Source organism: Melitaea cinxia, chromosome 10 (assembly GCF_905220565.1).
Source record: "Melitaea cinxia chromosome 10, ilMelCinx1.1, whole genome shotgun sequence".
Lineage (NCBI taxonomy): Eukaryota > Metazoa > Arthropoda > Insecta > Lepidoptera > Nymphalidae > Melitaea > Melitaea cinxia.
This window is the reverse complement of record NC_059403.1, coordinates 7,637,083-7,709,171: the sequence shown is the minus strand read 5'-3', so window position 1 is coordinate 7,709,171 and position 72,089 is coordinate 7,637,083. Positions and strand designations below refer to the sequence as shown.

At 32.1% G+C, this 72,089-nt stretch overlaps 1 protein-coding gene and 1 long non-coding RNA gene across 3 annotated transcripts; both read right to left on the bottom strand.

The window, feature by feature from the left end:
• Window positions 1–36,282: 36,282 nt before the first annotated feature.
• On the bottom strand, window positions 36,283–40,097 carry LOC123656899. 2 transcript variants are annotated; one of them, XR_006743617.1, is made up of 2 exons: window positions 39,950–40,097; window positions 36,283–36,525 (listed from the first exon to the last, which is right to left on the bottom strand). It is a non-coding gene; the product is annotated as an uncharacterized LOC123656899 (long non-coding RNA). The 2 variants fall into 2 exon arrangements; XR_006743616.1 differs by lacking the exon at window positions 39,950–40,097 and adding an exon at window positions 39,640–39,940.
• Window positions 40,098–49,468: 9,371 nt separating this feature from the next.
• On the bottom strand, window positions 49,469–55,280 carry LOC123657318. Its single transcript, XM_045592886.1, has 4 exons — window positions 55,241–55,280; window positions 54,554–54,723; window positions 53,336–53,502; window positions 49,469–49,676 (listed from the first exon to the last, which is right to left on the bottom strand). Exons 1-4 carry the CDS (start codon window positions 55,278–55,280, stop codon window positions 49,469–49,471), a joined length of 585 nt encoding a protein of 194 aa, XP_045448842.1.
• Between the last annotated feature and the right edge of the window lie 16,809 nt (window positions 55,281–72,089).

Genomic DNA, 72,089 nt, shown 5'->3' with positions numbered 1-72,089 from the left:
TAATAGTAGAGTAATTTACATAGCTATATGTGATAATATTTAGCCATTTCACGAATCGAGTCGGATAAATGAATTACTCTAAATATGATATACCTAACCTACGATATATGCGAATTTAAGTTTGAAAGAAATACCACTTGATTGATGTGATTCGACTTCTTGAATACTTCGTATTGCTTTAACTGTACCTATAATTTTAATTGACGTTTTAAAAATGAGAATCACAAAATGTTGAAAAATATTATAAATGTACAATTAATAAACTTACTTGTATACAGTTGTTCGACTCCTAACTACGATCCTTCAAGTGGGTGGTTCTGTAGGTGTAAATAAATCATGTTCCACGTGAAAAAAAAAATCTGAGTCTATTTTTCAATTTTACTATATCTAAATAGACGAGCTACTTTGATGCACTCATTTTGTACAATATTCTACGAGAAAAACAACGCGTTTCTATATGCGGTCCTTGTTGTATGCGGCAGTTAGTACAAATATTTTACTTTATCGACGCTTTTTAGGGCTATGAAAAATAGTATTGGACGTTTATGCAGAAATACGTTTCCAGAGTAACTCTTATGTATACATACATACATCCCCCACATTCGAAGGAACGCAGTTAGGAGTCGAGTATGCTGTACATGTAAGAATAAGGTAAACATTACAGATACCTTTTTTATAGCAAACACATTAAAATAAAGAGCTTCAAAAATTGAGATAATGACCGATGGTCGTTCGAGCAGACGGGTCCTGCCGGCCTAGCATGCATACAACGAGATATCTCTTGACGAGAGAGAGAGTTAATGTCTACATCGAGTATTTTCTCGATTACCCTAACATGCGCACTACGAGAGACAAAATTCTCTTCCGAAGACTTCGCCTTGTCGAGTAGAGAAACATTATCAACCATAATCCCAACTGAATATCATTCTTATATCTTATGTCGTAAAGTTGAATTTACAAGGTTATTGACCAATTTCAAACGAGTGACACATGTTTTATTTAACAATGTTCTCGGCCTTTTGGCTAAGATAAAAAGTGTATATCTAATTTAAAAAATCTAATATGGAAAATAAAACGGCGTAAGTAAATGAATTTAATTATATATGTAAAACAAAATACTCGTGTTGTGCTTTATATCTTGTCGCACATTAGATAATTGTAATTCTATCACGCATTGTTTTTTTTTTTTAATTTTTAAAATTTTTTGAATTTTTAAATTTTTTTTTTTTTGATTATTGATTTTACTTTTATTCTATTTAATTTTATTTTTAGTTATTGATTTTTTTAATATAATTTTGTTTTGTTTTTTATTCTGAATGTTGTCTTGTCTTGTTGTACTAACCCAATATGGACTTATACTTTGGTCTGAAATAAAGTATTATTATTATTATTATTATTTAGAATAAGAAGCAACAGGGCGCAAATACGTTTTTTGTGTCATTATATGGCACACTTCACTCGACTTTTCGCATTTCCCGCTCTTCGTATACCGAAATTATATAATTATAATAGGGAAACGCCATGGTATACAAAAAATAGGCACCCGGTTTTATTTATTTTTTATTTATCGTCTTTCTCGTCGATAATATTGAAGACGAGAAGTTTCTCTTCCTAAAACGACAAAATTCGACAAAATTACGATGTCATGTTAGCTTCCGTAGAGATAAATATCACAGATCACTAAAATTTAATGATTATCTCTTCTTGACGTAACGAGAAGAGTATCGCGTGCACGCATGTTAGCTACTGTAGACATAGAGAGATAATACGAGAAAAGGGGTAGACAAAATTTTGTCGTGGCGCGCATGCTAGGCCGGCTGGAGTGGAGATCGCGTCTTGGTATACGCAGTGTGGGACATCCTCCGGCCCGTTAGACCGACTGAGATGTCTTGCATGAACTTAGGGGGGCCGTATGTCCAGCAATGGACGGCAATAGGCTGAACTGACTAACTGACTGACTGGCTGATGTAAGAATTTCAACAAACTACTTTTATTCTTGTACTTCTGTACTATTTACCCATTTTAGTTTTGCGTGTGTGCAATTTGGAATGTTCTTTTTAATATGTAAGTAGTTTAACTCCACGGCAATGTCAAACCCACGGCTTGCACATTTATCAAATTGGACTATATTTTTAAAAAGCGTTTTGAAGTACTTACGTAACAATTTATTGACATGTTATTTCTACGGTGTTTAAAATTCCATAAAAGTCGTAAACCTCAACCGCACCATCAATATATTTCGTTACTCCTCCATTCTGCGTGACACTGACTAAAACATCCGTAATATTTGACACTATTTAATCTCATAACATTTTTTTAATATAATTATATAAAATGCAGTTCAACTTAACAAACAGCTCCACATGATAGTTAGTGCCGCCCATCATCAATATCAGAGTAGTTTCGTAAAAAGTATATTTACACTGGTGGTGTGAACAATTAAAATAAACATATTACGTTATTTTCATATATTTTCATAACTTAAAGTAATAAACATATCCGACAGTGTCATTTTACTCATTTTTCACATTTCCGAATGAAGCAACTACGAACGAAAATATTTTTAATTTATACATATAAGACGTAACGTTAATATCGATCCATAATATTTTTATTTAGTCTTCAACATATTTCACTATATTTTGACCCGTTTTCGATAACAATAGCAATAGACATAAACACGGACGTATGTTATCTGTTTCACAGAAGCTACTTTATTCATTAGACATCGAGACATTCATTAAGATATACATAATTATTTATTTAACTAGACTACGGAAATATAAACATTCTACGATATATATTTTTATATTTTCTATATTGTAATTTCATTCCATTTTATACTATGAAACTATTCATTTAATATCATTATTAATATTTTACATGTAGGTATTATATTGTTATTTACCATTAACAATTTTTAAAAGAATAGGTATCTGTTGAGTCTCTCGCCGATTCAAAATTGGTAGTAAGATAGCCTCAATTTAACTATAATAATTTAATTAAAGAACATTATATTCTCTATAAAATGACAACTTAAAAGTGCTTATGAAGCCTGGAATAAAAAAAATTGATTTTAATTAAATAGGTATATACATCACAAGTTAAAGATTAACATCTTATTCCATATTAAATGTTATATAAAATAATATAAACTGTACTGTAGTTCGCTCCGAACTGTACGTAAAAGCCAACTAAATGTGAAATCGTCGTGAACAGAACCGAAGCTCGTTCGGAACTAAACAACCAATTGTTCTTCGGTTAGATATTTTTATATTTCTCAGAACACAAACTACACGCGCTTATCTACCACTGAAGTCGAGCTATTCAATTCCATACCAACATCAAAAACATTTTTTTTACGAACTTTATGAAAAGGAGGTATATATTTGTTTGTTTCTTATAGGTACACGATTCTGAAACTACGTAAGCAAGTTTAATAAATATTTATACGTAAATACATACAAGCAATAATATTGTTAGTTATTTGTTATCACTTAGTTATTAGTTTTCCAATTTCATGTGTTCTTTTTTCTTTTTTTGTTAACAGCGTTAATACCTTTCACCCTTATAATATACATTACATATTTAGGATAGTAAAAAAATACAGCTAACGTCCAGCTACTTATATATCAATACGTTATCTTAGGGATATACTAAAATAATCTTTTTAAATATTATACATCAAATTAGTTCATTTTGACCGAAAAATCATAATGGTATAGCAATAAAACCTCGAACATATTGCTTAAAACCGACCCGCGTAAATAATTCGAACTTAACGGCTCATTCGAAGTTACACGTAATTGTCAAAGTTCGGACGCGATAAGGGACACTGGAACGTATTCCTCGGGAGTACAAGGTACAATTGTGTGCGGTGGGATAGGTGGAAACACTAGTAAACCCTGTTTCCTGCGCGATAACACCTTGATGGATCGCTTCCTACGGATAAGGGATGGCGTTTAGATCCCGCGTATCCAGATTGTGAGATCTATGGATGCTCGTAATTTATATAGAAAGTCGGGTCTGCGGTGGAGATTAAGTAATTTATGACAAGTAGACTGTAAATTCGCTTACAAGTACTGATTTTCAAGTTACTGATATATTTTGAACTTTTCCACCGTCGACGTACTTAGGGCGACGTGTCACCCAGCGCCAAGCTTTCAACGTAAGTATATAGTTACAATATACCGAAGGAATGTTCGAGTTGTCATATAGCTAAATTTAAATTATACGCCTACGATATACCTTTATCGATACTTTCATTCAAGATTCGTTTTATATTATCGTTAGAAAGAAAAAATCAGTATAAACAATTATATTTAATGGAAAAATTTGTGTACACTTGCTTAAATACGTTGAAAACACAGTAGCAAGCGACCTTGATATCTATTCGCCTATGACGTCACAGGCCGCCTTCTGTAGAAGTCCGTGGCGCTCAGGACACTGACAACTAGTCGGTTTAATTAGTAAACCATGTAATATACATACTTAGTTATACTTTATAAGCAATAGTTTATTTTATTTTTTTCATATACTTTAGGTTACCTTATAAAATAATGTTTTAGAAATAATAACAAACCGAAACCAAACACCAAAAACAACCAAAAACAAAACGTAGAAAAACTCCGATATAAAATTGACACCAACAATTTATACTACGCCAATTCGACTTTTCGATAAGTTTGTTTTTTTAATGCGAACTTGATAAAATGTGTTTTTTATATGTAATAACAAAAATGTGAAATCGCAATGAATAAATTAACTATTAAAGATACCAAATTTCAAAAAGGTTTCTTAATTAATATAAAAGGTATCACGTTTTTCCCTTTTATAAGCCTCTATTGTAAAGTTCACTTTTAAGAGTTAGCTTAGTATAAATTGCTGGTGTCGAAATGTTAAGTTCCATTGGGGATTCCGATAGATCTATCTATATATTATATATCTTTCAACAGGAAGACCTGCGGTAGCAAACTTCATATTTTACCTAGCTGGTATTAATAAAATAGACATTTCATCACAATCACACACACACACACACACACACACACACACACACGCACACGCACACGCACACGCACGCGCACGCGCACGCGCACGCACGCGCACGCACACGCGCACGCACACGCGCACGCACATGCACACACACACGCACACGCACACGCACACGCACACGCACACGCACACGCACACGCACACGCACACGCCCTGGCCATGCACGCACGCACGCACGCACGCAAGCACGCACGCACGCACCCACGCACACACACACACAAACATCAGCCTATCGCAGTCCACTGATGGACATAGGGCTCCACAAGTTTGCGCCAAAAATGGAGTGAACTCACGTGTTTTGCCCATAGTCGCCGCGCTGCGCTGGGCAGGCGGGTTGGTAACCGCAGGGCTGACTTTGTCGCACCGAAGACGCTGCTGCCCGTCTTCGGTCTGTGTATTTCAAAACCAGCAGTTGGATAGTTATCCCGCCATCGGTCGGCTTTTTAAGTTCCAAGGTGGTAGTGGGACTGTGTTATACCTTAGTCGCCTCTTACGACAACCACAGGAAGAGATGGCTATATTCTTTGCTGTTGTAACCACACAGCCCACTTTTCATTAAGTTATAAAACTATCCAGGCAAATCTGGCCGAATTCATAAGTTCATATTTAGTAAGATTGTTTTTGACAATTTTAATATCAAAAATTGCTTATACAGTGTTAAAACTTGGGTGAACTATATTATACTCAAATTCAATATTTATGTACTTATACCTTCTTTGAAATAAACATAGATTTCAGAATCATAATTAATTAAAACAACTTCTTTTTTACACTTAAAAATACAAACAAGACTGCAAATATGTACATATACCATTAGGAAAACCTATTGAATAAATAAATTAAACAATCAATAAATTCATAATAACCTTTATTTTGGATTGCTTTACACAAAACGGTGATATGGTCACTGCATAGCACTTATTGCGACCGCTGTAATATCGGCCTTATTGCTATCGACATAAGGACTCATATGATATAATTTATAGGTTAATTAGTATAGTACCAACAACGGAATTAAAAGGCGAGGCGCGGTCACGTCGCGATGCATAATTCATTCGACGTCTGCTATCGCTAGATCTAGCGCGTCGTATTTTTTGTTATCGCTTCGGTGTGACCAGAGGAAACCTTTCGGGAGTACATCTATCTTCAAATATTTATACAGCTAACGAGTTTGTCACGTCTCGACGTCGAAGTAGCAGACGTCCGACCAAGAACTTTATCGTTAATTACTTGAGCAATTTATTTCCGATGAAGATATTATTGAAAGTTGACATTTAAATATTTAAATTTCATTAATTATTACATTATGCCGAAGTATATAATATTAATTATCATTTGAAAGTATGTCAGTACTTTAATAGAAGTATAACGCAATATATACAGCGGTCATGAGACAATGCTAAGTCGATACGATTCATATACTAAACTATACATGTAAAAACTGAATACTTATTGTTTACTAATCATACTCCTATGTATACTCGTATTTTTTCGTAACACTTTATCTTATTTCAAATTCATTTTATTTTATTTCAAAGATGTTTGCATGCATCAGATATGTCTGACAAATATTTGACAGGGCCCGAACCTATACCACGAAGGTGTGCAATTTTAGAAAATTTAATTGAACTCGTCGCCATGCCGGGGAGCTGACATCATACACTCCCGAGGGGCCACGCGTGCCCAAACAGCTGATTGCCGGCCGAACACCATAAAAAACCTTATAAAAACACGAAGCAGACGAAACCCGAACTAAATGTCTTACATCAGAGTATATTTCAACTTGTCGAGCTACATCCGACCCTTACTTCTACCAATCCAAACAATTTTGAGCCCTAAGTTACACGCTCTTACTCTCAAATACGCTCGCAACCAGACACTACTAAACACGTCATATACAATTTTTTTCCTGTCCAGAATTCTAAGCTGTAACACAATGGTATAAGGCGTAGATCGGCGTGTATCGTTTAGTTAACGAGATAAAACCGAATGGATTTTGTGCATTTCACTTGGCTGGAGGCCGTGGCGTGCCTGATCTTGGTTGCATTCGGAGTGCGGTAATAAATGAAAATATTTCACGTCGAAGATGGATAGCTGGGAATTGCCTCAGCATTCTCGTGTAGAAACTAGTTGCACGTTTAATATTCGAATTATACATTCTAATTTATTTAAATATCGAATAGTAATATTGCAACAATGATTCTATCTTATAATTATCTTAATACTCGAAATCATAGCAACAGACTATATCGTCATAGGTCAAAAGTTACAACCAAAATTGCAGCGAATTTTTAAAAGAACTCGAAACAAATAATTTGAAATATTTAACAAGCGTTGTGAGAACGAACAGGTGAGTTAGTAAGCGTTTGATGCAAGCATTTAAATAATTAAAAACAATGAGCAGCGGCAAACAGATCGTACGAAGCGAATGTTTTAGGTACAAAGCCATACAATCACCGGACCTTGCAGTTTATAATTGTGCAAAACCTAAAATTTACACTGCAATCGCTATAATCTGTTTAATTTAACAAAAAATATGCAAATATAACTACACCTACATACATATACATATTTGTTCATTATAACCTACTTCCTTGTAAATATTAACTTATTTATAAAAGAACTGCTATTTGCAAAAAAAAAATGGCCTACCATTAGGTATATCATTAAATATTAGGTACGTATAAAGTGTAACCAAGGTAAACTTGAACCGTCTAGTGTCATAGGGTTTAGATATTTATTTTTGACTCCTGGTGTGCACATTTATGTTTCATAGGTACATATTTTATAATTTAAAAAGGACATTCATATTCTTATACATACATATACCTACTTACATATATACATACATAGCGCAAAACTAAAAATTTATCTTGTGTTTAAACTACTGATAACTATTTGAATGATTTTTTGTACTTACATATATGATTTATAAATAGTATATATTATAATATATGCGGTTTAATATAATGCCCCTTGCATACACCTTATATTACATTTTTTTTCTCTGTTTCGAAGTATAAAAAATTATACGTATGGCCCAAGCGTGAAAAACACGAACAAATGCACATTTAAATTTACTTCTTCCCACGAGTAAATTCACATTAATATTTAAACAATAGATAGGTTGACAATTTGTAATTGTTAAATATTCCTGACAAAAATAAGTGCTGTCTACGTTAAACAAAACGAAGGGTGAGTATGATAAATATAAGTCAGGATATTCTGAAAAAATAATTATGGTTAGAAGGTAAAGTAACCTATTTGAGCGGACAATGTACCAAAAGTACGAAGTCAAGAATAAGTAGCAGGTAGCCATTATTTTAAATGTATTATTAGTGATAACAAAAAGGATATACGTAAACAAGCCAGAGATAATGTGGTCGGACAAAGAAAAAATATATCTGAGCCTGTGGTCAAGACGTGTCTATTGTTTAAACGACTTGGTGAAATGAAATAAAACAGGTTAATGTTGAATTACGTTCACATAATTTCCAATCATCGAAGTATCACTACGAAGATATATTGAAGACACGTAAACAAACGTGTGCGGCTATATCAAATTTATATTTGCTGAAAATGGTAGACACGGTGACAGAAAAGCGAGATAAAATCAAAGAACATTGGCATTGATGTTTTACATTTAAGGATTTAGTCCTGTTAGTATCATTAAAATATAGATATACATACATACACATACATACATATAATCACGACTCTTTCCCGTAGGGGTAGGCAGAGACCACTTCTTTCCACTTGCTAGGATCCTTATACATACAAATATAGATATATATTCATATATATAATGGAAAAATTATTTTAAAGAACGTATTATAAATGCAGTACAGAAGTTTGTTGCATCTTATCGTTGTCTCTAGAAGCTAGTTAAATCTTGAGTTAAACCTATGGAATATGATATGACAATAGAACCTACAGGATAATCAAATCCAAGTCTGAGAATGGACATTATAAATGGGAAACCTCGATGATACCTTTAACTAATAAAAAATATTACAAATAGATATTTGTGAGGATGTTCGATACTCTTTCATCCTTAAACCACTGAACCATTTGATTTACATTGAACTTAACACACAGACAGCTGGTAATAATAATAACATATAGTTTAGTTTTAGCCCTCTATTTCAAGGGGGCATAAGTAACACAGGTAAAAGCATAGCAAAAATATGGACAGAGGTCATTCGTTTCCGGATTTTCGTCTTTATCCGTTTGTTTTTTACTAAATTAATATTACTGTAATCATTATAATTATAACAGAAGTTCTTGCTACTTTATAAATTGAAATCTTCTAAACTATTCTAAATCTTATCTAAAACTATTCTAATTCTTTTGTCATGTCCTTTTCATGCTAGAGGTTGTCTGGAAGTGATCGCTCTTTTAGCGATGATAACACAGCCTTTCTCTATTGTCAAATATTTTCTTTCTTTCGGTGTAAATTTTTTTCTCTGATAGTGTACAATAAAGAGTATTTGTATTTGTATCTTGACTAAACAAAGTTATACAAAGTGTAACTATCTTGAAGCCAAAACAAAAATCCGGAAACAAATTACGATAATCGAAAATTATTTCCATACATTTTGCGGTGTCTATAGAGTAATTCGACAATAGTTTGATAGTATTCTTTAGACGCGTATTTATTGTTTAGTAAGTCTATGACGTGTCTAAACGCACATTAGTTCCAAAGCATATTGATTCGTTTCGCAAAGTTTCTGACGTTTATTGCTAAACATCGCATTTATGATTGCTTATAGACGCCGCGTTGGCGCAACGGTCACAGCCATGTATTGTGCCTGTTGCGCTGGCAGTTGCGGGTTCGATCCCCGCACATGACAAACATTTGTATTGGCCATACAGGTGTTTGCCGTGTTCTGGGTATTTGTGCAGTTCTTGTGGGTCTCCCCCCCGTGCCTCCGAGAGCACGTTAAGGCGTCGGACCGGGTTGTTATCATGTACACCTGATGGCGATCGTTACTCATAGTAGAGAATATATCCGCCAACCCGCATTGGAGCAGCGTGGTGGATTATGCTCTGATCCTTCTCCTACACGGGGGAAGAGGCCTATGCCCAGCAGTGGGATATTACAGGCTGAAGCGATATACACCCCACCTGAATTACGAAAACATAAAACTTTTAAATATTCGTAGATTACATTTATTCTTTTAGATTTTTTCTAACCTTCATCAAATTGGGTAGTTTCTGCACTAACGCTCATATAATATTCATGGTTATATATTTACGTTACTAAAAGATATTCACATCCATCAAGAAAGAAGGATGTGAGTAGAATAATCGTAAAAGCGAAAAGTTTTATGACGAATGAAAACTTACTCTCGTTTGATAAAGCACGCTTTTGTAAATCAACAAGGCAAACTTATAAGTAGCGACGACGAAGACGACTTCAAATTTCACCGCGTTCATTGTATGTTGACAATTTTTTAGTTCTTGTCAATTTATTAGAAGTCAATGAAAACTCTTAAATTTATAGAACTGTCGTGGTAGTGCCTAAGTATACTTGGTTACAGTAGCTCGTTCTGTTAATAGTGATGTTAGATCGATTGGAGCTTCAATGCTATCACAGAAAACTTCTTGAAGCATTGAGCCAAAATGAATTTGTGTTAATTTACTGGTAAATTAAACATTATCTCTAAGTGATTTTCTGATTAACGTTTAGGAGTTTCGTAATTTTTTAATGAAGATAGTCACTAGACGGATAATTTCATTTTAATGTTACACGTTATACTAATAAATCAAATTCCAGCCGATGCCTAAACTGGGTAAAAGGGTAATTGTTTTAAAGCTACTATTTCTTTACTAGTAACATTCTCCACGGAGTTCAGTTTGTTTATCATAAGAAACTTAACATAACCTTCTTTTAATATCATATCAAAAATCGACCGTTCCAGCGGAGATCGATTTAAGCGAACCGAATATAAAATCATCATATCAAAAATTTCGATCTAACGGGTACATCGTTCCATAGCTTAATTGGCTAGAGCATCGACACGGTCAGTCGGAGATGCAGGTTCGATCCCCGCTGGAAAGGTCGATTTTTGATACGATATTAAAGAATGTTTAGAATTTCCTAATGTGTGGGTAACCCAAAAATAAAATCGTACAAATTAACATAACCTTTTCAACTAGGTATATCTGAAAACTTTGTTGGTCTGTCCAGGGCGTAATATTTATATTATACTTTCTTGTTAATATTTCGCATAAACCGAAAGTAATTAATTCAAACTGCAATTACATAATTATTTAAATGACACTCTCAATTTAATGAATAAATGTTACGTTATCATTAAGTTATAATTATATTATCATTTAAATAATCTAAATAGTTAATTAATTGATTATAGACTAATGTTTAAAACAAAATGAATAAATAATTTACGTTCATACAAATATGACGTGCACACTATATAATTATAGAAAGTACGTAGTCAATGAATTATACAATTACAGTTTTATCATGTGACCATTTCCCACTTCAGTGGTTTTATCGTGGTCCGAATATCTATTTATTCTTAACAAAATGATGTTATATTAATGTAATATAAAGTCAAAAACAGAACGGCACGCGCCTGGAAAGTTCTTTATTAAATATTTTTATTGTTATGACTATTTAGTTAAACTAACACGTTTTCTTTTAAAATAGACTGCATATATGTCAACCTAGCAAACCTGTATTGTTAAAATTTTCAATATATTTAAGAATACATTTATGTATCACAATTTCGTTCGTTTAATTAGCCAATACTACAAGCAACAGCTTCTGTAAATTGCAGATTAAACAGAACAGATAAATTGATAATAAATTATTACATCAAATTTAAAAGCTAACAACAATCAACAAGCGTCAGTAATCAGAAATCTGATAGTACTTAATCTCAACTTTTAATATAGACCGCTATCTCTAAGTACTCGTATTTTATGTAGAGTTGATTTTAATTGAGATCTAAAAGAGAAATCCGAAAGAAAATCTACATGCACCTATGAAAGATGCAGATGGTAGGTTTGAAAAAAAATTAGATACATGTATTCCATCCCTAAACACCGTGGAACATGGTGACAGATTAAGCTCCGATCCATCTCCTTTAATGAAGATACCTAAGCCGATGTCGATGCCTTTTATGCATAATGTTTTTTTTTTAAACAATATAGTTATATTTTCAATCGAAGTATATATATGTGGTATGGTGTAATATATATTTTTTACAAGCGTGCGGCTCAGCTGATGGTAAGAGATTACCGTAGCTTATAAACGCCTGCAACACCAGAAGCATCGCAAGCACGTTGCCGACCAAATCCCCAATCCCACCCAGGAGCTCTGGTCACCTTACTCACCAACACGAACACAATACTGCTTGAAAACAGTATTATTTAGCTGTGATCTTCTGTAAGGTCGAGGTACTACCCAGTCGGGCTGCTCCATATTTTGAACAGGAAATTCCTGCTGTGCCCTACCTCAGTTAATATACTTCTAATAATCTAATAAAATATACTTCTGATGAGAACAAAAAAAAATTTCACTCAAAAACTACATTACGAATTTATATGTAGGAGGCGTCGATGTAGGTACATTAAGTTTGAGTCTTGCAAGTCCACTCGTATTTTGTAATGTGAGCTAGATGTAACCAACTAATTATAAATTGAATTTAATTAAAAAAAATTAAGGCGAAAAAATTAAGTCTTAACTAATAAAATTAACAAATGTATAGAATTGCAAGCTTAGTACGTTACATATAGGATGGATTCGTCGTAACAACGCAGGCAGAAGGTCGTCCAGTAACAAACAACCGAATGAATAATCGAGACAGTAAATAATACGATTACTTAAAAAGCTGTCAGTTCACATTTCTAGACGTTATGTACTTTTACGACGTTTCGAAATAGTATCTTTTAACGTAAATGTAACCTGATGTAAAATAAACGTAATGTAGAATGACTTACTTACCGAAACATATTACTTAATATACATACCTATTTACAGTTTTTGGAGTAGTTATATACTGCTAATGGCATTATTCTATAGTATTGCGCTGTACATAAATCAGTGCAAGGAGTTCGGTAAAAAATTTCATATTTTCTAGTAAAAGTTGCAAAGTGGTTTTGGTACTATGAAAAGTTGACATTTTAGTAATGAAATCAAAAAATAAAAAACAGTTTTACGCCGAAATCCAATGAACTGTGTACTTATTTGCGATTCTCTCTTAAGACGTATTGATATCGAACCAATTTTGAAGAGATTGAACACTGGTGACGAGAAGTGGATCACCTACGATAAAAATGTACGAAAGAGATCGTGTTCAAAGGCCAGTCAAGCTGCACAGGCTATCGCGAAAACTGGGTTGAGACGCAGTATAGTGATATTGAGTGTATGATGGGATTGGAAGATTCATTAGACTGATTGGATTGCATCATTAATTATGAGCTTTTACCGCCGGGCAATATCATCGATTCGGGTTTGTATTGCCAACAGCTGTCGACAGAGGCTTAAGCAAGAAATTGAGAATAAGCGACTGGTGTGGTCTTTCATCACGAGAACGCCCAACCACATACGTCTTTAACCACTCAACGGAAATTGAGTTTGACTGGGAAGTCTCAATGCATCAACTATATAGTATATTTTCCCGATCTTGCACCCTCAGATTTCAATCTGCTTCAGTCTCTTCAGAATTCTTTAGGTTTAGGTAGTGTAAAGTTATCTAAAGAGAGGACTATTTATACTTGTTGCGGGCTTTTTAATGAGAAGTCCCAAAATTTCTACAGCAACGAAATCCTGTGCATCATACGAGATGTGGGCAAGTTATCGAACAATATGGTATGGTAAATAAATTTTGTAAAATCTTACTTTGAATTTCTATATAAAATACGAATAAACTTTTTCCCTGACCTAATTCACCATAATATTTCACTTTTGTCTTTAATAATAAATCATGTTTCTGGGAACGTTTTACTTTAAAAACGTTACCTATCGTTTAGCTTTAATAACGTTTTACTTTAATACTGACAGTAATAACAATAAGGTTCTTATAAAAACAAAACAACACATATATTTTTCGTTACTCTATTATAGTAAGATAAAGCTTCATTTTAAAAATACTATAAGTCACTAATAAAATATATTCCTAGCTGGTACTGATAAAATAAGACTTGTTTGGACTATGTAGCATATTAGCATTAATTTAAATTAACTACACATAAAACATACGATATACGATTGTGCGACTATTCTTGAAGACAAAAAATAAAATAACAGTGTTTCGTTTATTTTTGAAGTAAGTAAAACTTCTTTACGCTTGACTTGGGGAGTAAGCTAATAGACTTCTACAAGGAAATGCATAATAGGACTAACGTAAGAAGACCACTTGTTATATAAATGATAACACAGGCCCAAAAAAAAGTGCTCTGCGTCTTTTACCAGACCCACCTAGGGTTAGGTATGTATTTCGATGCGCTGAGACCGGTTTTATGGAATTTACTGAAAATTTGGGGGGTGTAGTGACCAAGAGACCCCGAAATCCAAAAAAAAACACAGTTACTTAACATTCGATTTCGAATTTTCATAACAAAGTGCAAGTTCTTTGAAAGCAAATAGGAAACAGAATCATTATACCTAACAAGTTAAGATTAAGGAAAACATAAGTACACTGTACAGTCGACTCTCGTTAATTCAAACCTACAATAATTCGAATATCTCTATAATTCAAAGTCACCACGAGTTCCCTACAAAATCTCTTTATATTTCGAACTAAATCAATACATTTTTATACACTTAGTAATTCGAACGAAAAAAACCATTATGTACAACGTAACAAAACGACGCGTTAATTCGAACTCATCGGCGTCAAACACTCGACAATTCAAAGTTGCAGGGAGAAAGAAACGGAAAGCTTAGTTACATTTCGAGACAAAAAAAAAGTCAAACTTGTGCATACATGTATCATCGTACACGAGTTTTTGTTTTTATTATGATTAGTTTGACACACTCTTCCGCACAAATTGGTTTGTTTAGTTATGCTTCAGTTACTGTTACTCTTTCGTTGTACCTATAGATTAAAAGTTTGTGTTAGTTATGAGTCCTAAAAAGTATAAATCTTTGACGATTGCTGAAAAGAAGAAATTAATCTAAAAAGGAGAGGAGGAAAGGAGGAGGTGAGAAGAAATGTGACTTTTGTCATTGTTAACGAATATCAAGTTAATAAATTTGTATGTAATAATCGATCAACACTTAATAATTCGAAGTTTTGTTTATTTTCTCTCAAAATTTTACTAAATTCAACCAATGATTATTGTTTTGAGTAAAATTAGCGTTACACTAATTTTGACTTGTACTGTGTGGCTACGGTACTAAAGAATATAGCCACCCCCTCTCTTCCCGTGGGTGTCGTAAGAGTACTAAGGGATAACACAGTTCCGCTACCACCTTGGAACTTAAAAAGCCGACCGGTGGCGGGATAACCATCCAACTACTGGCTTTGAAATACACAGGCCGAAGACGGGCAGCAGCGTCTTCGGTGCGATAAAGCCAGTACTGCGGTCACCAACCCGCCTGCCCAGCGTGGTGACTATGGGCAAAACACGTGAGTTCACGTTATTTTTGGCGTAAACTTGTGGAGGCCTATGTCCAGCAGTGGACTGTATAGGCTGTAATGATTGATGATTGATAATTCTGACTTACAACATAATTGACTACAACATCTCATATCTGTACCACATAGGGTAACTATCGTAATTTTTTACGTATTTCTATCAGACTATGAATGAATACAATCAATAGTGGTCCATTATAAATTAAATTGTGCTGCAAATTCTTTGACTTAGAACATGAGCTAAATCGTATAATAATACCTATATAGTAATATAGTATACAATATAAATCGACACCTCGGTAGCTGAACTTACGCTGTTTTCTGTTTTTAAGGAAAAAAAATTATTCAATTCAAAAAAAATTGAGTCAATTTTACTGTGTATACTAAAGTTGGCGTAGTATTCCTCCGACAGTTAAAATATTAAAAGTTATTACAAATTCATAATTTCACATTTAAGTATTTGAGTATTTTTTTAAAGTATATAATATTAATATTTCAATCTAGATAAAAACAGTTATCAAAATAACGTTATGACTAAAATTTACTACTAATATTATATTTTACGCCGGAAACGATTACTCCGAAATCTTAACATATAATATGTTATGCTTAATTCATTCAAGAGAACATTAATATGTACTGGACTTTTAATGAATTATAATCAGGCACGGGGGCTTGAGCCGCTCTTTTAATAACGAAAATTATAATAAAATAATATATATCGTACAAAGTACCGCGAATCTTTCCTTAGAATTTATGTTAATTAAATATTATGTATTTGATAAATTAAAATTTTAAATATTAATGTGGATACCTCTTTCCCAATTTGTTTATGGTAACTATTTTTATATAAGAACATAAGTGTTAATAAGATTATTTAAGTATTGTTTATGTAGTTATTTTATATTTATTGAAGAGGTTGGTGAACTTAATAAATAATTATAAAAACTTAAGTTTAAATGAAAGGAAAAGGGATTCAGTATCATAGCAATGTTTAAAATGTGATAATAACAAAAAAAAATACTGCATGGATATTTGAATACATTCGTACTATTACAGTACCTATTACATGCAATACAACTTAATGGAACACAAAATATTATACTAGGGTTAATCTTTTTCAAAAACAATATTTTTTTGATGCTAACTGTTTACAAACAATAATTTGAAAAAAGGTTTTCATCCGCCAAAAAATTCATCCACCTGGTTCTTTCGGGAATTCTATTTTAATTGTGCAATTCATTTAGTATGAAACTAAAGATGCAACTTTGGTATTCACATCATAAGATTGATAACGTTTCTTGAAGAGAAGGCTGCTGTGTTAACAACATGACGGTGGACTATGTTAACGAACTCTTCAGTAATCTCCCAATTGTATAGATGGTAAAACCCACGTAGAATCAACGTCTCTATGGAAAGATGAAAGGATACCTAAACGTCGTAAACGATATTACAAAATGCCCGTCGTTTATGGAGTCTAGGAGTTTATGTTAGAAGAAACCCCAAATGTCCCAATGCGAAACATCGTCTAGCCCTGTTCAGTACCCTGAGCTTTTTAGCACTAGAATGGCATTACTGTCCAAATGACTTTGGAATAGGACCTAACGTATACCTCAAGAATCTTAATATTCAGGAAGATGTTCAAGAAATTCAGACCTATAATGAGGGGAAGTTTGTAAGCTATAAGCGCTCAAACTTGTGTCTTCTCTTACTTCCATCTCAAAGGGGTTATAGACCTGCCAGTATATAAAGGCATCATCTGTGCTATAGCATGGTATAACAAATAGTAAAACTCCAGCATTAATGGGGAATTCCAAGCATACTATTTTGACAACTTTATTACACACTTGTTAAGAAAACTGGTTACCAGAGTGTATGATACTTCGGAGAGATCTCACGGTGGTTTCTGTGTCCAAAGAGCTTTATGCTAAATCCAATCAAAGGTCGTTTTAAATAATAATTCGGAGTGCTATAGCTTCTCCGTTACCTTTAATAACGATTGCTCAATGACATCAATCACAATTAAACCCTACGTCAATGGTGTTCGAAGCTGAGAAAAAGTACATTATTATCAAAGTCAATTCAGAAGTTTACAGTATGCGGTTCGGTTATAAGATAGGTAAAAATTTGAGAAGAAATCTTCTTAGACTATTTAAACTGCAGATTCGATAGAAAAAGGTCATTTAATTATATAACAAATATTAGAAGACCTTACAGTACATTGTTGTAAAGACTAGCAGGAAGCTTATGATAATAGAGCTATGTCATTCCACAAAGATTTACTTGATTGTATGTCTCTGATCTCGGTATTTATTTTGCCCAATTATTTAAAGAATATTTCAAATGGGCAGTCCCAGATCTAGTGGAGGATGAATAGGGCCATCTGCCCCAAGCAGTTTTAGGAGGTATAACAATTATAAAAAATATGTTTCTGATTTTTAAAATACTTTATCAAATAATTTTATATAACCTGTCTCAGACCTAAAAAATTTTAGGTCCAGGGCTGATCTAAGACTACAAGCAGGAATTAAAATATCTGACTGACATGTTTGGAAACTCAAAGTACTTACAAATGTACAGATGGTTTGATAAGTTGTAATACGGCACATAGCATCTATGTACAACATCATTATGTTACAAATAGATTTGAACAACAGGAAGTTGAAAAGGCAATTTTAAGACCTGCATCTCCTCAATTAATAAACTGCAATTTCCAGATACACCTTTGTGAATAGAAATATCTCATAAATATATTGGAATTTGATAGTAAAAATGAAAAATAATATAGTCATCATAAACAATTATTTGTTGAATACAGCCATCAATACCATTGTCCACAACCAATAAAACTGATGATATTTAATAACCAATAGTTATTGAAAAAATACTGCATATAATACAAATGCATAGAAAGAAGTTCTATTGTGAAAGGTTTGAAAAAAATGCATAGCATGGTGACTGAAATACATAGTAAATATATGAACATGAGTTGCAGTTGTGTATGTACCAAGTAACAATTATTAACAAAAATAAAAATTGAAATAACAATATATATATATATATATATATATATATATATATATATATATATATATGAACATCAATACGCACAAACCCAGTCTGGTATAACTAATGTGAAAACAGCATTTTTAGAAATATCCCTAAGCAGTGTAATGTTATGTACATATAGTTTCAAAACATCCATTGTTGTTTCATGTCACTAATGTCAATTAAGCCACACAGGTATGAGTGAAACCAAAGAACAAAGCTTGTTACATCACAACACAAATGATAGCATGTAATTATGACTCAGTACAATCCTAGAGGTAATAAAATTTGAAATAGAATACATTGGATGTTGTTTATAGAGGATGTCAACATTTGTAAGCCCGGCCAAAAGACTGTGCTCCCATATTTTATTCAAGTCTAAATAGAGAGTAGGGCACAGCCGCATCATCAGTCCAAATTGGCAGAGTTTTACTATTTAGCGCACGGATATTGAAGCATTAATAGTAAAATTTTAATGACTGAACATCACTAACAATTTATAATGACAAAAAATAAATAAGAAAAAACAATACTCACATAATGAACTTTTACATTTACAACTATCATTTTAATACAACGTTTATGAATTATTTTAAATTAGAAAACATTAATAGTTAAGTATCCTAAATAACAAAAGTTACTTTGCACATGTTAAAGTAATTAACCAGTTAAGCAAATAAAACCTGTTGTTAAAGCAAAAATAAATTTATTAAAATATAAAATTATTTTAATATGTTCCACACTTGAGGTAATAAATAAGAAATGTTTATATCAAAAAAGTTGGCCTTTAAGATAAATGAAAGAGCTATACAAGAAATATAACAAGGTAAAACAACAATTTTAGGAATAAACAAATAAATCTTATGAGGGTATTTTCATACTTTATAATAGAGGTAGATAAAAGTGTAATAGTCACTATGTTTAAGCATCTACCCTTCTTATATTTCTTCTAATATTTGTTTTGTAATATTGCCACTTATTTTTCGCTTGTTTTTAGTTATTCTAGTAATAACCATTACACAATTCAGTGCTTTAGTTCTTAAACATTTTTTTTAGTTTTTGCTGTAAAATATAGATAATATAAATGTACCTAATACAATTATATAGTTTTTTCTAGATGTATGAGTACTATGAAATACTTAATGTTAGTTAAATTATCGAAGTTTCAATATATTAATATGCGGTTAGACATGATTTACTTTTAACTTACTTCCTTTAAGTGTAATATGGATAAAAGAATAATTTAGATAAATTATGAAATTTTGTATCAGTAGTCAGTGTATGTATATGAAGTAGTCAGTGTATGTATATGAATAGTAAGAACGCCGACTTCGGCGGTCAACGCGTTAGGCCTACACAAGCCATCGAAACAACAAAACTTAGGGCGCGCCGTACTAGATTTTTAGTAAGTCACAACTGTTTTATAACAAATGCGATATGATTAATGAGTCTTTATTATTTATAATACTCTTACCTTACTAACAGATTTAAATCCACATCTACGTTAAGAATCCAATATAAAAGGCACACAATTTTTAGCACTAACACTTGTACGTATACAGATATATCGCTTTCAGATATATTCGTTTCTCTTTAATTATTGTTAATCACTAGAGCAGTAGCTATCACTAGAGCGAGTTTGAAATCATAACACTTCACATATCATATATGCACTTTAGAGTTTTCCAAATTTAAATATCCTGAAACACTTAAGGTTTAAGAAGCTTCTTTGTTACACTTATTTGAGCATAGTTATCACACAAGTATCACTGGAATACAGAAAAAATTCACGAATGAACAAAGATCCGAATTCTAGTGTGTTCCATTCGCATCCTCATAACAGCTGTTCGGGACAAGTGACGTCGAAAATCGATAACTACCGATTCGGATATTAGAACACCGTCGTGACTCTGAAAGATTTTCACGCCCCACGCTATTTTATTAAAAGATTTAAATGCCTTCACTTGAGTTTATTAAGTTTTATAGTAAACACTAGATTTTTTTTTATTCACGCTCTAAAATACTATATTTGAGACACACAAATAACAGTTTAGTTTTGTGAAATTTTAACCGTACGATAGTCAGTTATTTGAGTGAGTTTGCAAAGTGTATTTTTGAGTGGGCACATTCAATCGTAAGCTAAACACACACACGCGATCGCGCTCGGTTGCAGCGGCGGACTGCGCGCTACGGGGGCGCGGGACGCGCGGGCGGGGTGGGGGGCGGGGCGCGGGCGGTCCCGCCGAATGCGGAATGCTATTGTAGGCGAACTTGCCCGCCACTTTTTTTCTCAATTCTGGTCAAACAAGTTTTGTATACAACCAGCATTGTAAGGATTCCGCCATTCTTCGAACGAGTCGGTCTTTCTAAACTTAGAGGCGTAAGGTTTCGTATAAAGCTCACGGTTTAACTTCAAAAATATGTGTGGATAATGAATAAAACTGTCCGATAAAATCGCTAATTAATTTCACACGTTATGAAACGATTCCGGTAATTGAAAACCGTTGATTTGCTGTTTTAGTGAAAATTGGTTTATTGTTAGTACGTATTAAGTATATCAAGTGACACTCTTGAGTAATACTCATGAAGGCTTTTTAAACAAAATTATTTAGAATTTGTACATTTTTATAAACAGCTTTTTTGGAACGAAGGTCCTTTTACAAAAATAATAATTAATTTCTAAAGTTTTAATTTGTAAAATGACGATTCGAAAGTGCTCTTGGAGCCTATTTGAATAAAGCTATTTTTGATTTAGATTTTTTGATTTTATGGCAGGCTTAGCAGTTGGCTGGGCGAGCGAACTGAAAAAAATGTGATACTAAAACCGTAAGAAAAATATATAACGGAAGTGACGTAATATCAGTCACACGACTGTATAATATGACGTTTGTAAAACTAAAATATTAGTAGTAAACTTTTTTAAAAAATATTTATGTAATTTTATACTGTCGACAAAAATAAATAGCCATATGTTTTTTTATATCACTTAATAGTGTGAATTATTATTATTATTTTGTTTGATTTATTTTATTTTACAGTATTTGTTATTTTCTAAAATACTAAATTTCCTAAATAATTTTATGTACTTAATTAAAAATCAATCAACAAAATTTAAAAAAAAATCAAGAACTAGAAATAATATATAAAATACAACATTTTTTTTTCTCAAATTTTGTTACTTCTATAATATCCTAAGGAACTTCGTTCCTACCTGGTGTCCCATGACACCACATAATTTATCTTTTGTTTTTAAAGAAAGCAAAATATCATTTGATTACTGATCCGTTTTTAAAAACAATATTTTTAAATTTAGAAATAACAATACACAACAACATGCTACATTTGCGACATGCGAAATAAAAGTCGTTATTAGCGCTTTTCTTAGAACGTCTTTCTATAACAAGATAATGTCAATCTGACTCGTGACGTCATAGCCTCTCGAATAAACAAACTCGTCTATCTCGTATTACTAGATATTTACATAGGCACATTTTAAAATTTACAAACGTATGTTGTTTTACTAGGAATTTTATGAGTTCATAACTTACGTATAACTTGAGATTCGCAAAAAACAAAATCATAGACACAAAATAACTTAACGCACTTAATTAAATACAGTACCTAATTTTTTACCATATAAAAGCTTTATCAATTCAAATTAAATTTCTTATTAAAATATCTAGCAAAGTTTTAACCTGTACCCTTTTGAAACTTGAATTGGAATTCCAACATTCAAGGTCAGAAGGGAACTTCCAAAACTATTTGAACAGCGATAATCCAACGAAACGAAGCTAACGTGAACTAGAAGATAGGGATGCATAATTGATAACACTATGCGTCAGAGAGGGACAGAGCGATATATTTTATTTATTACCATATCAAGTTACGCGGGTTCTGTGTTATGTCGTGTGAAGGAAATAAACATAATTTGAATTTCGAATAGTAAACCAAAATCGACCAATGATGTTCTTTGTAATTTTTGCTATGAACGATTGTTTTTCTTTTTAAAGTGGTTAGTTGCAATCAAGTCCGTTTCAAGGGAGTAATACATCAAATTTAGATTATATTCTATTGTTGCTGCTATAAAATGATAAGTAGTCTTATTTAAATCTTGTTAAATGTAGCTGTTGTGACTGAAAACATAAACTTAAAAAAACTTAAGGGCATCAAAAGCTTTGCATGATTGGGATCTTTGAATTCCTAAAATTAAATCTACAGAGTTATGAATTAAAACACTAAGTAGATAGGTACCTAAGTAGATGTAAAGTTAGTGTAATAACGTTCTATCTTTTTTTTGAAGCCATTATTTTGCAAGCGATTATATACTTATAGAAAATTGATTGAGAACCTTAAAACAAAATTTTAAAACAGTATGTAAAAATAGTATGTTATTATTCACCTGATTACTTTAGTAATTTCAGAATTACATACAAACAAATCTTTCTATTTTATACAACCGGTATTAGGTAGTGTAGGAATTGTCGTAAACTTAACTATTTCTAATTCCCATTACCAAAATCTTATAGAATAGTTTTATTATAAGTGCTAAATGATATAAAACAAAAGTAACTTACTTTTGTCTCCTGGAATCTTTTCCAGGATATCTCTTGATATTCTCAATGTAGGTAAACTAAAATACTAAATAGCCGCTATGGTATAGTGGTGCGAGTAGGCGACTAAATACCGGCGGTTAGAAGCTTCGATTCCCGCTCGGGATCGGGTTTGAATTTGTACATTTGTTTGTTTCCTGTTTGGATGTCTGTCTTTGTGAGTCTCCCCAGTCCCCGCTGTGCAACGGAGAGCACGTTAAGCTCTCGGTCTTAAATATCTGATAACGTTGGTGACTCTTAGGAAATATGCCTCAGGAAATATGTCCCCAGTGGAGCATCGTGCTGGATTGAGCTCTAATCCTTCTGGTAAATGGAGAAAGAGGCCAGCAGGCAAGCTGAATCGTCTATCAAACAAAAATAGTTCTTACGTCAAATCTGTCTGTTAATACGATCCCATTAATGATATGAAATTCTGCGCCAGAGGTCCATACAATGACAAACATCTGTATGGCCTACACAAACATTTGTTATGTGCGTGGATTGAACCCGCAACTGGTAGTGCGTAAACCAATTTTAGTGGCCACTGCTTTATATAACTTTACGTCAAAACGCTTACAGAAAACCAAAGATAAACAATAAGTAAGTAGTAGGTATAGCTATACATAATAGTACAAAAAAATCTGAAATACTCGTACAATAAAACTCTTACAATCGACCAGTAAATGCTTCGTAATATTACAGTTTAGAGTCTGAAACAAGCGTCTATTCACTCGAAGAATGGAGTCAACAGGTTGTGTGAGGACAAACGACAGAAATATATTCTAAATCTGAGGGACAACTCGCACTCTACCTGAATCATTGTCTAGTTTTAAAGAAGCTTATTTATAGACGAACTGTACTGGTGACTTGGTATAACAATATGGTACCTGCTAGGTATTTAAATATAGCCGAAGTCAATAGTTTATTAAATATTTTGGTTTCTATAAAAAATATGTCAAATTATGTTTACAAAAATTTAAAAATTCTAAATCATGTTGTTTACAAAATATTGGAAACCAGATATACAGTGAATTAGTGAAAATTTACTAATTCAGTATATATCTGGTTTCCAATTACCGGAATCGTTTCAAAACGCGTGAAATTAATTAACGATTTTATCGGACAGTGTTATTCATAATACACACATTTTTTTTTAATTAAACCATGAGCTTTATACGAATACTCCTCTAAGTTTAGAATACCGCCTAAAAATGTTATACAATTACAAATTCTTCCCTTAAGGATCTAATAATTGAAGCTTTATCCGCAGCGCGGCCCCTGCTACACTCAGTACAATTAGAAACAAAATCTCTATAAGTATTACCTACTATTTTATTGTATGTTCCGCGGTAGGAGCCTGTTCGAGACGCTTGAGTTAACATGAAAGTTTTAAATTAAGTGATAATTTTTTTTACATAGATATTATAACTATTAATAACGCAATTAGTGATAAACAACATATATGATAATATGTAAATAGTAGATATATGTTGTTTCCAAACGCGTAAGGATGCTTGGAGCGATCGCTACGTAAGACAAAAATAAGGGGGTTACTGCTGGGCATCTATTTCGTAATACATACCTAGGTACCTTAAAATTGTATCCTAAATATTTTGTCTATAATGTTCAATAAAAAGAATTACTTATATACATACAAATAATAAAAGAATAACTAGAGATCCCGGAAAGGAACCGATTCACAATTAGGCAGATTTTTTAAATCACTCTTTATAAATATTTTAAATGTCATAATGATTTAGCTAGTAGGCTAGTCGTCAATGAAATGACTACTTTAATGAGTTGGCAGCGACATCAAACGAGTATATAAGATTATATTCTGACGGAAATCCGGTTGAATTAATTAATTATTTATTAACCTATACATATAATGTCTTTAAGACCTTGGATTGGGGGGAACGAAGCACCAACGTCAACGGCGAATACGTCTCTCACCTCCGTTTCACCGATGATTTTGTCATCTTTGCGGAGACTTTGGATGAGCTAGGCCAAATGCTGGCCGGCCGAGTCCTCCCGGCGTGCCGGTCTCTGTATGAACTTGGACAAAACGAAAACTGTTTGACAACCAAGTCATACCGAGACCGGTATCGGTCGATGGTACCCTTCTCGAAGTTGTTCAGGATTATATTTACCTAGGCCATACTATCCAACTAGGCCGCAACAACTTCGAGAAGGAGGCCGATAGGGGGATTCTGGTGGGCTGGGCGGACCTCGTCGAGTCTTCACTTCGAAGATTCCGCAATACTTGAAGACAAAAGTAGGTAGTTGATCTTTAGAACACCTTTAGTTACTACACTTATAAACAAGTATTACTTTATTTTATTTTATTTACGTTGGGTAACAAAAAGATATACATAATAAAATACAATAACACAAACGAATAGTACAAAATCTAGGAAGTTTTCCACCAATTACTATTACATATAAATGTTTTGCCTCTTAACTTTACTTTTTATCGTTATACCCTCAACGTATATTATATATTCGACAGTAGTTTCAGTAATACAAGTAAAATAATAAGGGTTATAGAAATAAACGACCGCGTTTTGGCATAGCAGTATGGAACGTCCTCTGGACCGTTGGACCGACGATCTACGTAAGATTGCCAGTGTAGGCTAGATGAGGATTGCGGAAAACCGGGATGTTTGAAATATACTTGTGTTTGCTCGCAAACGAAAAAAAAACCGACTTCAATTACATCGAAGAGTAACACAACGTAGATCGACGAAAAAATAGTCAAGTAACTACGCGTTATCAGAGATTACTCAAAAAGTAGTTATTACATCTCGATAAAATTTATATGTGACCACATGATAAACATCAGCTTTCGATTAAATTAAAAATGATCAAAATCGATACACCCAGTAAAAAGTTACTGCAGATTTTCGAGAGTTTTCTTCGATTTCTCTGGGATCCCATCATCAGATCCTGGTTTCCTTATCATGGTACCAAACTAGAGATATCCCCTTTATCCCCAACAAAAAAAGAATTATTAAAATCGGTACATCCAGTAGAAAGTTATGCGGTATAATACAACGAAGGTCGACGAAAAAAGCGTCAAGTAAAAACGCATTATTAGATATAACTCGAAAAGTAGTTGTTAGATCTCAAATAAATTTAAATGGGACCAATTGACACACACCACCTTTCGATTAAAAAAAAATTGTCGAAATCGGTCCACCCGGTCAAAAGTTCTGATGTAACATACATTAAAAAAAAAAAAAAAAAATAGAGTCGAATTGAGAACCTCCTCCTTTTTTGGAAGTCGGTTAAAAAATACCTTCCATACAAGATCGCTCTTTTCTAGTTCTAGAGATCTCTGAGCTGACTATACTAGTCAGTTACTAATTAAGTAATGATGAGATGAATAAGGAGTTCTTATTCTGAAGTATAATTATTTTTTTGCCAGTACACCCGTACATAATTCTGTTAAATGACAACAGATATATCTTTGCAACATTGTACGCCTCCAAATAAGTAACCTCATTGGTATTTACGAAAGGAACGAATTAAGTCTTGTTAGACTATCAAATAAACGTTTTATTGCTGCCCACTTAAAATATCCTTATAAATATTTTTTCTTACACTAACTATCAGTTCGGAATTTTACGCCGCAGAGAACAGAGGAGCCGGCGGCCGCGCGACGTGAGTTAGCATTGGGAAATTAACTTCATATCCCCCGCTTCGGGTAGATGTAATAACTTAGCGCCAACCGACCCGTACCCAACACGGCCTGCTTTTAAAGCGACCTTTTATGTTTTGAGCGACGTGGTTATTTCATAGTTTCATGTGACTTGTGTTAAAATACTATCTAAAAACAAGTAGGTACTCGTATGCATCGTCACAATAATTTTTTGCAATTTTTGAAATGTCTTCGAAAACTATTCAAAACTATTATAATAACTCATCATCATCATCATCATCATTACAGCCTATACAGTCCACTGCTGGACATAGGCCTCCACAATTTTACGTCAAAAATAACGTGAACTCATGTGTTTTGCCCATAGTCACCACGCTGGGCAGGCGGGTTGGTGACCGCAGTACTGGCTTTGTCGCACCAAAGACGCTGCTGCCCGTCTTCGGCCTGTGTATTTCAAAGCCAGCAGTTGGATGGTTATCCCGCCATCGTTCGGCTTCTTAAGTTCCAAGATGGTTGTGGAACCTTGTTATCCCTTAGTCGCCTCTTACGACACCCACGGGAAGAGAGGGGGTGGCTAAATTCTTTAGTGCCGTAGCCACACAGCACATTATATATATTATAATAACTAAACTTAATTAAATAAGTTTTATGGAGTTGTTATATTATTAACCTATACCTATCTTACGACTTGTTCTCAGTTGACACTGATGAGATCTCACATTAATATTTGTTTATTAATCTGAGGATGACATTTATTAAAACTCAAAAAAGCTATCACGCCAATCACGCACTTTAACCATTCTTTTCAGTTGATTCAATACGTTTGTATCTGTAAATTTATTTTGCATAATTAACAACTCAACAAGTACGGGGATAATATACCTACTTCATTTACAATTATGATTTCTGTCAAGTTATTTCTTACAATAATAAACATTTCCATAATTTAATTTTATCAGATGTACATTTTATTTTTTTAATCTACATTTATAAAAAAACGAGTGTGCTTTAGACCACACGACTGCAGTAAAACTTCTTTTGCTCCATCTAACTTGTAACTCCCTCTAAACTTTCGTTCGCCTCGCCTGATCACAATTTTCGTAACGCTCTCGTCAAGCAAAAGTCAAGCGTGCGTAAAGAAGTTTTACTTCAAAATATCTTTTATAGGGACTTCTATCTATACCGAAGCCCATTTTTTTATTTTCTCTGTTCGTCTATCTACCTGTAGATTGACCGCCAATCACGCCAAAACTACTGAATAAATTTAAATGAAACTATGCATGATTAAGTTCAAACCACGAGCTAGGACACTGGACACTTCTAACCGTCAATTGATTATGAATTGTACTTTGGGACAAGGGATAAAAGTTTACATTTTTACTATTATCGTTTTCATGCTTGGTAAAATTTTATTCACCTTTTTTTATTACAAAGGTTTTGTTATTAAGTATGCTTGACAATTGTTTTATCAATATTTCGAGATTCTTTGATATTTATTTCAGAGATGTCTGTAACATTTTAAGCCTCAGCATTAACTCTAAATATATTAGAACCCGGAATAGGAAAAATCTTTGAACGTATGACTTATTTTCATCTAGCTTGCGTAAATTATATCTATAAACCCGGTTAAAAGAATATAATTTTATATAAAATAAAAAACAAGAAACTTGTTATTGCGGTATTTCGTCTGACAGTTTTTAATTAACTGTAATATAGCATTGCTCACTTAATACAGCCTAAAAATTATAGGTACAAAATTATGCAATGCTCACAGGATCAATTTACAATTGAAAATTATTTAAATGTATCTGACAATTAACCCGCAGATCAGGTTTCTAGTAAATTCAAAGGGATTACTATCTGACCTTTACGCGTAATGTAAGCAAACCAGAAACATGTAGCAATTGAATTATTACCCTGTCCGGTGCTAACAATAATATTTGTAATAATGACCGGTAGCGATGGTAAAAGTATCCGTATCCTACGGTATTCATATCCTATAAGAAGATGCGGGACTAGGGTTAGCATTTTCGTCTAACGAGAAGAAGACGTTCCGACATGGTGAATCGAGAGTTGAGCAAGTTTAGTTGTTGTAGTGTGGGTAGATACTAAAAAAAACCCAAAATACTAGCAGCCAACTCGGCTTCGTTTTCGATATACCTAGCTACATAATGTCAACTTATTGTTAAAGTTGCCTTAATTTCCCCTAAAAAATTACAAGGCGGCTAGTCTAGTGGCAAAGTCAAAATGAATAGTTTAGTATAATAGTTAAGTATAAAATTAATGTAATAAAATTAAAAATAAAGGGTTAAAAGCGCCCTTTAACGATCACAATTTGTTTAGGTTGTGTTTACATGTTCTAACGAGTGTTTTTTTATTTATTTTTTTAAATATCATTTGCAATTATTTTTGATTTTAAAAGTACCTACCTAATATTAAAGTTACGAATATTTTTTATATGACAATGTACTTATTAATGAAAAGATTGTCGTTTTCCTTTTGCCTAGAACATGTACCTGGAAATATCCTTTAAAAAAAACTTAATTTGACCCATTCACTTAGGTTTATCAATATTTGTGCGGGATTGGTAATGGTTGGTTTTATGTAATATTAGCTGAGACTGGTGAAAACTTATATAACTTTTACTTGTTTTATATTATATGATTATATCTTTATTGTCGGAAATTTATTGTGTAATAATCGTCAGCAAACCAATAAATAAATATAAACTTTTAGAACAAATATGGTGATTGTATTTTAATCAATCTTTTATTATAACTTATAAATACATATTTTAATAATATTTATATTTTCGGTATTTTTTTAATCCGGTAATTGTTGTCGGTTAGAGGAAAAGGATGTAGGTAGGTACTACATACGACCTGTACACCTACCACCTACACAGTGAATATCACTTGTTAAAAACTAACTATTCTTAATGCTCCTCCTGCTATGCTGCTAGCTATATTTGAGACGCCGCGCCGCTGGCTCGGCCACGTAGGCGCAAGCTGGTGATAGCTGATTGGTGCGAGATAGCTCTGGACTGGAATCGCTGGAGATTTGTGGTGTCGGAGTCCAAGATCCACTACGGTTCACTGAGCCAGAGGAGTAAGTAAGTAAAATTGTTTAGCTCAATTATTGTTATCAATACCTATACATAAAAAATAATTAAATAAACATAGCGGTCATCGGTTGTCGATAAAGTTTACCCCGTACATCTATATATTAATACGTGAAGTAAAATCTTTGTACCCCATTTTACGAAAATTGCGCGGACGGAGGAGTATGAAATTTCGTATACTTATTAGTTTATATAGAGAATGAGTGCGGAATGCTAATATCTTTTTTTTTTATTATGCATAAAAATATAATAAATCAATAAAAAAAAAACATTACACACATTACCGTGTATTTGACACATACACGTACCTATATTGCACGCTCTTTTGTTGATTGTCAAAGTCTGGAGTCAAATTGATTTTTTTTAAAAGGTTCTTTATTTTCATTTTTTTTTTGTAATTTAAATTTTTAATTATGGCCGAATTTCGACCGTTGGGCGACCACTAGTTAATTTGTTAATAGGTTTTATGAGCAAAGGTAAAATCATACCTTTATGAGTTTATGGTTTATTTTCACTTCAAACAATAACTACGAGTCTTGGATTCAAAGGATATCAATATAAATATCTTACAGATAAGGTTAAACAGAAATTACAAACTTTGGTCACTATTGGTAGGTATTGTTAGTTTGTTTTACATATAAGAGATAGCTCTGTGATCAACTGATGAAACAGATCTATAATAGAAGTATTAATTTCACATGAGTGAACTGAAAGGTAGCTGCATAATCATAGCAATCAAACCGACCGTAAATTTAATCATCAAACTATGAATATGATAAGGAAAAAAGTTTATGGCGTTGGATGGAAAACTATTCATTGGATATTAAAGAAAATTTAAGATAACATTGACTGTAAAGACATTTTCAAAGTAAGTAATTGTTGAGTTTCTAAATCGATTCGATTTCGATTCATCTCAGAAGAAGCTACATTTAGCGCCCAGTGTTTTTGACAAATTAATAGATCAAGTAAAAATCTTTTTTAACTTGATCTATGTTTGCACATTATACCTACTAACCTACCTAATATAATATATCATTGTATAATGATTCAATAGTGCTTTTAAAGTCTGAATACATACACTCGTAATTTGCTTTGATTACATGATTATAAAATGTGCCCTACGGTTTCACTCGCGTTAATTTAGGAAAGAAACGTATTAAAATCTTTTTAATCCAATGAGTACTGTGTACAACTCGGGCGACTTACGAGTACACAGGCGCGCAGCTCGCCGCGACATCGCGCGTCTTTTCATTTGGTTTTTAACCGATTTTACAAACAGGAGGAGGTTTTCAATTCGATTGCATTTTTTACGTGTGTTACCTCAAAACTTCTTACTGTCCCATTTAAATTTAATCGAGGTGTGTCAAGTACTTTTTGAGCTATCTCTAATAATGCGTATTTTCCCGACTATTTTATTTTTTTCGCGACCGTCGTTGTATTATACCTCAACAATTCTCTTTTCATGTTATTGAAATCTGTTTTCTTCCACTACCAACTCAAGAAGCAGTACTTCCTTCGATAGTAATCTCAACCAACAAAGGTTTAAACCAACAAAAAAAAACTCTTAAAAAGCTTATAATGCTATTTATATATTTATAAATTTTATTATATACATACATACATACGTGTGACGTCGAAGCTCATATGTAAGTTGCTGTTACCTAATACAAGAAATTAAAATTAATTACACTTCGTCGATCTTTTAAAATGCTTTTACATGTTACCAACATCTAGTTGGCTGAAAATCTTACATCGGATGTCAAAGACTGCACACAACAACCACCACAAACATATTTGCGACTTATCAGTACAAACATTTGTCGTCAAGTCATCGAAACCACTACCACTATGCATAGCAGCCAATCGCTGTGACCACTGTTACAATTATTATTATAAACAACACCTATATTTAAAATCCTAAACTGTCGACAAAATCATCTTCGTTGTCACAAATAAGTATTAAGTGTTAAATTAATAACTGACCTAGACACTATTCGGAATTCGAAGTGATAACCAAGGAGTGGTCCCGACCTACCGCATATTTGTTCATACAAATTCGTTTTCACTACAACAATTCTGTTTGCTTATATGGGTCGTTACTAGTTCACAAAAGGTTTTATATTGTTCAAAATGTATTAAAAATAATACTTTAGTCAAAACCAATATAATATAATGATTTGTAGTTAAAATAATTTCTGATTTTGTTTATTATTTTTGTAGTGTCTAAATTTTAAGCTTCAAAAACTGATTAGGTAACTCTGTGCTTTCTGTGATAAGTTATGTAATTCTACTTATTTATACCTACCCTTTTTTGTAATCTGATCATCGATTTTTTTTTATAATATTCTGATGATATATTTCTGATAATATGAAATATTATTTGTACAAAGTTATACCTATAGTTATACTCGTATACCTAGTGTAAAAGCCAACTTCTAACTCTAAGTATTCAACACTATTTTTTGTGATAATATGTAATTTAAATGCGATTGAATTTAAATGCGTTATTAAATTTCACGTTTATTTTTCAGAACATGTTCTATAAATACTGATGTATCTATAGTTACATCACTTTGCACCTAATACTTTCGTAAACTGGTAAAATCCAGGTAAGTTATGTGAATAGGCGAGTGATAACAAAAAAATTAAATCGTTATCTTTTGTTTGAAGAACGTTGCGTTAGAATCATTTCTATAGAATTTAGACAAAAACATGTTATAGGCTTTATAGGTGTAAAGCAATTTAACTGTGCAAGTATTATTTATCATTTAATTGTAGCGCTTAAGCGACGTATTTTGCATGGCGTTTATGACGTTTTTAATGAGACCGTGATAGTCGTTGATAGAACAAATCGCAATGGCCTACCTTCCTACGACTTTTCATGGTAGAAGTTTCACTTCTGCCGTGTGTGAATTGTACATACACTTTTTAAAGTAAAACTTCTTTATGCACGCTTGACTTGGGGTAGTTGGGGAGTCGAAAAAATAATCAATGAAATACTTACGTATATTAGATATAGCTCGGAAAGTGCTAGTAAATTTTCAACTGAATTTAATTGGGACATGACAGGCACTACCTTTCGATTAAAAGAAAAATCATCGATATCGGTCCACCCAGCGGCAAGCCCTCCCCTGGTAATTGTGGCCATCTTACTCACCACAGAAACACAACGCTACTTGAGAACAGTATTATTTAGCTGTGATCTACTGTCAGGTTGAGGTTTCCCAGATGGGCTGCTCCAGATTTTGAGCAGGATATATGTTGCTGTGTGGCTACGGCAGTAAAGAATATAGCCACCCCCTCTCTTCCTGTGGGTGTCGTAAGAGGCGACTAAGGGATAACACAGTTCCACTACCACCTTGGAACTTAAAAAGCCAACTGATGGTGGGATAACCATCCAACTGCTGGCTTTAAAATACACAGGCTGAAGACGGGCAGCAGCGTCTTCGGTTCGACAAAGCCAGCCCTGTGGTCACCAACCCGCCTGCCCAGCGTGGTGACTATGGGCAAAACACATGAGTTTGCGCTATTTTTGGCGCAAACTTATGGAGGCCTATGTCCAGCAGTCGACTGCGATAGGCTGCAGTGACAGGTGAGTGATATGCTGCTGTGCCCTACCTCAATAAAAACAGTTTTAAACGAACCGTGCTGTAAACCTTCCTACCATATCTAACTATAAGATTACTACTACTACTGAACTACAAACGCTTAAAAAATTAATATATCTTGTATAGTAAGCCCTTTAATTTTAGATTATTTTTGTTTATCATTGTAGCGATAATCGTAATATCTATACTAAGTATAAAAAAATATTGTATACTTAATATCTTTGGTGACGTTACCCCTTGTAAAAGGAACCCTAAAACGAGAATAAGCTCATTGTTGTATTTTAACAGATGTCCGCCTCACAATTACTTTATTAACTTCAAAATAGAGTAGAATATACTTTAATTGCTACACTTGTCCATCAATGAATGAACATTAAGTATGCGGGTAATTAATTTATAATACGAACAGAGAGTGAATAAGTTGTGAGGGAATTTTAGATAAATCGTAATCTAAAGCTCATTTCATTAGACCACTCGTACGTATATAACCATTCTAAAACAGTGTTATTTTAACTCTAAGAGTTTGATATTTTTTTACCACAAGAAGTTTTTATTTCATAAGACTAGTAGGTCGGGAAACAAGCGTACGGCTCACAGATGGTAAGCGGATTAGTTACCGTAGTCTCCAGACGCCTGCTACACCAGAAGTATCGCAAGCGCGTTGCCAGGCCTATACTTAGGAACTCTCGTCACCTTACCACACTGCTTGAGAGCAGCATCATCTCTCTGATTTCTAGGGTTGTGGTACTTCCCAAGACAAGCTGCTTCAGATTTGAGCTGGATATATCCTGCCGTGCTCTGCCTCAATAAAATGTAGTACCGCCAATATGCAATATCTATTACTGAGAAATAATATAAACTGTAAAAGATTGAGCTTCCATAAATAAAAAGTTGCCATACACAACAACGTGATTGAAAAATACGAGGAAAATTATTTTAAATTAGCTGAACCGGCGAACTTCGTACCTCTATAGCTTTTCTTTAATATACATATATTTATACTTATATTTTATTTTATACAAAATTTGCATTGACAATAATTCCATATAGCGAAAAAGTGACAAATTTGGGAATCATATTTGATCAAAACCTCTCGTGGTGTCCACAGATTTGTGAGATAAGTCGAAAAGTTTTTCCTGCTGTGGGATCCCTTCGCATGCTGCAAAATTTCCTTCCTACGTCCACCAAAATTGCGCTCGTACATAGTCTTCTCTTACCTATCTATGAGTATGCTGACACTTGCTATCTCGACATAACCGAGGAGCAATTGAATAAGCTTGAGCGCATTCAAAATTTATGTATCCGATTCATATTTGGTCTCCGCAAATATGATCACATTTCCAATTTTCGCAAAAAACTCAAGTGGCTCCCAATTCGCCTTCGCAGGAATACTCACATTCTCAGGCTATTATACTGCATTATGTTTAATCCGGCAACTCCATCTTACCTAAAAGAGCGGTTTAAATATCTAACTGATTTACATGAACGTAATTTACGGTCGAACAACAATCTACTTCTTGAAATTCCTTCTCATTCCTCTACTTTCTACACCAAATCCTTCACCGTACAAGCTGCTCGACTTTGGAATTCTTTGCCCTTGTGGATTAGACGTTCTCAATCCCTTTCTATTTTTAAGAAATCCGTTAAACTACACTTTCTTAAAATGACAGGGATTTAATCCTTTGCTTTAGGTTTTCAGTCTTATGATTGTCTTCTTCTGTCACTATTAATCTTGTTTAAAAACTTCTTAGTTATCTAGTATGAACTTTGTGTGTATGTGTGTGTGTATGTATGTGTGTCTGTGTGTATGTGTGTGTTTGTATGTATGTAAACAAAATATCTATGTAAGTATATATGTTTATTTATTGAGTTGCTTTCTATTATTTTTTATAAAATTATACTCTACACCTACACCGTCAATATATCATCTCCTTTGCCCTAAGGTTGCCTGGAAGAGATTGCTCTTAAGCAATAAGGCCGCCTTTTGTACATTTTTTTTCTACAAATTATTGCTAATATTGCTTGCTTATTTTATTTGTATGGTGTACAAAAAAGTGTTAAATAAATAAATAATGTACACTAAAAATGCACGTTGCACGTTTATACATTTTTAACCGATTTCAAAAAAGGAGGAGGTTCTTAATTCGACTGTATTTATTTTAATTTAGGCATATCGTATACATTAAATTTCGAAATCATTAATTTAAGCAGTTCCATTGCAACTCCAGCTACCGGGTACAGTTGTAATAATAAACCTATCAGTGGCTTGACAAAGAAAACTTGAAAAATCATCGTTTTTATAACTATTCAACTTGTCCTCGCTTTGCATAGTTGTTTCGTAAAATGTGTGTTCTGTATCAAAAGACCACCCAATCCTAATGCGCAATCAACGTCTTTTACTTCCAGCAAGAAACTCAAAAGAAAGTCGTCACTGATTTGAAACTCATTTTAGTTAAGGAACAGGATAGGGATATCAAAACTTTTAGTAAAAGGTATGTTTGTTTAGGATAAATGGTATAGGATAATGGTATTATGAAGGTTGGTGCAGTTCATAATTTAATAAAGGCATTGGCAAAAAAACATACAATTCTAATATTTTTCGTGTGTATTGATATATTTTTTTTTCTGTACAGTTTTATTATCACGTTAATCCTGAGTCCAATTCTTAAAAGTTAAATATCTTAAATAATGGCCTTCTTTTTTGATTACATCTCCTTCGGGCTTCTAACTATCAAATCAGTTATGGCTAATGTAACGATCCTATAACTCGTGGAGACGGAGTAGTGGAAAGTATCTTAAAACCGATGGTCTTCCGAGATATACTGGCTTTCTGAGAACAAAATAAACATAATTGTTACAATACTAGCAGCGTAGTGAATTAAAAGAAAAAAAAGTAATGATTTGGTTGTAGCTAAATCCTCTAAAAGTTACCACTCAAATGTCAACACATCGTATATGTATACAACACTTACAACTATACAACACTTTCAAATTTCAATTACAAGTATACCAACCACACTTTCAAAGACTTTCGTAGAACAAAATTCCTTTTGGTTTCTGACGACTGTCGATCCCCAACGATTCGACTTTAATTGCTTTCTTATATTGATATACAAAATTCTATGGTAACGAACATAATTGTGTAGTTTTAATTCTGTTCTGGACATGCCACATTCCCCACTGTATTCATAATAGACTACTTATTCGGGCGGATTATTTAGTGTGCCTCACAATAGAATTCTTCAACATCTTTTATTTCAAAGGTTGTTTGTATTAGTAACGAACTAACGACTTTACAAATAGTCTTCAATTAATATAAACAAGTAAGTAAGTACGTGTAACATTGTGTTAATTTAAGTAATAAAATAAAATGTAATTCTGTAACGCATTTTTTTTTAAACCAAGTGGGTAGAGTAAAGGGAAAGGGAAGAATTTAAAAAAAAAGATATATCAATATATTATTAACAATAATTAGAACCATTTCCAGTTTTTAACCGACTTCCAAAAAAGGAGGAAGATACTCAATTCGACCGTATATTAATATATTTTGTTAATGTATGTTCGGGGATAACTCCGTCGTTTATGAACCGATTTTGATAATTCTTGTTTCGTTGGAAAGGAAATATCCCTAGTTTGGTACAATGATAAGGAAACCAGGATTTGATGATGGGATTCCAGAGAAATCGAGGGAAACTCTCGAAAAGTCGCATAACTTTTGACCGTGTGGACCGATTTCGACAAATTTTTTATTTAATAGAAAGGTGGTGTGTCTCAATTGGTCCCATTTAAATTTATTTGAGATCTAACAACTACTTTTCGAGTTATATCTAATAATGCGTTTTTACTTGACGCTTTTTTCGTCGACCTACGTTGTATTATACCGCATAACTTTCTACTGGATGTACCGATTTTGATAATTCTTTTTTTTTGGAAAGGAGATATTCCAAGTTTAGCACCATGTTAAGGAAACCAGGATCTGATGATGGGATCTCAGAGAAATCGAGGGAACTTCTTGAAAATCCGCAATAACCTTTTACTGGGTGTACCGATTTTAATATTTTTTAATTTATTCGATAGCTGATGTTTGTCATGTGGTCACATATAAATTTTATTGAGATCTGATAACTACTTTTTGAGTATTCTTTGATAACGCGTAGTTACTTGACTATTTTTTCGTCGATCTACGTTGTATTACTCGTCGATGTAATTGAAGTCGGTTTTTTTTCGTTTGCGAGCAAACACAATTATTATATATCATTTGTTATGCTGTTAAAACCTTGTATTAGTGTGCGAAAGTGTAAATAAACAAAATAAATAAATAAATCTTTGATAATGCGTATTTACTCGACAATTTTTTTGTCTACCTACGTTGTATTACTTGTCGATATAATTGAAGACGGTTTTTCTTCGTTTGCCTGTAAATACAATTATTATACTTCGATTCTGAGGAACGTGGCGATTTTTAACCTACTTCCAAAAAAATGTATCTTGTAATCTTTGATAAGTAAATATTTACTTAACTATTTTTTTAATTATTTATTTACTTAACTATACTAGTGTACCTACGTCGTATTACTTGTCAATGTAATTAAAGTCGGTTTTTTTTTCTTTTGCGAGCAAACACAACTATATTAGTTTAGCAAAGTAAGACTTGTTTTTACGAATTTTTTTAATAATTTGATGGTTGGAAGGTTCAATTTATAATTGGTTGAAGATATATCTAGATCACATTACAAAATACGAGTGGATGCAAGACTCAAACTTAATGTACCTACATTTATTTATTTATTTATTTACAGAAAAAAAAATATATACAATTTATGTGATAATCAGTGCAGCAAAAACAATTAAGTTTTACAGTGCACTGTTTTTCTAAAGTAATAAAACTAAAGTACACACGATATTATATACTAATATAAAATATGACATTCAGCTATAGAAATAATAGATTATACATGTGAATATAATTGGAAATAAAAAAAAAAAATACATACATCGACGCCTCCTACGTATAAATTCACTATGTAGTTTTTGAGTGAAATATTTTTGTTCTCATCAGAAGTATATTTCACCATACCATATATTGCTTCGATTTAAAATATAATTATAGTGGTTTTAAAAACTTTATGCATAGAAGGCATCGACATCGACTTAGGTATCTTCAATAAAGGAGACGGATCGGAGGTTAATATGTCACCATGTTCCACGGTGTTTAGGGGTGGAATTACATGTGTCACATTTTTCATTTTTCAAAGATCTAAGATGCTGATGCATGATTTGCATCTTTCATGTAGATTCTCATTAAAATTTGATCGAGATCTGATTACTACTTTTTGAGTAATCTTTGATTAAGCGTATTTACTCGACTATTTTTTCGTGTCCCTATATTGTATTACACGTACGATGTAATTACGCTTCAGCCTGTAACATCCCAATACTGGGCATAGGCGTTTTTTCCCATGTAGGAGAAGGATCAGAGCTTAATCCACCACGCTGCTTCAATGCGGGTTAGCGGAGATATTCCCTACTATGAGTAACGATCTCGCTATCAGGTATACATGATAATAACCGGGACCGATAACTTAATGTGCTCTCCGAGGCACAGTGGGAGACCCACAACGGCTGCACAAACACCTAGACCACGGCAAACGCCTATATGGCCAATACAAATTTTTCTTATGTGCGGGGATCTCTTTTGGGTACAAGGACTAACAACCAGACCTGAAATAAATATTTGTATTATTACAAATATTCACGCCGTGCGGGAATCAAACCCGCGACCGGTGTTTAGGCGTTGCCGTCGATTGGTGATGATCATAGGTTGAAGAACGAGTACATGATTATTTTATAGCCGTCACCTGAATTAAATTACCTTAAAATTAAGGTACATTGGTAGTTTTTGTATTCCTACTTAAATTTGAGCTAAAATGTATTAAAGACGTACCAGTTATACCTATATGTATATAGTCTTTTGTAGAACTTTTTTGTCCCAGCGAGCCACATCAACCACAATCAATTAAAAACGTAAACAAATTATAGATTCTTTTCATAATTTCTTATTTTTATTTAAAACGTAAGAAAAGGCTAGGTATTGTTGTTAGTAATAAATATTTCTATAATCGTTGCATAATATTCACTACTGCGTTAACATGGGCAGCAATTACAGCGCATACTGAATATACATAAATTTAGAGAAGAAATCGGTAATTTACGGTAATTATGCTTTTAGTGTTTCACTATTGCGAGTATAAAACCTGTCGGTATCGCGGCGGGAGGGATCGATTCACGTCGCGGGCTCACGGCGCGGGTTGCGGCACGGAGCGCGCTCGCACGCAGAGCGCGGCGTTGCCGCTTCGCGCGTGTTTTGTTTGGGTTGTGTGCACCGGCGCCCCGCTGCCCGCCACCCGCGCCCGCCCGCGCCCGCTCGTCGCGCTCCCGCTCGCCAGTCGCCACTCGGCGCCAAACGTCGTATAAAAACTTTTGAACGTAAATTGTAAATGTGAATTGTGAAGTTACTAGGAGCGAATATCGAAGTGTTTTTTTTTCATTCTGTGATCACGGTAGTTATTAAACAAACAGAATAATAAAAAAACAACTGGAACCTGTACTCCGTACCAGAAATCTGGTTAATCCTAATTTTGAAAAAGAACTTTTGACTGTTCTGACATCTTGTATTTTTTGATTTTATAACTTTCGTAGCTTCCATTCAATATTCGGCCTATTCAAAACTAGTTTTTGATCAAGAGCTTAGTCTTTGCGCAATTGAATATAAAAATATAAAACAAAATATTTGTACAGATTACTGGAGTGAATGCTTTTTGGTTGTTCGTTTTTCTACTAACTTATTGAGTTATCAAAAGCCGTCGGAAATCGAAATAACAATGTTGACAAGATGTTCGCGAAATTAAATATTGTGTTCTTAGTTCTTAGCAAGTGTAATGTTTATTTATTTTCTTCTAAGTGTTGTTAAAACTGATTTATAATCTATATTTGATTTATGCAAGTTAATGTGTTTGTTGTAAGAAATATTATCTTGTCTGTACGAATTTTCGAGAAAAGTTTTTTCGAGTTTAATTCAATAGTTCTTTGTTGACGTAAGAGATGTATTTTATCTGTGGTTTGTTTGACACAGTTCTCAACAGTCCACATCAAAGGTTACAGGCTCGATTTAGATTTATGACGAACAGAATGTAACATTAAAAAGTCTGGGCCTGCACTTTGCAGTTCAGTATAGTATGCGTAACAATATCAAGGCAATTTCCCTTTAATAAAATCAGCTATTTTTTAGCTTTAGATAGTATTATTTGTTTAAAATTCAATTCACCTACGTCATTATTAGTAATACTCAAAATTAGTACAGCTTTTATTAATGGCATACAAAATAAGTTATAATTAAAACGGTTTTAACTTTGTTACCCTATTTTATTAAGAATATTTTAAGCATAGACATTAATTTTAGCATCATTTACAACTAAAAATATTTATGTAAATATTAATAAAATTTGAGAAATCTCTGTATCTTTAATTCTTTAATTTTCAACCCCTTTTCACCTTCCTATCTAAAATCTAAATTATTTTTTTTTTTGCCAACAATCATTCAAAGGACCTACTTTCCTCTCAAAGCCTCATTCTTTCCGTAACGTCTCAAAAATCTGGTTTTATGTCCAATTCTATTACAGTCAATGCTACTAGACTGTGGAATGAATTAACTTCATAAGTCATTAATTCACCAGATCAGCCTATTGCAGTCCACTGCTGGACATAGGCCTCCCCCAAGTTCGCGCCAGACATCCTGGTTTTCCGCAATCGCACAATTCCAAACGCATTCATAAAAATCGGTTCAGCCGTTTCAGAGGTAACTAACACTTTAACACGAGAATTTTATATACTTATCTAATATATAAAATTCTCGTGTCGCGGTGTTTGTAGTTAAACTCCTCCGAAACGGCTTGACCGATTCTCATGAAATTTTGTGTGCATATAGGGTAGGTCTGAGAATCGAACAACATCTATTTTTCATACCCCTCAGCTATAAGGGGGGGATTGAGGGGTTTAATAAAATATGAAATTCTGTGTGCATATCGGGTATCCCTAAGTTATAGGAGGGGGGGGGGGATCAAACGGGTTAATAACGTATATGGCAAAACAACGTTTGCGGGGTCAGCTAGTAAGATATATCTAAATTATACGATGATTATACGTGTCACGTTGTTTGTCCGCGATGGACTCCTAAACTACTTAACCTATTTTAATTAAATTTGCACACCGTGTGTAGTTTGATCCAACTTGAAGGATAAGCTATATTTTATTTTGATATATGTAATTATTATATTTAAGAAAAAAAAAATAAGGCGGTATGAAGTTCGCCAGGTCAGCTAGTAATATATATAACTGAGTCGATATAACTTCGTAAGATAACACAGCAACTCCAAATCTTTATTACTATTTAAAGATTGAGTTAAGAAGCTGATAAGTGACAGAAGCTGATAGAAGAGTTAACATAAAATAACTAATTAAACAAAATTGAGGTGAAGCTATTACAAGGATAAAAACTTACTTCTATTTATTTTATGATCGAATATTTTATAACGGTGGCAATGTCAATTTTGGCGCGTAAATGACTACTGGATGGGTGGCGAGTTGGTGGTAGTGGCAAATTAGCCATAATCGCCAACTCACTAGCATTTTTACCTCCATTTCAACTCTCCTCGCTATTCTCTACTGCAGTTCTGTCAGTTTGTATGTGCTTGTAAAGTTAGAAAACATTTTAACTTTAAGTGTTTTCGATTTTGTAATAAGATTTTGTGTGAAAAATTAGATATTTTAAAAAAATAAGAATGGTTTGTTCGGTATTAATTATTAGACCGTTCATTTTTTCAACATTCATTGAAACTGCGTAACAATTTTTCATCTGAAAATGACTACATTTACCTTATAATTAATATGCAAGAAGAATTATAAAAACTTACAATTACCTAATACAATTTGCCAAGTTATTAAGAGTCAAAATAATTGTTTGGTTGCAAACGAAAAAAAAACCGACTTCAATTACTTTAAAGCAGTACGAGTAGTGACGAGCGTTCTGGTGGGTGAGTGCGTGTGTTAAACAACGACGGTCGCAGATTCGATTCCCGCTCGGAGTGGAAATTTGTGTTCATACAAATATTTATTTTCGGTCTGGTTGTTAGTCCTTGTAGTTTTAGGTCTTCCTACCGTGCCTTAGAAAGCACATTAAGCTGTCGGTCCCGGTTATTATCATGTACACCTGATAGCGATCATTACCTACTCATAGTATATCCTTCTCTTATAAGAGACCTATGCCCAGCAGTGGGATATTAGAGGCTGAAGCGACCATACAACGTGGGTAGATGAAAAAATAGTCAAGTAAATACGCATTATTAGAGATAGCACAAAAGTACTTGTAAGATTTCAATCAGATTTAAACAGTTTTCAATTACAAAAAGAATCATCGAAATCGGAACATCCAGTAAAAAGTTATGTGTTATATATAACAACGTAGGTCGACAAAAAATAGTCAAGTAACGCATTATTAGAAATAGCTCAAAAAGTATGTACTCGTCAGATGTCGATTAAATTTAAATGGAATCACATGACAAGCACTGTCATTCGATTTAAAAAAAAATCATCGAAATCAGTCTACCCACAGTATAAAGTTCTGACACATAAAAAAATCACAGGTTTATTGAGAACCTCCCCCTTTTTTGAAGTCTTTAAAAATAACCTTAACGACCATTTTAAGTTTAAAATAGCATTTGAAATTAATTTAAATAATAAAAATGTGCTATTCCATCTATCGGTATATCGATAAAACGTGCTTAGCATCGACTAGTCACAGATACTTAAACTTAGATACATACTGACATGTAGATGGCGTTAAAGACTAGCCGTTAGTTAATTTAAAAAAAAAAGAAAGTTATTTTTGATTATAACAAGGTTCTTATTTAATTTTAAATATTTTTTTAATAACGATATTATGAGTTAAATAAGATAAAACTTTAAAATGTACACTGCAATAAAACTAAGCTACGCCATCTATTGTTGATTATTGAAACTTTGTAAGGTGTATAAGGTGTATAAAGTGGTAATTTAGTGTGATTATATTTTTATAGATGGCGCTTAATGCTAAAACTATGGGTCAAAACGAAAATTAAACTGTTTTTGTTATTATTACGAATAGGTATGGCTCTTAAAGACCATGTAGCGTCCGAGTGCACCGTACGGCGTACCCCCTGCACTATAGGTAAAGCTGCCTCTGATTACGGTCAAATACCTTACTTCACAAACATTTATATTTATTTTAATTTTCTTTAAAATGATATGAATAAACCAAGAGTACATAAAAATAAACCTTCTTCATTGTTGTCTCTACTGTTCTGCTGAATTACGAAAAATATTTTTTGATTAAAAAGCTGGTAGATACTCAATAATACATAAATAGCTTTTACAAAATTGCCTATAAGTAATTATTTTAAAGCCCAGTGACATGACATATGACTACCTACTTAGTTCTTTGTTTATCATCGAAAGAGATGGATCAATCGAGTTATCATTTGAAAGTGTGACAATTTTACTCTCACTCGGGACAACGGTGCAAGGAAAAAGCGATACCTACAATTTGTACAGTTTCTATAATAATATTCTTTAGCAAGCGTTAAATGTTTAATATATTTTAGAACCAGAGACCTGTCTTGACTTTGCACAGTTGTGAAGTTTGTTTACATAATAACGCTGTTTTAATAGCGTTGACGTTTTAATTGATTTTGAATAACTGTATTTGGCTTCGGCGAGCAGACTCAGGTCTGTACAAGAAAGATTTACAAGAAAAAAAAAATACGTTAAACGATAAGGATCTTTGTCGTAATGAAGAATATTAAGCAAAGTAGATGAAGCCGTGGGTATTTACTAATTCGTATATACTTAATATTCGTATATAAAATGAAACGTCCAATAGTTTTTCGTTCACATTTTATTTAGAGACATCAGTATAAAATATATGAGATATAAAACAGTACAGTCGTAATTAAAATTAAAATACTTCGATATACGAATATAAAAAACTTCATTTCAACTGTAAATGTCAATCGTATATCAACGCGTTCGTTAAGATCGTTCCAATACAATATATATTTAATCATAATCACGAACTCAATCTCAACGGGCGCGTTGAACAAATTAAAATAAAAACAATTAAACGGGATGAGAGATTCATAATGAGATGGATTTAATTCACTGTGATATTATTCATAAATAGTTTTAATTTTTACAATTCTAAGAATATTCATCGTTTATTTCCAAAGGCTTTTGATAGCGAACGTGTACATTTTTCTTTTACTATTAAAAATTCTTACAAATATTTTGTTATCACAGTGAACAGAGCTTAGGTATAGGATGGTAGGTTTTCTGAAATAAGTCTCGATAGTAATCTTTCAACATCTTACGTTGTTTTAAAACCTTTCATGGGTTATCAATCTTATTTGTTTATGAAATTCTTTATTAGACTTTTGAAAAGTTCAAAACTTATTTCAGAATTGTTTAAAATAAACTTAAAATGACGTACAGCGTAGATTAGATAAACATTAATAAAACATTTATGATAATACGTTACCTATCCTAGACATTTAATAATTCAATGCATTTTTATCAATAAAATCGTTTGGCGTAATTTAAATACATACAAAGCGATGTGGAATGTTTGGTACTTAGCCAGAGAAACCTCCGCTTGACACTACTGCTGCCGCACCACGGCCTTAATCCAATGAGAAGTTACGAGTTGCATTAAACACGTTAGTAATACCACCACAAACATAAACTAAAGCTATGTACGGAGTAATGGTTGGTTAGGTTATTGAGTGCACGATTCGGGATACACATATTTCATTTTTTTTAACATGTAATATAAATAATAGAAAACACATTAGATTCAACGGCCCCCCGTTTGGTAAGAATCTTGTGTCCAGGGTCTGGAACACAAACGCTTGGGCAAGACAACTACCTCAGGCCTCTATTTGTGTATAGGCGATACAAACTTTTATCAGGATGGTTAATTGAACTCGTGGCATCTAGTGCAAAAACTGAACCCTGAAATACACTGTTATAACCTGTTAGTGTACCTACGCGCTATTGTGATCAGATATAAGTGTATTCACTATACGAAAACGACGCAGCCAATTGATAAGGGCCTTAAATTTTTTTTGAAAGCTGATTTCGTCGATAAGTATCATATTTCAAATGGAGACTTAAGTATTAGTTGACTAGAGATATGGACCTCACTAGTTCAGGTCTCGTATATAAGTAGACAAGGCCCTATTACTCTGATTTCTCAACCACCACGCGCTGCCGTACATAATTTGAGATTAACAAAAAAAAAATAAATAAATAAATAAATAAAAAAAATACAACATTGGCACAAATGAATGTTTTGTTTGAAAGCGATTAATTAACATCATGCGAATAGTTTATGTACTTCCTTTTTTATTTACCTAATTAAAAATATTTCTTACCTACTTAATAAAGATAGATTGTTTATAAATTATTATAGAACAATTCGTAATTAAATACTAAATAATACCAACTTATCGAGGTATACATTAAATTATTCGTATATGTTTCAATGTAAAACCTGGCATCGTTCTATAACTTTAATTTTTTAGCCCGAATAACTTTTTTTAACGTGACAGCTTACGTGACTCGGGCTCTTAAAACAGTTGTATATTCAACTATACTTTGGCACGGCAATTAAACTGAAAACTAGCAAAAGAAATAAAACATCCAAGAGCAACTACGTTAAATATTCAACAAATATTTTCAAAAAATTAAAATACAGGCTTACATGATAAGTAATTGTTTGTCAATTAAGTGCATTACTGTACTTGTTATCGATTACTTAATATATGTTTCCGATATGAATAATTAAATTCTTACTTTTTATAATACGTGATACCTATCGTATGCTTTATTTTTAAATGCAACGAAAGAAAACGTAGGAAATATTATATTTTTATTACATTTTTAATTAATATAATTTTACACGAAAGTACCGACACGACTAGACAGACATACGATAAACACCGAATACCTTATATGCTATTGTTTTTAATACGTGGAATAATTAAAATGATATGATTAAATGATAAAAATATTTATGTTTTGACGAAATAATTCTCTTGCGTTTAAATAATAACATTGAATAACCCAATATATTAATTAACTATAACTAAGTAAAAATTACCATAACACCTGTTATGTTATAAGACACAAACAAATAAGGCTTACAATACAATTTAATTAGTTAATCATTCTTTGGATTATTATAAATAATTTAAATGGACCAACTTTTGGACCCTAAAATTATAATCCTCAATTTTGTTAGATGAGTGATACGCGACGTTCCATGTGGCCTTTTATGCTAATGTATATTTACGAAACAAATCAGAGGTAAAAGGGGTAAACCATCCGTGAATTCAGAAAATATAACAATTACTGTTTAAAATTATATCTCTGAATACAATAGAACACTTCTCAGTCTCTTTAAGATTAAAATTTTCATAAATCACAAATTTTTGAAATGAAAGGGCCTATGACAAACAAAGAAAGCGTTAAAGTTGATTGAGAACTAATTCCGTAATCCGTGTTTCCTAATACTTAGTCGCACATTACACAATCATTATTATAACATTAATTAATATTGGTCTACATCAGTAGTGTAATATTAACACCGAGGACAACATCTAAACACCAATAACTAGAGTTACTTGTAAGTTGTAGTAAACATTGTGATAATAATGACGTTGGTGAAATGCCTAATTATCTTATTTCATTATACTTACTTATTTAAAAGTGTATACTCTTCATCGATTATTTAAAGTTGATATAGTTTTTGTTTTGGTAAAGATTTTGTCAATCTTTACAATATTTTTTAAAATATAATATTTAAAGGTACAAACATACATATATTATTTTGTAAGATGGAGTCGATTGATAAGATGTTATCAAATGAATAATACAAGGAAGATTCTGAATAAATAATGTAAGATTAAAATAACATTTTAAAAGTAAATTCTATAAAAATACGTAATATTCATTAAGCTCTTATAAAATTTTTCACTGCAAACAAAACAATTTTTTACTGTTGTGAAAGAGTACTCGTTTAAGGCTGCCAAATATCAAGAATGACAAGAATTTTAATAAATGCATATTTTTGTGCTCGCATATTGGATAGTTCAGTTTGTTTTAATAATAATACAAAACATTAATATATACTAATAACTGTTCTGATGTTAAAACTAAATATATGGTTAATTTTTTTAATACTAAATTTGGAAAAATAAATAGGACGATTCTATAAAAAAAATTCTGGCAGCCTAATAAAATATACACGAGTTAAATTTAGATGATAATTTGTTATTTTGTTTTTCTATTGAGCGCTATTATTATATATGTTGCTTGAATCGGACGGTAAGGATTTAGAATGAATCTTGCTCCAGTGAGGTCATACCTTTGCTATGTTTTAATTGAAAATTTTAAATGTATTAAAGCTACTTAAAACAATATCGTTATTAATATAGATTTTAATTTTTGAAATGTGTATAATATATGTAATAGATTTATCTAAAGCAAATATATCAAGGGATATCTCAATTGTAAAAATCTTCAAAAATATTATATTTAACGCAATATCGTAAAAGTATGAAATTGAAACGTTTTGGTGATATTAATGTTGAAAGTAATGATATTGGTTGAACGAGACAAGATTAGGTCTATTAAAAATGATATGTGGGAAACACTTAACATGTATACAGTTTGTTAAGTAGCAATTGATACGTAAATATGTCTTAAAAATAAAATTAAACGTAGAATTCGAAATTATCTTAGTAGATATAATATTCTAGTTCAAACTCTTACTCACAATACGATTAAATTACTAAAATGTAAATTAAGTAGAGATGCTAGACATGATAGTACACAATAAGTACTTAATGAACCGTTTAGATAATCTGGTGTGGTAATGTTTACAGTTACAAATAAAAGACTATTTTATCAACCAAGTTAGACTTGTATATAAAGTGCTAAAAAAAAACTTCCAATTTTTCGTATATAATTCCATCCAACTGTAAATTTCAAATACTAAGATTACGACATCGCTATAACTTCAAGTTGTTGACGAGAACTATTCGATTTGAGCACTTTGCACTAACAATAATCATCGAATAAATACTAAATGTAAAATTTGTTATGAAAATCACTATATATTTATACAGCCGATAAATATGTCAAGAAGCTAGGGATATTTGTAAACGTTTAACAATTAAAAACTACTGACATTGAATTAAGAAAAGAAGACATAGAAAATTAGTGATTAAAGTATCACTCGAGAAATTGAATTATCTGTTAAAGTGGTAATAGACGACAGAGTTCATATTTAAAATTGTAGCGATATCGGTAATTCGCTTATATATAAAGGAACGAAACAAAATCGTACGACCAAGCGTAGCGGAAGAGATCGAGGCGATTCGTCAGAGCTACAAGACTTACATCAAAACGAGTTCAAGTAGGGATAAACGGCGTCTACGCCCGTATCCGCGCGTCAACGGAAACTTTTGCAAAGGGTAGTAAAGTGTAGCCATTTTATCGTGTAAGTCAAGTAGCCTTACAAAAGAAACCGCCGTTGGTGCCGCTTCTCTCAGTTGTGCGATGTTTCGTCTTAAGAGTTGTACGACACTTATTACGCTATATTATCCTATAATGGTCAAGGTTTAAGTGTCACTGGCTACGGAAGGCTGTTTGATAAGGTCGACGTCCTGGACGCTAGCCTGTGCCTTCAACTTGGGTCTATCCTCCTTGCGGGCGTGTTCGTGTTCTTGGTGGCTCTCCACCACACTGACACCGTTCTTCTGATTGGACCGAACCCTTTCGTCGTATTCTTCGCGTACTTTCACGTTATACCAGTGGAGACACACACATCTGCAGATGATAAAAATGTAACGTTAAAAGGTTTAAATGTAATAAATCGTATTACTATTGCCTAGAATTGCTTAAACAAATAGGATAAATTTATAATCGACACTTAAATGTATTTTAAGTTGATTGAATACGAGAAGATTCTCGTAATCGCAATTTTCGTCAAGCATTTTTAGCAACGTTAACATATTACGTTAGATTAAATACGTAGAATTTTGATAATAAAGGCATTTCTAACTACAATAATTCTGATTTGCAGAGGAAATTTTCGACTCGTTCGGAAACAGTTTCTAATGGACAGGGTTACATTTAATTAGCTCTTCGAATATGTCGCCGATTATGTTTATAGGAACCGCTCTGGTCTAGTGGTGCGAGTAGTCGCCTTAAACACCGACGGTTTGCGGTTTCGATTCCCGCTCAGGATGGATATTTGTATTTGTACAAATATTTCTTTCCAGTTTGGATGTCTGTTCTTGTGAGTCTCCCCACCGTGCCTAGGAGAGCACGTTAGGCTGTTGGTCCCAGTTGTTATCATGTACACCTGATAGCCATCGTTACTTATAGTAGGAAATATATCCGTCAACCCGCAGTGGAGCAGCGTGGTGGATTAAGCTCCGATGCTTCTCCTACACGAGGAAAGAGGCCTATGCCCAGCAGTATGATATTACAGGCAGAAGCGTACATTTATATAGTTAACATAAAAACCTGAATATCAATGTTAATCAGTATTAAAAATAAACAAAAAGATAAAATGTCATAATTTATGTCAAAAAAATGACCTAACCTAAAATGTTGAATTGTCATATTTAATCGCATATCATGTAAGATAATGGAAGTTTCATATAACCTTGTTGGCGAGCGTGTTTGTAATTGATAAAGCAACTTTTATTATTCCATTTCACTAATGAGAACTTTATGTTTTTAATATGGCTAAGTAACGACAATTAGGTTAGATCCCTACTCTATACATATATGGAGTAAATATGGTATTATATACACCAAAAATTATATACTTTTGACTAATCAAACTAAGTATACTAAGTAGATTTTATTTATTTATTTGTAACATATTAAGAAAAGCATGAATAACAATAAGTTAACTTGCAAAAGCCCTGTAACATATGTTACTAATATACATATGTACTAATATACATATGTTATCCTAATCAACAACTACCTTAATAATTTTTAACCGACTTCAAAAAAAAAGAGGAGGTTACTCAATTCGATCGTATATTTGAGTACTTTTTTTCGCTTAGGTAGCAAATAGTACATTACCGAGTATTAGATCCCGCCATTTGATTTCACGACACAAAAGGCTAACTTAAGCACAGAAGTAAAGCTTTCATGAGAGTGGGGTTTAGAGATGATGTTGATGCTGCCAGATGATTTTGAGAATGAGAAAGAAAATCGTAATCTTCGCTCTTAACCTTAGATAAAAAAAATGAAAAACAAAACTATTTATTTGTAACTGTATGTTATTAAAATCATCGATGCGACGCATTCCAAAATGCGACGATGTTCTAAGGTATCGTTCATGTTGCACTTCACTACTTTTCTCACTATTCGTTTATGACGTCACCACAGTGTCGTCTATGCTTGACAACGGCGTGTAGTAAACGGATTAATGGTGAAACGCTAGGGATGCGCCAGATTTGCGTTATCAAATGTACTATGGCAATTTATTGAGTTTAGTTGATTTGATTTTTTGGCTATTTATGTATTAGCTGATAGTTTTATGTTTTTTACATTTTGTTTTATTTAAATATCAAATTATTTATAGATAATATAATACGTTTGAGTTCAATTTTGAATAGCTTAAAAAACATCTATACCATTTTGACTAGCTCATTGGCACAGTTTGTAGTGACCTTGCTTTCTGCTCCGGGGATTGTAGGTTCGATTCCCACCCCGAGTCTGGGTGTAATATATATTTATTTATATATGTATTATTTATATGTAAGTTTATCAAAAAAAATGTAGCTATACCAATCGGTAACACAAGCATTAAGTTGCTTACTTTAGGAACAGATGACGGTGTGTGTATATTATAAATATTTATTTATTTATTATTTATTTATACCTCTTGCGTCACATCCTTAGCGATGAACTATAGACGACTTCGGCGTTCTGGACATATCATTTACGTGGAATAAGAATGCATGTTTTTATTTTAACGTTTCTCAGTACGTGTAGCTCTAAAAGACTTGTTTTTATACTTAAATGTTGCAGGGATATTCTATTTTCAGAAATGTTGAATTAAAATACTAGAAATATTTTTTAAATAATTTTATTTAATAGTTTTGTGGTCCGGGTTTTTTGACGCCTACAGACGTCGTTGGCGCACAGGACTCGCGAGCCCTTGTCAAGTATAGACTATGGCGGTCAAAAGGTTAAAATATTTTACGTTACGTTAATTATAACATCGACGGATATTGCTTTAATATTTGCACTAATGAACTAAAGTTTTTGATCATAGATCTAATTAACATGGACAACATTAAATAAAGAAGTTGTTGTTCGCATTGTAGCCGTTTAAATAAGTAGCGTCATCCATTTTAATAAATATCTATTACTATAAGCGAGAACTTGCCATAGGTAATATATTTCAATAAAGTATAATTTATGGTAACGTCAGAATTTACCCTACGCATTTGTTTGAATTTAGTTATGTTTTTAATAAGGATCATCTAATGACGATTCATGATATCCGGCATCCGTGGGATGGACTTCTTCTATATCTATCTTAAAATTCTAGTTATTACTATAACTCTAACAAGAGGAAATAAAGAACTTATCAATTCATTGATATTATATATCAATTGATAACGACCTAATGTCACAATGTTAGTTACCATACTCCTCCAAAACGGATGGACCGATTTTTATGAAATTTTGTTTGCATATCGGGTGGGTCTGAGAATCGGCCAACGTCTATTTTTCATAGCCCTTAGTTATAAGGGGGTGGGATTAAGTGGGTTATTAACATATATAGCAAAACAACGTATATATTATAATATCCCAAATAATATTTTCGATATACTTTAAAAAAAATAGTAAAGTAAAGAGAAGTAAGAATCTAGGTCGTTATCAATTTATAAGTTCTTTATTCCTCTTGGTTAAAGTTATAGTAATTGAGCATAAAATTTGAAAAGTACAAGATAAGGTAACGACTATTCAAAGTTCACGCGCCCTATAGATACATTTATTATAGTTCGATTTGAATATTCATAGAATCATAGTATGTATAACATAAATATGAAAAACGTTTGTCGCGTCACCTCGTTGTTGATAATTGGTTTTGATTTTCGTAGTGTATTTATATTATCCGTAAAAAAGGTTATTCTTGCAAGAATTAAAAATATTTGAAAGAATATACATATATAGACATAGTAGGAGCAAAAAGCATTTAATGAAACAACAAATACTTTATAATAGTACCATAACATAAAAAATAAATTTTAACCTCTGTAGGTAAAATAATAAATAATCGATCTTATAGAAGCAATAGTTTAGACACAAGATAGTTTTTTTTTAGCTTAGCGATATAGTTTTAACCGCCTACCAGGTATTCTATTTATACATAATATTTTATATGTAAAACATTCATAAAAAGTATATTTTAAATTTAAACTCGATAGATTAATTAATCTATCTCTTACCTAAGTACGGCTCCTAGTACGCCTGTGCCGACGAGGGCTGCCCCAGCACCCATCAGATAATAGCGATGCTGAGCCGCCTCCGCGCCCGGTGACAGCTGGACCAGCCCCACCACCAACACTACAATGCCGAGAAGCAATGATCCCACTATTGCGTGTAAAGCTGCCACCTGAACCAAAACAGGGAAAATAATAAATGAATTAAATGGCTCAGTGAAAAATTAAATAACAATATTTTTTGACATATTTTATGAAATCTTTAGATTACTTAAAACGTTTTATATATACATATATATACAATACACATACTTATCTAATTTTTGAAATATATCTTTTTATAGTTTTAGACATTTTAAGTAAGATATTTTGAAACAGGCTTATAAGGAATTTCATCAATAAAATGTTTTTCGAAAAAGAATTAGTACGAAATAAATAAGAAAATTATTTATAAGATGAGATTTTTTTTTGTTCACGGTTCAGTCAGTTAAAGAATATTTCCTTATATGGGTTCAATCGAAGAATTAACAATCTTCGAACAATCTTCGATCGAAGGGTTAGCCAAGATGATTGAGGCGTTGAGAGGACCAGTGATCGAATCAAATGTAATTACCTATCCACTTAAAATGAGAAAATCGCGCAATTTTGTATAATATCAAAACTCAATGTTACATCTAACTTAACATAAAAATTAACAAGTTATTTGATTAAAATAATTAACGGAACGATAAACTACACGAAAAAGAAACCAATTTATAAAATATTACGAAAAAATCATTGTTGCATTATTTAAAAGTTAAAACCTTGTTTTTCTTCATATAGATATATATAATAAATAATCCTGTTATTTGTTTCTGTACGTAACTTATGTTACGCTGAGCTTCACCATTAGGTATATTTAATATATATTTATACATAATAATCAAGCAAATTTAAGTGAAATTTGATAAGCTTTATGATTCACTTAATATTGTTGCCCATATATGTATATCATGCTTCTACCTAAGGTTGCCTGGAAGATAATGCTGTTTTGGCAATAAGCCTCATAAGTTTTTCTCGTAAATTTTGTTACTTTGTACAAGAAAGATTTTTTGATGTGCAATAAAGATTACTTGTTGTTGTTTAACAATAAAATAATTTGACTATTTATGTGCACTTAGAAAGTGTAGCTTACTTTAAAAAAGTTTCTCTGTAAATAATTAATTGATTCAACTGTTGTCGTACCTTCCCACAGACATACAGCTCATTCCTCAGCCGGTGCTCGGGCGAGGGCGTGGCGTCCTCAACGCCCCTGCCTAGCTGCAGAGGCAGCTGCGAGGGCCGCCGTCCCCGCTTCTCAGCCCGTCGCCGCTCATGCCGCACAGCTACTGCTGGCATCGCACCAATCATTTTTGCTGTAAATTATCCATTCCAAACGTAAAACATTTTTCTTTGACTATTAAAGTTGGCTACATACGTCCCTTTTTGTTTGTGACTCGTCTCTAGAGTCCATATATGATCTGACGTCCTGTATTGTCTGAAATAGCATTAGTAACTAGAAGCAAATTAAGTTTAACATAATTGTATAATATTTTAAAACTTTATGTTTTTATAAACACATAAAAACATATGTAACCACATTTAAAAGTCATGCCGCCTTTTTGAGATTTAAGCGAATATTTATTATTAACTTTTTATTACTGGTATAAATTTAAGTATATTTGTATTGATGATTTCGTTATATTTTATTATAAAAGAATACTTTAGTACTTTTTATTTTATAAATTTATTACAATTTTAATATTAAACACCTAAACTTACGTGTAAGCTAATATTAGAATCGATTAAAGACAAAGTTCAGTTAAAATATATAATTATATATTTAAGTTGTCATCTCTGTGGCGGCGAAAACATTGCAGTAAGAAAACTTACATCTTTGGTTGTCTCTTGGTTGTAATAAGGATTGTAGCATATCTGTAACAAAATAAATAAATATTAAAACGATCATTTATATATTTTTTCTGTGTATTAATTTCATTCGTAAGAAGGTAAAATAATTTCATTTACTATAAATAAAATTATAACAATAAATAGTTTCGTATGACTGCGTTTTGTTTAACGTTTGTCACAGTAGAAACGTTTAAGAAGAATATTTCTTCATTTTTTTTTTTATATTAACGATCTGTTGCTTTCTATTAAAATTAAGTTTTTGTTTGAAATTAATTAGGTATATTTTGTTAATTTAGTTTTTTTTTTAATTTACTTTACCTTTCCAAAATCAATTTCCGATGTAAGACATGTCACTATAATAAAATGTTACAATTATTTCTACACTCGCTACTAATGGATTTATTTCAGTAATTTAACTTTTTTGTTTCACTCTTTACCAGCTACAGTAACATTTTTTAAGTCACCGATTCGGCAACAAGTTGACGGCTCACCTGATAGGTGGACCTACTAAGCGATTGCCGTAACATATAGACGCCTGTAATACTAGAAAGATCGCAAGCGTGTTGCCCATGAAATATATGGGTATCAAATAAAAAAGCTCGATGAGAGTGACTCGAAAAATATAGTGACGTCACTTTAAATCCAATGAGGCGGAATTTTAAAGATGGTGGACTACTTATTTTTAAAGTACTATAGAATATGGCTATTAAATGAAAGGGCTTGCTGAGAGTAACTCGGAAAATAAAGCGATGTTACCCTAAATCAGGGGTTTCCAAACTTATTTTATCTACCGCCGACTTTGAAAGTAAATTATTTTATACTGTTTCCATTTTTTCACAAACTAAAAAACCACTTTAACTTCAAGTTAAATGAATTATTATGAGCGGAGATTGAACATTAATTCTAAACGAGACTTTTACTATAACCCGCAAGAGTTAACTTGAGACCTGAGCGCAGCAGGTAGTAGGTATACAGCGGAGCTCAGGTCTCAAGTTAACTCTTACGGGCTACACCTGCCAATGAGAATGATTATTGAAACGCAAATTTATAGTATTTAGAAAGAGTATCTTTTATTCAAAATAATACAAACATAATCGATTCTAATATAAAAACTAACGTGCAGGATGATTTATATCGACCCCCAAGCCTCTACACAACGCCTCCATTTTTTTTCTGGGCCTCTCGCCACCCCCTTTAAGCCTGCCGAGCCCACAAGGGGGCGTTATCGCCCGCTTTGGGAAAGGCTGCTCTAAATTATATATGGCAGACTTGTCAAGATGGCGGACTATGTTTATTATGCTTTATTATTGGAATTAAGTGAAAGGATCTGCTAAGAATACCACACAGAGAAAGCTGTCCAGCCATAACTAAGTAAAAAATAAATTAGAAGTAAAAAAAAAACTAAAAAAAACGAGCTTTTATTTCAAATACGCGGAATAAATAAAATAAACTTCTTATTCTTTAAAACTATCAACTTATAACGTTATTACACAATTTATATGATATGAAAGCTTGTCGCGAGATTAACCTATGTAGATAAACGAGGAAAGTAAATAACTTGATCTGATTGATTAATGATTTAAAAAAATCTCAAACTAAGTTAGTACGGGTACTTAATTCTTTTAGCATTTGTATGACAATTTAAAATAGTAAGAGTAAGAACAGTAATTATTTTTTTTAATGATGTATGTACATGTCGCAGACTGCTATAAATCTCCATATAAATCATTATAGTTTTTTTATGGGTCATGCTATTGAAATGCTTCGAGATTTCTTCGCGAACTGGGTCAGATTTTAAATAAAAAATTGTCAGATGTAATTATTTAAATATTTCAATATTTTTCTAGCAGTTTGTGTCACAAGAATTTATGTAGAAAATACTTTTTGATTCCAAGTTTTTTTTTTTAATTTTTGCACAACGTGCAACAAAACTGTTCAGCTGATATCTGTCAATCTAATAAAAGCGAAAAAATTTATAACGATCCTCATCTAATTAACACTTAAATCGAGTTTGTTAATTATTATTATTTTTCGATCGATAGAATCCATTTTTTTTAATACGTTGTACTACAGTAATAAAGTCATTCGATTTTAATAAACAAGACGTAGGCATGTCTGATAAGATTATTAATAAAAATGTAAAAACTGTTTAAACGTAGCCATTAATACTATATTTCCGTTACGACAGTACTTTTATTATTAAGATAAAATTTTGTATATGGTAAAACCGGGAGAGATGCCGCAGTGGGATAGATGCCTCATGTTCTAAAAACCTAACATCCCGTACTCACAAATAAAAATTAATCGCATAAGTAGGAGTCGAAGATACCCCATACCTCAGATATCCACAGATATTCGTGTGGCAAGGACGCGTTTGGATCGTGTGTGTAATTTTCTCCGTGGCGAAATTTACAAACACGTCAAAGTTTTAAAGGTTAGTATTTAAGGTTGTATAATTTTATAAATAGTAATAAATTCCGTTATATTTTTTATCGCGTCTATATACTGGGTCATTGAATCTGCATATAGTTGTACATAGATGCTATTTTGTTTATAATTTATTTAAAAAATACGTGGGCATCTATCCCAATCACAAAGGATAGTTGCCCTGATTTTTTGAGGTATAGGTTAGGCCCTTAGGGGCTATCCCTTCATTCACCATATACAGAGTAAGTTTATATGTATAATTTTTTGTGTCTGATATATTTTTTATGTATTTAGGTATATTTATGTTTGGATGTTTTACTGATTTTAGCAGAACTATGTCACGAAAATATAAAAGAAAGGAAGAAATGCGAGCTCGAGTATGTTCTTGGACTATAGAAAACCTACAGTCAGCTTTCGATGAGAAAGTATGATTGTGCAATGTGCATGTTGACACTTGATATGAATATTTTAGACCAACAATTAAGAATTTATACTTTTGTTGAATAAATGCTTGTAAAATTTAATTAAATGTATATATATATATATATATATATATATATATATATATATATATATATATATATAGTAATCTGTGATATAAAAATTATATTCTAATTATAACAATTAAAAGATATAAAAAAACACAAAATTTTTTTCATTGCTATGGCCCATGTTTCTTGGAGACAATCGATGTTTGAGGAGTAGCCTAACCTAACATTTGGTTTTTGGTTTTTCGTTTACACGGTTTAAAGGGCATCTATCCTAATCACTATTTTCATGGTGAGGCAACTATCCATATAGGTAGGCATCTATCCTCAAAAAAAGGGTTCACGAAAAGCTAATTTCTGCTTAATCTGCATTGGCTAGGTTGAAAAAAAATAGTCATAATTCAACATACAGGATTGAGCTAGCTGCATTAATAAAAATTATTCGTATAAAAATCATATTTTTAAAATTGGGTGGCTATTTCAAAAAGGGAGGCATCTATCCCGGTTTTACCCTACGGCTACCTGCACGAAATAAATTTCCAATAGTGACTTTAAGTTGGAATTGGAAAAATTGACTCCCCAACTCATAAACTGGCGTAGTTTTTGTCGACAGGAATAGAACTGCGGACAACAGGGAAATACTGAAGTATTCTTATCCACATTCCAAGTTCCAAATGAAGTACCCACTGAAAATAATAATTTATATATTTTACTTTTTAAATTTTGTCAATAACAATTAGCATAATATTATCGATCAATTATTCTATAAGTTGATTTATCGTAGTCAAAATCGTTCGTATTGGCAACACTGGTAACTAGTAGTAGGTAGTGGTGGTAGTAAGTCTAGAACTCTATACTTGAAACTGCGCCAAGATGCCAATTACCGTACGTTCCGGGTTTCCAAAAGTTTTAATGATGTTTAAATTATAGATACAAAATAAGAACGGTCCAAAATTCAGTGTTCTATCAAATGCAGATATTAGTTTGCTATCTGGTACATAGAGATTTCAAGAGATCCAACTGAGGTAGGACACAGCAGGAAATTTGCTGCTCAAAATATGGAGCAGCCCGACTGGGGTAGTACCTCGACCTTACAGAAGATCACAGCTAAATAATACAGCAGTGTTGTATTCCTGGTGGTGAGTAAGGTGCTCCTGAGGAGAATTGGGGATAGGATCGGCAACGTGCTTGTGATGTTTCTGGTGTTGCAGACGTCTATAAGTTACGTTAATCGCTTAACACCCGGTGAGTGTATATGGTACGCGTGTTTGCCGACCTAGTAATATATATATATATATATATATATATATATATATATATCTTATAAAATGACTTTACTAAGACAATCAATGCTAAGGCCCGTCTCTTATGCAAAAACAAGCTTAAGAGAAAGATTAGAGACAAATCCGCTACCATTTGTTCCTTTTTTTATCACTGCTGTGGCAAATAAACGTCGTATCCGTCTGATAGCGAGCGGTTACCATAAATTGAAATTGAAATATCAGAAGCACCATAAGCGCGTTGCCAACCCTATCGATCAACTGTGGGGTTGGTTGATAAAATTCGTCAACTAAGAGCAATAAATTTTTAATGAAAAAAAAATGTTTGCATTTATAAAGTCAAATATCTAGACCAAAAATAAATCTCTCTAATAAAATCTTTCTTATAGGTATGAGTATTATATAAGTATAATGAGAATATATGCTATAATAATATACAATAATAATTTCAAGTGGGAATCACTCAAAACTCGATGTGCTCTAAAATAATACGATGTTCGTTACCAAAAACCATTACCTTAACCGATAGTCATTCTTAAATATATTAATATTAAAAGTATATCACAAAATACAATGAAGAAATTCCAATATAGATTTAATATGAACTCTAGATCTTCTGTTTGATAAAGAGGTCGGACGTGACGAAGGTTTAATATACGAAGCTTACGTGTATTCTCGGGTGACTATTGCAAACCGACCTTAAGAAAAAGAGAAGTTTTTAAATTTATTTTGTTTTTGTATATTTCTCAAATATAAATAAAATAAAAAATACAAAACTTTTCAATATTCGGGCACATATTTCTACAAATACAACTCCATACAGATATTTGCCGTAGTCTGGGCCCTCTGGGCGTGATGCTTGTGTATTGTGTGTGTTTCCGGACCCCGACACAGGAAAAGGACCTCGTGGGTGCCGTTGAGTACGAGATATTTAATAAAATTATTTATTGCAGCTACTAGGGCATCTTTTTGTAAGACAATTGTTTGTCAGTATACACAAACTTTTCAGATTACAAATTACTTCGATGATCACAGCCTTTAACAAAAATCTTTCATAGTATCGCCAGTACTTAGCAAATGACAAAACCTGTGGTGTAAGTTTTGAACAAAGATTGTATTATAAAAAGGCCCTTTCTATATACATAGACAGATTTTGTCGTATTTAATCAATAGCTTTAATTCACCTTCGGGTATACGAATAAAGTTGAAGCTTGCAAAGTGGTGGGTAAACGGTAGTCCTTAATTTAAAATTCTAAATGTTTCCACGGTATCAAAGAAAAATAAAAACAAATTTATAGTTTTATCCGTCTATTTCTTAGTACATAGTTTTGATGGACTACACTGGGTCTGATGATGTTAAGGAGTACCAAATTTAGGCTACCTATTACTAAAATATTTTGGTGATCCGCATAAAATTCACATCACGTATAAAAGTAAAAATGCGCACGTTTTGTACGGTAAATCAAAGTGTATATTTTTCGTTCATTCAGTTCCTTTGAGAGTACTTTGTATTTTTTATGGCAAGTTCCAGCAAAATATTTTCTTCGTTCATTCATCAGAGCGTTTTGAAAGTTTTTGGTGGTAAGTTTGACATGTCTATTATATTTTGGAACGAAGTTCCTTACGGCTTGAAATCTGGCTGGGCGACCGAACTGAAAAAAATGTGATACTAAAACCGTAAGAAAAATATATAACGAAAGTGGCGATGTGGAAATATTACTAGTAAAGTTTTTTTAAATTATTTATGTAATTTTATACTGTCGAAAAAAATAAAGACATGTTTTTTTATTTCACTTAATAGTTTGAATTATTATTATTATTATTATTATTTTGTTTGATTTATTTTATTTTACGGTATTTGTTATTTTCTAAAATACTAAATTTCCTAAATACTTGTATGTACTTAATTAAAAACCAATCAACAAAATTTTAAAAAAAACAAGAACTGAAAAATATATATAAAATACAACAATTTTTTTTTAATTGTGTTGCTTCTATACTATCCGAAGGAACGTCGTTCCTATCTGGTGTCCCATGACACCACATTTATTACTCTTATGTGTTGTATACTAAACCAAGGTTACTTAGTATTCGTTGAAAATGTATTAGTAGGTACTAGTAGATATATAAATATACAGTAATGTATTTTCTTTTGTTTGTCCAAGCAAATAAAGAAAATGAAAAGGCTAAGACGCGCTTCATCATTCGATTCAGAGGTCTTAAAATCAGTTAGTCTTTAAAAGTCGCTTTAAATAGTCTTTTCCTAATTATATAATAGTATAATTCAATAATTACGTGAGATTACCATCGATTTGTAATGTAAATTCCGTTGAGAAATGATAAATGGGACAAAGACTTTCTGCCAAGGAACTCAGCAGTTATCACTTCAAATATTTAGTTATTCGATCTTTTACTCAACCTCTTTCATTCGATTGAAATTCGATAACGTAATATATATAATGGAAAGTAATTCTTAGTATATTTTAAAGATTTATTTGGTACAATATTAGGTATACAAATGATGGATGGACTTAAGCTTTGGTTTTTTTTTGTGCAAGACAAACGACTGAATTTCTAATTGTTGAGTGATACACTGATGATTCTTAATATAGGAGTTTTTTCTTACAAATTGTTTTGGTTATTCGTAGTCAAATAATAAACAAATAGTGCAAAAAATTTGAAAATATCAGTGCAAATAACTACGAGTATTATTTATGTAACGTGTGATTAAATAATGCGCAGAACAACGTCTGACACTTCGGCCTTATTGTTAACAATAAATTAGGTATGTTTTTTACATTTCAAAAATAAACTTTACTCGCCCTTATTTCCATGCAAGCAGACTGTCCCTTTCACAACTATTTTTCGAGACGCTGAAATATTCGAGGATAAGTAAACCCACGTCTACTTCTACACTTATTGATTAAATGGAACAGACTGTCTACGACTTCGATATCACAAGTTTTTTATAAATCCTTATACAATGAATTTCCGAAAATAAGCATATTTCATAAAATGGTTGAATTCTTGTTTATTGCGTGATATATTAATCATTTCGATAATGAAAATAATTTTAATAAAAATTTTAATAATTAAATAAGACTTAAGCTGATTTATAAAATAAATGGAATTTATGAACTACAATTTCATATAAGTACGTAAAGAAATTATATTACCAATTAAATGTAACAATAACATTCGCATAAAATCGAAGACAAGTTCATGATAGAGATGAGATTTCTCGCCATGTTCATTAGTGCGGCACTAGGAGGCACATAAAGCCACAGGGAGCTTTGTTCGAAACCATTAGCTCGGCTGAACACAAATGCTTTTAACGATAGCGATGCCTTATATGATGGTTTCAAAGCTGCCAATACGTTAGGGCTGCCAATCTCTTATATATGGGAAATAATATTCGCTTTTGGTTTTTTTTTAAATCAACGACTATTATATAGGAAGTTTTATACGGTTTAGGTTCAATGACCAAGGTTTACGTGTATTAATATTACTATTTACGTATTATAAAATTGTATCTAAAAAATTAATAAAAAGTATTTTAATTATAGTAATTGCATTTTTTCACTAAATTATAATTTTATTAAGTAGACAGCATCCATGGCCTTAGAATTTAGCTTATACACGTGCGTTAATATACTATAAAAATGGATCATTTTTTTTTTATTCAAAAACCAAATAGTCTAATATAATAATTAAGTACATAAAAAGCAAGCAAACGAAATAAAAATATTAACGTCTGAAATTGTGGTATTATATATTTGTCTACATTTAAACAATTATACATCATCTATCATCGTGCTAACTCAGTAGGGCCTGAATTTTCTCAGGCATCGTATTTTTCGAAGAAAGAAGTAATGTGATTTATTCAATTATTTCAAAGAAATATTGCCAACAAATAAAATTACTTTAGTTTGAATATGATTATGATACTGTTGTCAAAGACTACACTTCTATAATAATAAAGAGTATATACGTGTGTGTTTCAAATATATGTATTTAATGTTTTTTTATTGATTTAATGTTTTTTATGTATCCGCGCAATTTTCGTAAAAACGGAAACAAAGTTTTGCTTCACGTATTAATATATAGATTTATAAAATATGTCGCTTGAGCCTGTAATATCCCACTGCTGGGCATAGGCCTCTTTCCCTATGTAGGAGAAGGATAAGAGCTTAATCCACCACGCTGCTCCAATGCAGACTGGCGGATATATTCCCTACTATGAGTAACGATCGCTATCAGGTATATATGATAACAACCGAGACCGACGGCTTAACGTGCTCTCCGATCCTCTCCTCAACAGGGGAGACCTACAAGGACTGAACAAACAAGCAGCCCACGGAAAGCATCTGTATGGCCAATACAAATGTTTGTTATGTGCGGGGATTGAACCCGCAACCGCCAGCATAAAAGCTACAAATCAGTGCTATGACCGTTGCGCCAACGCGGTGTTGAATATTCAAGAAAGAGCTAATTATTTGTTTGTTTGTAAAAGTATTGCAATTGAAAGTCATCTCGTGTGAACGGCCCGAGTCTGTTGCTCTGTATTCCTTAAATTTAGCTCTGTATTATAATTCTATTCAATTCTTTAGTTGAGTCATCTGGCAGCTATTATTTTTACTGATAATAATTTGCGTTGATGTCTACTTTAACAACGGTAAGTGACAGTCCAATTTCTGCGCCATACTTGACTCACCCTAAAAAGCAGACAAATAGTACACAAGGCGGGATTCTTTAAATAAAAAAATAATGGTTGTCTGTAAAGTTGGTTTACGGACGATAGTTTAACGTGACAATCGCACTGATCATTCTCATTCGTGTCTTTTCTGTCCCACGTTACATTGGCGAAATCGACAGTGCCCTCTGGCACAACTGAAAGCCATAAAACGTTACAACGTGATAACAAAACATCTCAGATGTATAGGCCAATTGAGTGATAGTACTCGTATTTAGATGTGGCGCAAACGTACAATGAGCGTAATGGGATTATGGGACAATATGCATAACTGGACAATGAGTCATCCTTTTTCATCAATTTATTATATATATCGTCGATAAGTCGTGCTTACTCGTATTATAGAAAGAAATAAAAAAATCAATGAAGTACTAGCGATATGTGATTTAAATGACGTTTGACTCTAACGTGCCAATATTTGTTTGAAAAGTAGTAAGGCGTCGTGGCTAATTTTACAATTTTTAAGTTTATTTAAATACAATGAAGTTATAATATTTGTGATGGAAGCTACATTATGTTTTCTACAGTCGTTAATTTCAACGCGGTCTAAGGTTTAACGTGAGGAATGGTTTTTAATGTCGTTAATTGTTCGTATGCGTTAGTGTGTATGTTTTACCACGTTAACTGAAGAGTGATAAAACCTTAAAAGCTTATAAAATAAAGCGATACTTCTCTATGTATTTAGCAAGCCTGTATTTAAAATAAAACATAAATATTAATAATTAGAATTATTTCTTAGCCGAATGATTGCAACTATATCAGCTAATTTTTCTTAAGCATGGGTACTTACCAAGGACCGAAACAGCCTCAAAAAGTTTTTATTTTTATTTATTAATATATATTTGTAATCAATTCTACCGTGCTTAGAGAAAATATTATGCAATAAAAAACGAGTTTGTAATTATTAATTTATTTAAATAAGTGTTATAAATTCAGTGAAATAAAATATTTGTCTAACGTGAAATGGTGTCGACATATCTGAGAAAAAATGCTTTATAATTATTAATACAATTGTTAATCTTTTAAAATTCATCCCTGTAGTATTCTTTAACAGCCTGCGAACGTCCCACTACTGGACATGTCTAAATAAATTTGTACAAAAATGTTTATAAATTTTTTTATTTTAATTTAGCAATTTATTTGAAATAACTGCCAAAGGCTCGGCACACTTTCTTGCATTTACTTTTAATACGCAGTCACGTTTAAAAATCAATTAAGTTACAAGCACTGTTTCTCAGATAAATAATAAAATAGTAATATTACAAATTCTTATACAATTATCAAGAAAAAAATTCTATTACGATTCTTATTTAAGGAAGTTAAGTATTTTACATTTGATCATTACTAGCATCGGTCTACATGTTACAGACGTATGCAGGGTTACATTTACGTGTAACGATCTACAGCTATTTTATATGGACAATTCTTTTAAGAGTTATCGACGATTTTAACATGCTCATTAAATTGATTTACTTTTTTACATTTCACATTAAGATCTGATTTAAATTATTAACAATGGTTCGTATTTTGCCGATAGAAAATAGGGACTTCGTATGAACATGTATACTCTAATCTCGTTTGTTCGTTGTCGTACGTCAAAAGTTTGCGATGCGGCACAATACGAATTAACTTAATAGACATTATTTCAATAACTTATCTAATATCGTTGAGTTCATTCACGTCACATTAAATATTTGTCGAAATATATGGAGTTCGGCTTGAGTGACTTGACTACGTTTTCGTTGTTGTTAATGTTGAAGTTGTGACTTTGTTATCTGAGTTATCACGTTAAATCAGGTAATATATAGTATCATTCGCGTTATATCGCATCGCATCGCATGGATTAGCATCTTTTATTTTGGATGAAGTCCAAAATCGCAAATAATGTAAATATGTAGATTTTTTATCAAGCAAAATCACGAGAACATTGGCACAGTTAAGTAACATAATATGTAGTATATGTAGTGAGGTTCGTAGCGATATCAAAAATATGAAACGCCACAGCGCGCATAGTTGGTTAAAGTACATTGTGATAAATGCGTATTTGGTCAAGTGGATCAAGTGCGCGTCTTGCAGCCTTTCCCTGAGATCTTCTCTTTATATTATTCTTTAAGTATAATGATGTTATATATGACTGTCATGCATCTGAAAGAACGCGATAGTCACACCGACAAAATTATTAAGATAAATACGAACCGATGCTAATAAATATGATTTGGGTCTCACCTGTTACATCCAGACCGATGGTTTAGTATCAATCAACTGTTGGTACAAACAAATTATTTCGAAGAAAAGATTATAGCTCGGCGTTTCTTTTATCAGAAAATGTAAATCTGTTGTCAAGCGACATTAAATACGATAATTATTTAAGTTTATAATACATAAGCATGAATTTAGCGAACCAACAATTTTCCTTTTTACTTTTCACGATTAAAGACACAATGTCGATTATCGAAATAAACTGATTTATTATCAAACTTACTCGCAATTACAATATAAAAACGCAATCGTTTACAATGTTGTCATCAAAGTTGTTGTCACCGTCTGTAATTTTGCAATTATTAATATCAGCAGGATGATTTTCGAATTCTTATAAGTTTACATAAATTTTGTACTTTACAACTTTTGTATTTTGACATTATTTGTATTGTATGCTATGTACTATTGCTTTCAACAATTAGTACTAACAATAACGTCAAAGTGCGTTTTATTCACTCGTTGATGTAATAATGGATCTATCACTTTTGATTATCACTACATTGATGTAATAATGGATTTATTTTTAACTAATACATTGTCATTTCACACATTATTCATTCAATTAGTTTCATGTAAATGCTACATGTTGTTTAATAAACGTTTAATATTTTGATAGTGAGTATGCTTGACAATATTGCCTTCGATGAGGGCGGCTATAACATTGGCTTAGCAAACTACTTTTGACAAGTCAAAATGCGTGAAAAAGTTTATTAATTAAGTTTATTTGTTTTCGATTAATTTGTTTCTGATGTTACCTTCAATAAATAATATAGTATAAGTTATCTACAAATGAAAGTATGAAAAGACTGATTTTTCGAAAGTTTCAGGTAATTTTACATATGGCTAGTCGACACATGTTTCCGACAATTATGGATTAAAATATTTTGTCTACACTTTCGAAAAATCGGGTGTTATTCATTTTTTGAGTTTCTCTCATCGCTACATTTTGACTTGTCTACAGGTAATTTTGTATCATATCCATTCGTCTTTACATTATCCCTCTTTACTTAAAGTTACTTTGCACTAAGAATGTTTATCATATTGATGATATTTATTTTTTGTTTTATATACTTTTATAAATATATGTTTTCCCTATACATTCCTAATGGAAAATAGCAATTTTAGTTGTAATAGTCAACTGTCGTAAGGATGATATTTAAAAATGATATGTTCATCTCGACGATAATAACTTTAAAAACAACTTATTTTAGTTAAATAAAATATTTCAAAATTGTAATAAAAAAAACGACTTTTAAAGCGACGATCATTTATGGAATATCGTTATTTTGCTGCGAAATTATATAAAAATTATACATTACAAAAAAGTGTATAAATCATAGATTCTTGTAACATATTTTTGACTTATTATTGGTATTGTTTTTATTGTAAAAAATTATATTAATAGCCTTATAAAAACCTTTTTTCCTTTTTCCGTTTCATTCGCTTCGTGTGATTACACTTTAAAAACAAATTATTATAATCGAGATAAACACCAAGAAACAAATAAATTATGTAGAATATCTTATACGATAAGTTGGTGCGTACAATACGCGTACAGAATTGATTAAAAAGGCGCAAAAGCGTTTATAAAAAATTCTTCACGACATCGAAATTGCATAAAAAAAATTCACAACTAACACATTTGAGCTTAACACTAGACAGAATCTATTAAATTTAGTTTATAGCACAATTAAATAAAAGTGTCTTTTTAAATATAAAATGTTATGTGCTGTACTTTAAAAATTTTAGTTTACTTTTTTTCTTCTATATTTGTGTGCGAATTTTGTATCTGTTTAAGGTACCATTTGCGTTACTATAATGGCACTAATCGCAAACAGACTGACAACACAGGACTTGCTTTAATGCGATGAAAGCCCAAGCTGCCATTATCGTAACTTAAATGGGCCCTTAAGCCTCGAGCGTAAGCGTGCCTGTATCGGTGTATGGTTTTTTAAATTAGTTTGACTTATACTTATCTGTACTTTTGTATTTCGATGTTTGAATTTTAAAATAAAACCCTTCGAGTTTTTCCGTTTTTAGAGCGATGTAAGTTTTTTGAGTATTTCTAAAACTGGTAAAAACATTTTTATCTGGATTATAATAAAAGTACTAAATAATTAAAATAGAAGTAGCTTAGTACAAATATTTTGTTTATCAGGTAAATTCTTATTAAATTTCTGATTATACAATTATCAACCTAGGTATCGTAGTTAAGTACAGATAAGTATCAGTTAACAATGAAGGCTATCTTAAAATTGAAGTAAATGTAATTTAAATTTTAAAACGCGTGACATATTTACAAGTAATGACGTGACACAAATCAGAGTCCTTAAAGGTATCTATTATAAAAATTCCTAGATATAAAAGTATAGGCACGAGAAAGTTCATAATTAATATGTGCATCAACTATTTTCACACTATTAATTATAATAAGTGCAATTATTACACATTTAAATGCCAATAATATTAAAAATGTTCTACTTATCTGAGATACTTCGTCTCGAAGCGAATATGGCACGTAGCTAGTCTTAAGAGAATTATCTGTAGACTTAATAAGTTCCATTTAATTTAAGAAACATATTTCGAATCGGAATTAAACTTTTTTTTATTCGAGGCGATCACAACTGACAACACGTGCTTCCACGTTGCTTCATACGTTTACGATATTTACAAGCTAGCAGTTACTAGACATTGAGGCAATTATCAATAAATATAAAGATGGAAGAAAATATTACAAAACAGACTCCATAAAAAACTCGTTTCTAATTTCGATATTCTTTAAACGATAGGAAATATTGTACTTTATTAACGTTTTACGTTGATATCGTTGCTGGAATTAATATTTATATATTTGGATATCATATTACTAAGAACAATCAGTTTTGAGAAATTTAACATTTCTTACGCGTTGTAACTTTACACAACTTTAATAAATCTATCTTTATTAATATTGATCAAATATTACTGTTTTTAACGAAAGTCTGGTAATGAGACGATCTATTTTAAATTTAAAATCATTTAATTAGCCTCAAAAAGCTTTTATTTTTATTTTTGTTTCGAATTAATATCTTAACTATATTTTAATTTGTCTCTAAATTAAAATATAAATGTTAATTCTGTATTTTATGAATAATCTAATCAGAATTAGCAGTTTAATTAAATTAGTTGCTTTTCTTACTGTGTATATTACTCTTCAGTTGTATACCAAAATGGTCACAATTTGAACAATTTTTAAAACAAACACTTTTTCGTTTATTTTGTAATATTTTCTTTCATTTAGATTTATCCTATAGCTGATAAAGTTACTGATATAAATTGTGCATTTAAGACACTTTTATAATCTGTCGACATTTTAACATCCTTGCAATTATTTGGACATAATTACGACAGATTATAAAGCAGTGTTTGATTTGTGCCCGTTAAGGGTTGTACACATAAACTTTACTAAAAACAAAGTATTATTAAATAGTTTTTAGCGTATACTCCCTGAAATATGATTCAGCATTGTGGCAGGATTAATGACAAAAACATTTGTTTGTTAGGTATCGAAATATACTGGCATCCCATCTTCTCACACTGTCTTTATAGGTAATTAATGTGTCATTAACTGTGACCAGTGTGCTGTACTATACTGACCAGTTTTAACAATATATATACATTAAATATTAAAATGCACAGACAAGACAAAGACTAAAAGACAGAGTAAGTAAAAGAGTTTTTGATGAATGTGATTGAATAGGTTTGAAGAAAAATAAGAAAAGATCTTTTTTTATATTTTTCTTTATATATACAGGTTGGACACAACCAAGAGGCTTTAAACTAAACCACATACACTTCATACCATTTCTAAGTTATTGGTACAGAAAATAAAAAACTAGGGAAAAAGATGCTTTAATTTAGGTACAAGATAATTATGTATATTTATAAACTTAAAATACTGCTTCTATACCATTTTTGGAGTGAAAACTTTTTTAACTACGTTGTGCACTTTTTTATGATGGGTAAATAATGTTAAACTCGCGTCAGAACACGTGACCTGATCGAAAATTTGTAAGACGTATCCCCCTTTCTTTCTACCGTGTGGCGGAAATGTATGCCTGCGCCTGCTGTTTTGTTTAGGCGGCGCATGCGCGAATGTTTGTGTGTAATATAAATTGTCATGAATATGTAAGATAGCGCAATAAATGAATATTTTATTTTATCACACAAATAATGGTACTTTTAAACTGATATAATTAAACCAATTCGTGCAAAATTATTCCATAACCATTCCAAAATATCAAAATTGCACAACGTTAATATTCGAGTTTTCACTTCTGCCGGCACTCGCGGAGTGCAAACCTTTGATTTTTTTTGTATTTAACTTAGAAATAGTAAGTAGTATATGTGATTTAATTTACTAGTCTGTGTTTATATGTATATGTCACTCACATTCATCGTTAAGATATATTAAATAATGTAATATTTTATTACTTAAAAATATGTTAAATAATGGGATAGCATAGAGAAAGTTGAATATATTGCGTAGCTAAGCTCGTGTGATAAGCAAATTAGTTTTATGATTACACAAGATACACATGCCTCTGCGATGATATTTTTTCGCTTTTACCTAAATTCACAGTAACGGCGGAACCCTGAAATAAACATCGTCAACAGGTATATTTGACACTTATTTTTAGGATAATATCAAGGTATACTTATAATTTGACGTACATTTCTTGAGATTAAAATAACAGTTATAGAACAAATGCATAAATGTAATTATAACTAAAATAATATCCAAATGTTTTACAAATATTGTCTTTCAAGTGAATATGATTTTGATTATATGTTGTAACAATATTATAATCACAGCCTTAAAATATATCGTATTAAATAATAATAAAAAAAAAAACTTTAGTATGAGATCATTGGTTTAAAACGTTTTGTCTTGTTTTGAGACTTAGTACTTTAGACATTACAAAAAAAAAAAATATAAAAATCATTTGATATATTCACAACTGTAAACACGTATTAAAAGTATACATTTTCTGTCATCGTTTGGCACACTCTCGAAATGAAAAAAAATCTGTATTGATAAAATTAGTACTTTTGAGGTGATCTGCGCAACGAGTTATTGAAATACATAAAATATGAAATATCAGATAGTTTAATTATAATCAGTCTCAAGCAGCGAATACAATATATACAGTACATAAACGACGCAACCATGAAACAGAAGTTATCGATTCACAACTGCAATAAATATTTTATATTAAAAAGTAAAAGTTATTGCAGAACAGTGAAATCACTCGCGTCGCGACAAATGTGCTCAGATAAAACTTTCGTATTTACGACAAACGTGAAATGTATTACAATATTTACTACTGCTAAACTCTACCGTGTGACTTGGTCCATCTGTAAGTTATGAATGAAAGCAAATGTTCAACAACCCTTGAAGCCTTAAGCTCATTCTTAGATAGCAGTGGCAAATATTTCAGAAGTAGAGTGATAAAATACACTGAATTTCACAAAAAGTCTGTCTTCAACGCATGGCGGTGGTCTCTTAGTTTTGACATTCCATTGATGCCGCAGGTCTTATTTGTTGATGGAGAATGCGTTCAAGAGCATAGGAGCTCATTTTT

Excerpts from the sequence above, each read along its gene's own strand:
- LOC123657318 (XM_045592886.1), bottom strand. The coding sequence starts at position 55,280 with ATGCTACAATCCTTATTACAACCAAGAGACAACCAAAGAT. Across the intron at positions 53,503-54,553 it reads AGCTGTATGTCTGTGGGAAG|GTGGCAGCTTTACACGCAAT; the intron begins GTACGACAACAG and ends GTTTTGGTTCAG. Across the intron at positions 49,677-53,335 it reads GTACTAGGAGCCGTACTTAG|ATGTGTGTGTCTCCACTGGT; the intron begins GTAAGAGATAGA and ends TATCATCTGCAG.